We start from the raw sequence: 72089 nt of genomic DNA on the forward strand, positions 1-72089 counted from the left end.
GAATAGTTTTTGATATGGTGCCAATCAAGCAGGGCTGATTTGTCCCGGAAGGCTCAAGATTTTTGATTTTTGTGGGTGCACTCCTCTAGGAAAGCAGTGAGTATTCCATCATGCTCCATAGCTGTGCGGTGTAGATAGTGGACAGGCTTTTGGGAGTCAGGAGGTGATTTATTCGTCGGGGCGTTGCCAGGCTCTGGCCTATTCTTGAAGCCATAGATTTTATCTGGCTAGCCCAGTTCAGTTTCTGGGCAATGGTTGCCACCAGGGTGTTGAGAGTGGGTGATTCAGAAATGGTAATGCCACTGAGTGGCAAAGAGCGATGTTTGGATTCTCTCTTGTTTGACAGTGATAGTAATTCTCCTCAGTCTTCCCACCCCCCCCACCCCGATCCGGTGCCACACTCACCACCTCCTCCCTGAAAGGCATGTCCCCTTTGACTCCGAGGGTCTGAACCGGTTTTCCTTCGCTTTTGGACCAAATCGAGACGTCTCAGTGTTTCACACCCCAGAGTGTTGACACACCACCATCGGCCATGGCGTTCCATATGGCTCATTGGTCGCTCATGCTGCCTTGGCTCACGTCATTGGTTCCAGCTGATTGTTCACGTTGCCTTCATCTGCAAAGAAATTCCTCCAAACTCCTGTCTTTCATGGCTGATCCCGTTTTTTGTCATTGGCCTGAAGGAAAGAAAATAGTCCGGACCCATACTCTTACTACCCAGATTCATTGGTGTTCCATTGAAAGGCATAATAAACCGGTTCAAACCAGTATTCTTAATTCCAGCTTTACTGTGTTAATTTTCCAGGTATATGCCCAAATCCCTGCCTCCACCCCCCATCCATTTCTGGAGTATCCAGTCGGGATATCATCCCTCTGCATCTACCTATGTTTCTACATCAGAAACAGAGGAGCTTCAATGGGTTACACTCTTTCCATTTGTACTGCAGAGACCCAATTTTTTCCATCTCACTGATGAATGGACAAGCCTCTCATCCCTGGAACCTATCGAGAGAAGATTTGCCACACCTCATCTAAGTTAAAAATTACCGACCTCAGGTCAGCTGAATGAAACCGTCTTACTGCAGCTGAGAACTCCTAAGAAATAAGAGCCGGAGTAGACAATTCGGACTCTAAATTCCGCTTCGCCATTCGATACAATTGTGGCCGATCAGACCGAGGCCTGAACTCCATTTTGACTGACTCAAATCTTATAAAACTGCAGCAAACCCCTTTGTCTTGTGAAGTACAGACACGTCAAATCACTTCTCAATGCAACCGTGTGCTAACTTGTACTGTGTCTTGGACAAGCATTGCAAAATCCCTCCCAGCACCAACATTTAAAATGCCCTCATGTTTGTTTAGTATTCTGTACTTCAATTCTCCCTGCCAAAGTGGATAATCTTACATTTTCCCACATTATACTCAACCTGCCACAATATTGCCTGCTAACTCAATCTGCCACTACCTCTTTCCAGTTCTTTGTGTCCTCCTCACAGCTTTACGGTGATGCTGATAAGCGGGGTACTGACATTTCCACCAGCAGTTGCTCTGCCGCATTGACTGGGAGGACTGTTACACAAACGATCGTCAACTTCTCGAAAATGCCTGCACGAGTATTCAGGCAAAACTCTCGCAAAAACGACTTCCGTGGACTGGAAAGTAGGTCTGGGTGGTGGGAAAGTGTGTCTCGCCGGCAGGTCCTGTTATTGCATCCCTCCAATGGCCAATGTTCCAAGGGAACACTTTGAAACACGCCTCGAATTTTGGCAGCATCGACGCTAATGACTGAGAGGAGCTTGCTGCCAGATGGTAAAAATGTTGACAACATGTGAAGCATTCTGCATCACGTTTTGAGTTGTCATGTCTTAATGATGAGGTAGAGCGGCCGCACAGAATGGAAGGAAAGGAAGCAAATCCTACTCTCCGGGCCGCACTACCTGGTGGGGCGTCCTGCTCCATGTATCTGAAGCTCTGCGGCACGAGTCTCGGCCTGTCCATGCACATGAAGACCCACAACAGGAAATGGCTACACCGAGGAGACATCATCATCGAATCGAGGGACAGCCGATGGTGAGGACAATTTATTGTCCAGCTTGGTGCTGTGACCAAGCTTGGAGGCATAACACTCCAACTTCTCATTACATCGTTGACATAGATTGAAAATTTGGTGAGAATGGGGATTGGTGAAGATTATTCTGCGCCAGTCGCACAACAAAGGGAATTTTTGTGAGGGAGATGTTGCAATGTTGGAGGGTCAGTGCTGAGGGAGCGCCGCACTGTCGGAGCATCAGCATTGTGAGATAGCCAAACTGTCCAAGGGTCAGAACTGAGGATGTGCCACACTGTTGCAAGGTATGTAGCGAGGTAGTGCTGCAGTTTTTGAGGGTCAGTACTGAAGGTTTTCAGAGCTGTTGGAGGGTCATTACTGATGGAGTACTGCACTGTTGGATGGTGTGTACTGAGGGGGCAGCGCATTGTCAGAGGGTCAGTAGTGAGGGAGTACCCCACTGTTAGAATGTAAGTACTAAGGGAGTTTTGCTCTGTCGGAGGGTTAAGTCTGTGGAAGTGGCACACTGTCATGGTGTAAGTACTGAGCGAATGCCGAACCGTCGGATTTACAGTTCTGATGGCGAGTGGCACTTTCAGAGTGTCAATTCTGAGGCAGTGTTCCCTGTCGGAGGATCAGTACTGAGGGAGTGCTGCACTGTCAAATGGTCAGTACTGAGGAAGCGCCGAGCTGTCGGAGGATCCGTACTGAAGGAACGCTGCACTGTCGCAGTCACTGTAGTGAAGGAGTGCAGCACTGTTGGAGGGTCTGTACTGATGATGTGCTGCACTGTCGGAGCGGCAGTCATTAGGCAATACCGCACTTTCTTAAAGTCAGTACTGATGGAGTACAGCACTGCCAGGTGGTCGGCATAGAGGGAGTGTTGATGCCTTGCCGCACTGTCGGACGGTATGATTTGATGGAGCTTCACATTGCCAGAGTGTCAGTGCTGAGAGAATGCCGCGCTGTCGGAGGGTTATTTCCGAGAGACCGACACACTGTCGGATTTTCAGTACTGAGCGTTTGCTGCAATGTCGGAGTGTAATACCTGAGGGAGTGTCGCTCTGTCAGAGGAACAGTAATTAGGAAGTGCTGTACTGTCGGAGGGTCCGCACTGAGGAAGTGCCGCCCTGACGGCGAGTCAGTACTGAGGGAGTGCCGAGCTGTCGGAGGGTTTGTACAAAGGGAATACTGCTCTGTCGGAGGTTCAGTGCTGAGGGATTGCTGCCCTGTCGGAGGGTCAGTCCTGAGGGAGTGCAACGCTGTCGGAGGGTCAGTACTGAGGTAGTCCCACCCTGTCGGATGGTCAGTTCTGATGCAGTGCGGCTGTCTTGGAGGGACAGTGTGGAGGGATTGCCGCACTCTCGGATGGACATTACTGAGGGAGCCCAGCACTGTCGGAGTGGCGGTACTGATGAAGCCCCGCACTTATCCGCGGGTCATTTGTGACTGAGTGCTGCACTAACGGATGATCAGTGCTGAGGGATTACTGCACTGTCAGGAAGTCAGTACTGAGGGAATGCCACACTCTCGGAGGGACAGCACTGAGAGTGCTGAGGGATCTCCGCAGTGTCGGACGGTCACTACTGAGGGGGAGCTGCACTGGCAGGAATTCTAACGTGCAGTAATAATATGTTGGTCAAGTATTGAGACCAGTTACTGGTCTGCTCCTGAGGGACTTGAACTTAAAATCTTCAAAAAGCCCCATTCTCACCAAATTTACAATCATTGTCAACGACCTAATGAGGGGATGCAGCTTTCTTTGTCCAAGCTTGGTCACAGCACCATTATTGAGGGCAACGCAAAAGACAATGTGATGGTTTGTGAGTCAGATGTCACAATATTGGAGGGTCAGTGCTGAGGGAGCGCCGCACTGTCGGAGCGTCAGCACTGAGAGAGGGCCAAACTTTCCGAGGGTCAGTACTGAGGATGTGCCACAAAGTTGCATTGTATGTAGTGAGGTAGTGCTGCACTATTCGAGGGTCATTTCTGAAGAAGTGCAGCGCTGTTGGAGTGTTAGTACTGATGGAGAACTGCCCTGTTGCAGGGTGAGTACTGAGGGAGCGACGCATTGTCATAGGGTCAGCAGTGAGGGAGTAACGCACTGTTAGAGGGTCAGTACTAAGGGCGTGTCGCTCTGTCGAAGTGCCAGGTCCACGGAAGTGGAATGCCGCACCATCGGAAGGTCAGTTCTGATGGAGAGTCTCACTGTCAGATGGTCAATTCTAAGGCTGTGTTCCTTGTGGGAGGATCAGTGCTGAGGGAATTCTGCACTATCAGAAGTTCAGTACTGAGGGAGCGCCAAGCTGTCGGAGGTTCCATACTGAGGGTGCGCTGCCCATTTGCAGGCTCTGTAGTGAAGGAATGGAAAGCTGTTGGAGGGTCAGTACTGATGATGTGGTGCACTGTCAGAGATTATGTCCTGAGGGAGTGCAGCGCTTCCAGAATGTCAGTACTGAGGGAGTACAGCACTGTCAGCTGTTCGGCAGGAAGGGACTGCTGCACTGTCAGGGGTTCGGCACGGAGGGAGTACCCCACTATCAGAGGGTAGGTGTTGAGGGAATGCCACAATGTCGGAGGGTATTTTCTCATGGAGTGTCGCAATGTCAGAGGGTCAGTGCTAAAGGAATGTTGCGCTGTTGGGGGGGTCATTTCGGAGCCAGCGCCGTACGTTCGGGTGGTCAGTACTGACCGAGTGCTGCAGTGTCGGAGGCTCAGACCTGAAGGAGTGTCGCTCTGTCGGGTGGTAAGTAGTGATGGAGTGCCACACTGTTGGAAGTTTTGATACTGAGGGAGTGCTGCACTGTCAGATGAACAGTAATTAGGTAGTGTTGTACTGTCAAAGGTGTGGCAATGAAGAAGTGCGGCCCTGAGAGCCAGTTAGTACTGAGGGAGTGACGCACAGTCGGAGGGTCAGTAGAGAGGGAGTCCCGCTATGTCGGAGGTTCAGTGCTGAGGGAGTGCTGCCCTGTCAGATGGTCATTCCTGAGGGAGTGCTGCACTGTCGGAGTTTCAATACTGAGGAAGTGACACACTGGCGGGTCATCAGTACTGAGAGAGTGCCGCTCTCTCGGAGGGTCAGTATTGAGGGAGTTTTGCACTCTCGGAGGGAGATTACTGAGGGATAACCCAGAGGGGCGGTACTGACGGAGCCCCGCACTGTCGGCGAGTCAGTTGTGAGTAAGTTCTGCACTGACGGATGATCAGTCCTGAGGGAAACCACACTAACAGGAAGTCAGTACTGCGTGAAAGCTGCACTCTCGGAGAGACAGTACTGAGGGAGCTCTGCAATGTCGGCGGGTCACGACTGAGGGGTGCTGCACTGGCAGCAATTCTAACATGCAGTACAAATCTGTTAGCCAAGTTTTGAGATGACTGTGTGGTCTGCTCCTGAGGGATATAATCTTAAAATTGGATTTGGACCACTCACACTTAATATCAGGAATCACACAATCACACACAAGTCAGTGGAACGATGTTTGGCATGTCAATTGGGAATGTCAAGGCATAGATTGATGGGTCTGTGCTATGAAAGGATATTAATGGTTCTGGGTGCAAGAGGGGTACCTCTTGTAATAATACAGATGTGCTTTGGACCCCCTGAATACCGCAGCAAGTCTAAATAGACGTATTACCATCTCCTCCTCTCCTAATTCAAACAGTTCTCAGTTCGCTTGCTCCTGTTTACACAAGTTCCTGTATGTGTGGTTTCAGAGAGATCTTATCTCCACCTCTGCTGTGAACAGTCGCTGTCAAACAAAGTAAGCTCAAAAATAAATATATGTAAGCTGACCTTTCCTTATCTCTGATACACGGTGTGCATCATTCAAATTTGCTCAGCACAGTACCTGTCTGCATCACGCAACCCCATTATTAACAATAGTCCCATAGTGTGGATGGAGTGGGGGGGTGGGGGGGTGGGGGGGGGGGGCGGGGGCGGTGGGGGGCAGTGAAGAACATGAGACATTGGAGCAGGAGGAGATTAATCTCACCCTGTACTTTTAAAAAGGGTTGTTTGGATTGATGAACTTATACTTGAATTTATTTAGCATTGAAAAGACTAATTCATGGAACTTGAATTAACCCGACAAACTGATTTATTTCGACAGAAACAGAAACATCAGGCAGAGTCTTAGACACTGAATTCGGAAATAATGCTGACGTTTATTGAACAGAAGCAAAATCAAACAACAATGCACTTATCAAACAATCAAAGTCTCATCAAACAACTTGTTCAGTTAACTCAAACTTATCCAATAGTTATTAAAGGGAGACAAAGTGGGAGGTATACGTAGCAACGAAACCCGACAGCAGTCACGCATTGAATTGGACCCCCATTCTGTAAGAAGCGGATGACAATCTTAACCGCGGCCCCGCCCCCCGCGCCGACAGCTGTTCCTCGAAGGACACTGCACCTTCCTGGGATCCAGACTGAAATGAATTCTCCTCTCTCTCTGCCCCCTGGGTACAATGCCACTCTCTCCACATTTTTAATATTCATTCAGGGAATGTGGGATTCGCAGGCTGATCCAGCATTTATTGCCAATTCCTAACTGCCCCTTGGCAATTTAGTGGTGAGCTGCCTTCATGAACGTTGGGAGTCCATGTGTTTTAGGTACACCCACAGTGCTGTTAGGGGAGAGCTCCAGTGTTTTGAACCAATGACGGTGAAGGAACGGCCGATAGGTTTCCAAGTCAGGACCGTGTGTGGCTTGGAGGGAACTTCCAGGTGGTGGTGTTCCCACATGTCTGTTGCCCTTGCCCTTCTAGACGTTAGGGGTCGTGTGTTTCGAAGTTGGCATCGAATGAGCCTTTGAGAGTTGCTGCATTGCATCTTGTAGATGGTACACACTGCTGCACCTGTGTGTCCGTGGTGCAGGCAGTGAATGCTTGTTGATGTGATGCCAGTCAAGCCAGGCTGCTTTGTCCTGTACAGTGTCGAACATCTTGAATGTTGTGGGAGGTGCAGCCATGCAGGAAAACGGATAGTATTCCAGCACACTCCTGATTTTTGCCTTGTAGATAGTGGGCAGGCTTTGGGGAGTCAGTAGCTGAGTTACTCGCCGCAGGTTTCCTAGCATCTGGCCTGTTCTTGTTGCCACAGTATTTACCTGGCTAGTCCAGTTCAGTTTCTGTTCCCCAGGATCAGCCCCAGGATGTTGTTAGTCGGGGATTCAGTGGTGGGCATGCAACTGAATGTCATGGGTCAGGTTCCCTTGTTGGAGATGGTCATTACCGGGCACTTGTGTGGCTCGAATGTTACATGCTACTTATCCATGCAAGCTTGGATATTGTCCAGGTCTTGCTGCATTTGGGCATGCACTGCTTCCTAATCTAAGGGGTCACGAATGGTGCTGAACATTGTGCAATCATCAGCGAACATCCCCAGTTCAGACCTTATGATGGAAGGAAGATCAGTGACGCTGTATATCCTTGGGCTGAGGACACTGAACTGAGGAACTCCAGCGGTGATGTCATCTCCCCCTTGGGATGCACACTGATGGGAATTCTCCTCTGCCCGTGCCCCCGGCCACACTCACCATCTCAACCCTGAAAGGAATGTTCTCTCTGACCCCCATGGTCTGAACCAGTTTCCCTTCACTTGGTGCCTACATCGAGATGATTCTCTGTTTCACACTCCCAAAGTTTTGTTACACCGCCTTAGGCCATTTCGTTCCAAATGGCTCATTGGTAACTCATGCTACCAGGGCTAACAGCACTGTTTCCAGTTCATTGCTCACGTTTCCTTCAACTGCATATAAATGCCTCCAAACTTCTTTATTTCATGGTTGATGCCCTTTTCCTAACTAGCCAGAAGGAATAAATACGTCGCACACATACTCTTATTTCCCAGTTTTTATTGGTGTTCAATTTTAAAGCCTACTAGACCGTTTCAGACCAGTATTGTTATTTCCTAATTTTTATTGCTTTTCATTTCTGGGTATGTGCCTTCGCCACCCCAATGCCTCCATCCAGTTCTGGAGTCTCCAGCCGGGATATAATCTGTCTGAATCTACCTACGGATCTGCATCAGAAACTGAGAAGCTTCAATGGGAGCAATTATTTTTGTTTGAAATTCAGAGCCCCAATTTGCTCCAGCTCACTCTTAAATGTACAACTGATCATGTGAACCTTTGCCATGCCTCATCTAAATCAAACATATCCTACCTTAGATCAGAGGACTGAAACCGTCTTCCTGCAGCTGAGACCTCCTAAGAAATAGGAGCCGGAGTAGACCATTCGGCCACTAGAGCCTGCTCACCATTTGATACAATGGTGGATGATTTGACTGTGGCCTGAACCCCACTTTCGTTCACTGAACTCTTGTAAAAAAGCAGCAAAACCTTCTTCTCTTGTGAAGTACAAACGTATAATTTCACATCCAACTGCACCCGTGTGCTAACTTGTACTGTGTCCTGTACTAGGATTCCTAAATCACTCCGAGCACCAACATTTAAAACGCCCTCACCGTTAATTAAGCGTTCTGTTTTTTCTATTCTTCCTGCCAAAGTAAATGACCTCACGCTTCACCATATGATACTCGACCTGCTTTCATGTTGCCTGCTCACCCCAACTGCCACTATCTCTTTCCAGCTCTTTGTGTCCTCCTCACAGTTTTACCGTGATGCCGACATGCTGGGTAGAGATATTTCCACCAGCAGTGACTCCGCCGGATTCACTTGGAGGGCTGTCACACAGACGCTCGTGTCCATCTTCAAGGTGGCTGCATGAGCATTCTGACAAATCTCTCGCAAAATCGACATAAATCGACTGGGCACTGCGTCCAGTTGGTGGAAACGTGTCTCTCACCGCCAGGTCCTGGTTTCTCAATTCTCCAATGGTCAACGGTCGAGTGCAACACTTGGAGACCCTCCTCGAAGTGTCCCAGCATCGACGTTAATGACAGGGAGGAGCTCGCTGCCAGGCAGTGAAAATGGTGACAAAGTGTCCATCATTCTGTATCACGCTTTGAGTCTCCATGTCTTCATGATAAGGCAGAGCGGCCGAAGAGAAGAGAAGGAAAGGAAGCGGCTGCTGCTCTCCGGATCCGCCGACTTGGTGGGACGTCCAGCCCTATGTGCTCGATGCCCTGCGGATGGAAAATCGACCTCTTCATCCACATGAAGACCCACAGCAGAAAATGGCGACCCCGAGGAGACATCACTCTCGAATCGAGAGACAGCTGAAGGTGAGGACAATTTATATCCAACTTGGTGCTGTTACCAAGATTGGACACAGAACACTCCGTAACCTCGTGAAGTCATTGGTATAGATTGTAAATTTGGTGAGGATGGAGATTGATGAAGATTATTGGGGACCAGGCGGTGGCCAATGGGAGGGTTTGTGAGTGAGATGGAAAATCAATCCAGATAGTGTGACTTTAAATTGCACCCCTGGGGTCTGTGAATTTGAATTTAAAAGCAAATCTATAAACAAACGGTCTGGATCAGTAAACGTCGCTAACAGTATGCTGGAGAGATTGACAGAGTGAATCTTCTCTTTCTAAAAGTGTCTCCATTAAAATCCCAACCCGCAACTCGGCAAGGCTCCTCTGACAGCACCTTCCATACCCAAAGCCGCTCGCACCTAGAAGGTCAAGGGCATCCGCCACATGGGAAGACAATCACCTGGAACTTCCCTTCCAAACCACTAACCAAACTGACATGAAATTAGGTTGTCTATTCTTTATTTGACGCTGCGTGAAAATCCTGGAACATCCTCCCGAACAGCACGGTGGGTGTACCTAGAACACCTGGACGGATGCGGTTCAACAAGGTGGCTCCCCACCACCTTCTCAAGCGGCAACTAGGGATGGGCAATAAAAGCTGGCCTACCCGGCGTTGCCCACATCCGTAGAAGGAATGAAAATATATGCCCGGAACATTACACAACTTTGACCATTAAATGCTCAGACACGGAGACAATTTCCGTCCCCCTACACCCTCCATGATTGGGTAAAGGGAGGCAGGTTATGTTATGTCAAAGAGGTAAAAAAACTGTTCCAAATATAAGGTGCAAGTTTCCTTGTTTTCACAACTACTCATTTCATTAAAAAAAACTTAAATTTGCATGAATGCCACAATGCATATCATGTTTCAGCCAAACAGCACAGCCAGTGGTCACATGTTGCCTCCGTGGGATGGGCGGTGCTGGATGTCTTGTTACAGAGTCTGACACCACGCACAGCATATTGTACCTGAGAGTGAGAACAAAGCAAGTGAACAGGACCCCCACTGCATCTCACAGAGCATTTGAATACTCTGGTATGTAGTCAGCTATGAATGGCCCTTCGAATACAATCAGGAATTTGTCACTTTCTGGGTCGTGGCTCGGTGGGGTGTGTCTGCTTCTTCTCCTGTCCGCGAACAGGGCTCAGTAATGGAATTGTGTTCGAATATTAGCAGGGTGTCAATACAGCAGGCCTTGGAGGAGGAGCTAGAGAAGAGAGTCGGCAGGTCAGTAAGTCATCGACTTTAAACCATTGAGGCAATTGAACAAGGGAAGAGGGAAGAATTGGAGCCAAGCAATTGGTGTTGGTTCAGGACATGTAAGAAAGAACCGAAGAAGAGCCAGACGGTCTCGAAACGCTAACTCTTTTTATGTCTCCACAGATGATGTTAGGCCTGCGAAGCATTTCCAGCATTCTCTGGTTTTGGTTTTGGCTTAAACTCTATATGAAGGGGTCCCAATGAGTTTACAGTTCACCCACTATAAACCACGAATCCACTGTCTCACTCAAGAATTAAATTGCCCACCTTTTCCCCATTCCATTAAATCCCCGTAATGCTAGTTCTTTGTTTTCCTTCCCAGAATATCACCTAGTGATGTGGACTCTGCTGCTGATTCCCGGTTTCCTGAGTAAGTGATTTACATTGTGATCAACCTTCTCCATGTTCATTTAAAATCGTTATGGAGCGAAACTTAATTTGTGATATTATTGAGCGTGGTCCTAATGCTGTATCTGCGACTCAAGAACAGATGCCATTGTTAGCAGTGTACACACAATATAATATTATGAAGAGATATTGTTCACAGAATGGACAACAGTGTGTCAATTGGGCTTGATTGTTGCCTCGTGGGAGCTCATACAGTCTGTAATCAAAAGGTGAAAACAACGATCTTTCCAATGAGTGACAATCCACAAGTGGTGGCGGCCCAAAGGGACTTGGGGATCCTTTTGCACAGATTATGACATGTTCTTAACGGGTTAACAAATTAATCCAAAAGCCTATCGGGGAGCTGACCTTTATATCTATTGTAATGACCGACAAGTTTGTAGGCTCCATGTGTCAGATTGATAACGCCTTCGTCAGACCAAACACGGAGTAACTGTGGGTAGCTCTGTGCACCACACCTGATGTAGGATAGATTGACCTCGGAGGGAGTTTCGTGTAGATTTAGCAGGACGAATCCTGGATTCCAAGGGTTAAATTATTAGGAGATTTTAGACAAAGTAAGATTGTTGTCCCCTTTTAGAGGTGGGTTGTGGGGGGTGCGGGGGGGGGGGTCGTGGGTGGTGGGGTAGGTGGGGGGGGGGGGGGCGGTGGGGGGCTGATTTGTTCAAAATTTGAAAGCTATCCTGAGGATATCAGGTGGACAGAATCTATTTCCGAGAGTCCGGATGTGGAGGACGAGGAGGCGTGATCTAAATATTAGAATCATAGTTTCTTGAGTGAAATTAAAAAACACGTTTATATATCGATATAGTCGAAGATTGAATCACTCTTCTGTTAAATGCAATGGATGGTTAAATTCTAATTAGGGATTGGCATGCTTATATTCGCCAATGATCTGAAAGGATACGGGACAAAGGCTGGTAGATTGAGTTATTTCACAGATCAGCCAAAATCTCACTGGATGCTGGAATAAACTCGAGGCGCTGAATGGATGCCTCCTCTTCCTGTCTTCTCCAACCTGATTGGAGAGGTTCAATCATGAAGTTAATTTTCAAATTCTCACATCCCAATTACGCATGCTCACAATCACAAATCAGATTGAAAATTTACCCCATGCCTGATTGCTAATAAATCCGTATCCTGACCTCCAGCCTGATCTCCAAATTAACAACAATCAAATCTCGGAAAGCCCTGATAAAGGTGCTAAAAATAATTCTCAATGAAGATACCAGAAAGGAGAGATATTGATGCACTTGATGTCTCCATCGCTTCTTTTCCCATTCCCCTTAAGTCAGTATCTTTGTCGTTATCGCTCCTTCACCCAGTGGGAACAGGTTCTCTCGAACGACTCTCTCCAGGCCCTCACGATTTTGAACACATCGATAACATCTCCTCTCAGTCGTCTCTGCTCCAAGTTAAACAGTCCCAACTTCTCCAATCTATCGATGGAACTGAAACAACTCATAACTGGAATCATTTTTGTGAATATTTTCCACGCTCTCTCCAATGCCTTCACGCCCCTCACATTCACACTCTCTCCCTCTTACTATCAAATACACTCAAATTCTCCCCCTCTTTCACAAACACTTACACTCTCTCCCTCTTTCTCACACAATCAGAATATTCCCCTCTCTTTTTCACACACCCTGACATTCTCCCTCTCTCTCACTGTCACACACACTCACACTCCCCCTCTCTCTGTCACACGCACTCACCCTTCCTCCCTCTCTGTCACACCTACTCACACTATCCCCATCTCTATCCCTCACACTCACAATCTCCCCCTTTCTTTGTCACACATACTCACATTCTCGTTCATTCTGTCACACAAAGTCGCACCCTCCCCGTCTCTCTCTCAGACACACTCACACTCTCCCCCTCTCTCACACACACTCTCTCCCCCACTCTCTGCCACACACACTCACATTCACCACCTCTCTCTCTCTCAAAATGTCTCCCATTGTCTCTCACACTCATCCCCTTACTCAGTCACACTCACTCTCTTCCTCGGTCACACTCCCCCCTCAAACGCTCCACTCACACTGCCACAAACACTCGCACTCTCCCCCTCTCTCTCCCTCAATCACAATCTCCTCCTTTTTCTTTGATACATACACTCTCCCCCCTTGCTCACCCATAGACAACTCTTGTCCTTTCTCTCAAACTTTCTCTCTCCCCTCGCTCTTTTACGCACGCTATCGCTCTCTCTCTCTTTCTCCCACTCTCACAATCACACTGCCCTGTCTCTCACACCCACACTCTCAATCTGCACCTCACTCTCACACTCAAACCCTGCATTTCACCCTTTCACGCAGACACACTCTGCACATCACTCTCTCACACACATTCTGCACCTCACTCTCTCACATTGACACTCTACACCTCTCTCTCACTCACACTCTCCTCCTCTCACTCACACGCTCGCTCTCTCCATCGGCCTTTTACGCACACTCTGGTCTGTCTATTTTGTCACAATCACACTGCCCCATCTCTCACACAAATTCAAACTCTGCAGCTCACTCTCGCACATTCACACCCTGCACCAGACTCTCATTCACATTCTCGTCTCTCTCACTCACAGTCTCCATCCCTCTCCTTCATAATCTGTCTCATATTCAACCTTCCTCTCTCACTCAGACCCTCCCTCTCTCACTCATTCTCTCTGTCTCTCTCTCACTCATAGTCCCAATCTCTCACTCACAGTCTAACCCCCACTCTCTCTCTCTCTCTCGCTCCCTCTTCCTCTATCTCCTTCTCTCACAATCACAAATCTCTATCTCTCTCACACACACTCCCACTCTGCTGCTCATTCTCTCACACTCACACCCTACACCTCACTCTCTCACACTCACACACACACACTGCACCTCACTCTCTCACACTCACACTCTGCACCTCACCCCCTCGCTCACACACACACTGCACCTCACTCTCTCACACTCACACTCTGCACCTCACCCTCTCACACACACACTGTCTGTACCTCACTCTCTCACAGTCACATTCTGCACCTCACTCTCCCATACTCACACCCTACACCTCACTCTCTCTCTCACACACACACTGCACCTCACTCTCTCATACTCACACTCTGCACCTCATTCTCTCACACACACACTGTCTGTACCTCACACTCTCACAGACACACTCTGCACCTCACTCTCCCACATTCACACCCTACACCTCACTGCCTCACAGTCACACTCTGCGCCTCACTCTCTCACACTCACAACCTACACCTCACTCTCTCACACACATCCTGCATCTCACCCTCACACACACATACTGTCTGTACCTCACTCTCTCACACTCACCCTACACCTCAGTCTCTCACACTCACACCCTACAACACATTCTCTCTCACACACACACTCTGCAACTCTCTATTTTTCACACACATTCTGCACATTACTCTCTCACAGTCACACTCTGCATCTCACACTCTCACACACACACTGTCTGCACCTCACTCTCTCACAGTCACACTCTGCACCTCACTCTCTCACATTCAAAACCTTCTCCTCACTCTCACTCACGCTCGCCATCTCTCTCTCACAGTCTGTTCCTTTCTCTATCTCTCACATTCAATCCCCCTCTCTCAATCAGACTCTCCCTCTTTCATTCATTCTCTCTCTCTCATGCATAGTTCCAATCTCTCACTCACAGTCTCTCTCTCTCTCGCTCTCTCTCCCTCTCTCTCATTCGCTGCCTTCATCTCTCTCTCTCAGTGTCACTCTTCCCCCTTTCACATTCAGTCTCTCTATCTCACTTAGTCTCCTTTTCTCTCTCACATTCTGCCTCCCTCTCTCTCATATTCGCAGTATCTCTCTTCCGATTGCACTCTCCCTCCGTCTCTCTCACATTCACAGCCTCTCTCTCGCTATCTCAAATTCATCCTCTCCCTCTATCTCACATTCACAGTATCCCTCTTCCTCGCATATTCATTGTCTCCCTATCAAACTCAATCTCCCTCTATATCTAAGACATTCGCAGCCTCCTTCTCTTTCACTTACATTCTTAGTCTCCCTCTCCTTCACATTCACAATCTCCCCCTCCGTCACATTCACAGTCTCCCTCCCCCTCACATTCACAGTCACCCTCCCCATCACATTCAGAGTCTCCCTCTCCCTCACATTCACAGTCTCCCTCTCCCTCACATATTCATTGTGTCCCAACCAAACGCAGTGTTCCACTATCTCTAACAAATTCATAGCCCCCCTCTCTTTATCTCACATTCTTAGCCTCCCTGTCCTCTCATTCACAGTCTCCCCCTCTCTCACGTTCACAGCCACCCTTTGTCTTACATTCACAGTCTCCCTTCTCCCATATTCACAGTGTCCCCCTCTTGCTTACAGTCTCCGGCTCTCTCACACATTCAGTGTCTCCCTCTCTCACACATTCATTGCCTCACTCTCTCTCTCACCCTCTCGCTCTCTCACACATTCACAGCACCCATCTCTCAGTCAGACTATCTCTCCCACCTCTCTCTCTCTCTCTCTACTCTCTGTCTCTCTCAAATTCGCAGTCTCCCTCTCCCTCACATTCACAGTGTCCCCCTCCCTTATATTCACAGTCTACCCCTCTCTCACATTCACAGTCTCCCCCTCCCTCACAATCACCGTCTCCCCCTCCCTCACATTCACCGTCTGCCCCTCCCTCATATTCCCAGACTCCCCCTCCCTCACATTCATAGTCTCCCTCTCCCTCACATTCAGGCTCCCTCTCCCTCACAGTCACAGTCTCCCCCTCCCTCACATTCACAGTCTCCTCTCCCTCACAGTCTCCCCCTCCCTCACATTCACAGTCTCCTCTCCCTCACCTTCAAAGTCTCCCCCTCCCTCACATTCACAGTCTCCTTCTCCCTCACATGCACAGTCTCCCTCTCTCTCTCACTCATACCACCAGTCTCTAACTCACAATGCCCCCCCTCTCTCTCAGTCGCCCCTTCTCACTCTCTCATATTCAGCATCCATCTCTCTCTGACTGAATATCACTCTCCCCCTCTCTCCAATTTACTCCCTCCCTCTCACTCAGTCTCACTCTCTGTCTATCTCACATTCATTCTCCCTCTCTCGCTCACTTTCACCGTCTGCATCTCTCCCACATTCAAAGTCTCCCTCTCTCTCACTCAGAGAATCCCTATCTCAGACACACTCAAAGCCTACATCTCTCTCTCTCTCACTCACAGCCTCCCTCTCCCTCACACACTCACAGCCTCACTCTCTCATTCACAGTCTCCATTTCTCAGTCACCCCAGTCTCTGACTGTCTCTCCCACACTCCCTCTATTTATCTTTCTTACATTCACAGCCTCCATCTCTCTCTTACTCACAGTCACCGCTCTCTCAATCTGAGCCTCCATCTCTCACACACTCACAGTCTCCTTCCTCTCACTCATTCACTCATATTCTCCATCTCTCTAGCTCTCACTCAGTCTCTCTCTCACATTCGCAATCTCCCTCTCTCACTCAGTCTCTCCACCCTCACAATCACAGTCTCCATCTCTCTCACTAACTATCTTCCTCTCTCTCACACATTCACATTATCCCTCCCTCTCACTCAGTCTCTCTCCCTCTCTCTCTCTCACACACATTCACAGCATCCCTCTCTCTCTCTCTGTCACATTCAATCACCGTCTCTCACTCAGACTCTCCCTCTCTCACTCAGTCTCCCCTTTCTCTCTTTCGCTGCCTCCATATCTCTCTCGCTCAGCCTCACTCTCCCTCTCTCTGACATTCAATACCTCTCTCTTACTCAGTCCCCCTCAGTCTCCCTCCTTCACTCTCTCTTTCTCTCACACACACACCCACACACACATTCAGTCTCTCTCTCTCACGTTCACAGTCCCCCTTTGTCTCACATTCACTGCCCCCCTCCCACATTCAGACTCCTCTCTCTCACATTTACAGTCCACCTCGCTCTCACAACCATTAACAAATTACCCCTTTCTCTCGCATTCAGTATCACTCTCTTCACATTCAGTCTCCAACTCTCATATTCCATATCTCCTTCTCTCTTACATTCAGTCCCCCTCTCTCTCACACATTCATTGTTGCTACATTTCTCTCACTCACTGTCTCGCTCTTACTCTCTCGTAAATTAAGTCTCCCTCTCTCAATCAGACTCTCCCTCTGTCAATTAGTGTCCCTCTCTCTCTCTCTCTCTCTCTCATTCACAGACTCCCTCTCTCGCTTTATAGCACATTCAGTTTCCCTCTCTCACTCAGACTCTCCCTCTATTACTCAGTCTCTCTCCATCACGTTCACATTCTCCCTCACTCACACACATTCATTGTCTCCCTCTCTATCTCCCACATTCACAGCCTCCCTCTCTCTATCACATGCTTTGTCAGCATTTCTCTGCCATAGCCTTTCTCTGTCCTTCTCTCATATATGGAGTCCCCTTCTCTCACAGTCTCCCTCTCTCTCTCTCTGCCCCAATAACTCACTTTCAGTCTCCCACTCTCAATCTCACTCTCCCTCTCCTGTCTAACATTCACAGTCTCCCTCCCTCTCACGTTCACAGACTCCCTCTCCCACACATTCACAATCTCTGTCTCCCTGATATTCACAGTCTCCCTCGCTCACACGTTCACAGTCTCCCTCTCCCTCACATTCTCAGTCTCCCTCTCCCAGACATTCACAGTCTCAAAATAAAAACAAAAACTACTGCGGATGCTGGAAATCCAAAACAAAAATAGAATTACCTGGAAAAACTCAGCAGGTCTGGCAGCATCGGCAGAGAAGAGAAGAGTTGACGTTTCGAGTCCTCATGACCCTTCCGCAGAACTGAGTAAAGTTAGGAGAGGGGTGAAATATAAGCTGGTTTAAGGTGGGTGGGGTGGGGGGAAGAGTAGTTGGGGGGGGGGGGGGGGTGGTTGTAGCGACAAGCAAGCAGTGATAGGAGCAGATAATCAAAAGATGACACAGACAAAAGGAACAAAGACATGTTAAAGGTGGTGATATTATCTAAGAGAATGTGCTAATTAAGAATGGATGACAGGACACTCAAGGTACAGCTCTATTCCAGGCCCCGCAGTCTGTCACCGCCCCCAGTTTCTATCCCCGGTCACCCCTCTACCCCCGGCCCAACATATATCCCTGGCCCCATTCTCTACGCTGGCACTGCTCTCCATCCCCGGTCTCACTCTCAATACCCGGCCCCAGTCTCTATCCCTTGCCTTTTTCACAATCATCGGCCCCACTCTCTAGTCAGCCCCACACTCTAACCCCGGCCTGACTCTCTGTACCCTGTCACACTCACTATACACGGCCCAACTCTCTATCCCCGCCTCCAATCTCTATCCCTGGCCCCACTCTCTAACGCCCCGGCCGCGCTCTCTATCCTTGGCCCAACACACTATACCCTGCCCCAATCTCTATCCCCAGCTCCACACTTTAACACTTGCCCAAATCACTATACCCGTCTCCTCCCTCTATCCATGGCCCCACTCTATCCCCGGCCCTATTCCATATCCCAGGCTCCAATACCTATAACCGGCCCTAAACTCTAAACACGGACCCTCTCTCTATGCCCAGAATCACTCTTGAAACCGGCCAGCGCTCTTTATCCCCGGCCCCACTCTCTGTACCCGGCCCGACACTCTATCCCTTTCTCCACTCTCTATGCCCGGCACAAGTATCTACACCCTGCTCCAATGTTATCCCCGCTCACTCTCTATCCCCGGTTCCTTTCTCTATCCATGGCTGTACTCACTGTCCCCGGTTCCACAATCTCACCCCGTCCCCACATCCTCGACGAACCTGCTCTCTATACCTACCCCTGTTCTCAACCCCCATCCCTACTCACTATAACCGGCCCCAATCTCTATTCTTTGCCATCCTCTATACCCGGCGCCAAACTCTATCCCCGGCTCCACTCTCTACCCCCGGCCCCAATATCTATGCATAGCCCCAATCTCTATCCCTGGCCCCAATCTCTATCCCGGCCCTATTCTGTATCCCCGGCCCAACTCTAAATCCAAGTTCCGAATCTCTTTAACCAGCTCCTCTCTCTATCCCTGGCCCCGCTCTCTCAACGTTGCAGCTCCCTATCTCCTGAACCGCCCCCTACCCCTGGTCCCAATCTCTATACCTGGCCCCACTCTGTATACCCGGCAGCACTCTCTACCCCCTGCCCCAACCTCTATCCCCAGCTCCACTCTCTACACACCTCCTCAATCGCTATAACCGGCCCCACTCTCTAACCCCACGGCACCGCTGTCTATCGCCGGACCAACAGACTATATCCGGCACAACTCTCTATACCCAGCTCAGTGGAGCTCTTACCCCGTGGCTCCACTCCCTTTACCCGGCTTCACTCAATATACTCAGCCCCACTGCCAATCCCCTGCTGCACTATATATCCCCGGACCCACTCTCTAGCCCAGGCCCTAATCTCTATACCTGGACCCACTCTCTATCCCCGTCCCCACAGTCCATAAGCTGCACCACTCTCTATATCCGGCCCCGCTCTCTATCCCCAGCTGCATACTCTATCCCGGGCTCCACTCTCTATCCCCAGCAGCATACTCTATCCCGGGCTCCACTCTCTATCCCCAGCTACATACTCTATCCCCGGCTCCACTCTCTACCCCTGCCCTACTCTCTATAGCCGGCCCCACTCTCCATCACCAGCCCTAATCTCTGTAGACAGCCACATTCTCGATTCCCGGGCCCACCCTCTATATCTGGCCCGACTCTCTACCCCCGGCCCAACTCTCTATACCCGACTACGCTCTCTATCACCAGCCTCAATTAGTATCCCCGGCCCCATTCTCTATCCCCGCCCCTACTCTGTATACCCGGCTCCGATCTATCCAATCTCCAATCCCTGACACCACATTCTACCCCTAGCCTCTCTGTCTATACCCGCTCCCACATTCTGTACCCGGCCCAGCTCTCTAACCCCGGCTGCAATCTGTATCCGCGGCCACACTCTCTAAACCCCAGGTCCAACTCTCTATACCCGGCTCAACTCACTACACCCAGCACCAATCTCTATCCCAGCCTCCAAAATCTGTTCCCAGCCCTAATCTCTATACCCGGCCCCACTTTCTATCCACGTCCCCACTCTTTGTGCGGCCCCAATCTCTACCCCCAGCCCCACCCACTATCCCTCTCCCCACCCGGTATACCCGGCCAGACTCTCTATCCCCAGCTCCACTCTCTAAACCTGGCCACACTGCCCATATCGGGCCCCACTCTGTGTTCCCGGATCCACACTCTATCCCCGGCCCCATTCTCTATCTACGGCTCCACTCACTATCCACGGGTCCACTCTCTAAAAGCGGCCCCACACTCTCAACGGCCCCGTTCTCTTTCCCCGACCCTGCTCTCTACCCCCGGCCCTACTCACTATAACCGCCCACACTCTCTATCCACAGCCCCACTGTTTAACCCCTGCCCCACTCTCAATCCTTAGCACCACACACTAGCCCCAGACTGCTATTCTATACGTGGCCCTGCTCTCTAACTTTCCATCACCGATCTCTATCACCGGCCATACAGCCTTTACCCGGCACCATTCTCTCTACCCAGCTCCAATTTCTAACCCCCAGCGCCACTCTCTACACCCGCCTCCACTAACTATACTGGCCCCCACTCTTTATTCCCGGCCCCAATTCCTATAACTGACCCCACTCACTATCGACAACCCCAGTATCTATCCCTTGCCCCACTCTCTGTCCCCTGCACCCAACTCTACCCTCGGCCTCACTCTCAAAACCTGGCCCCACTCTCTAAACCCAGCTCCAATCACTATCATTTATCAACTATCTATCCCTGGACCCACTCTCTATCCCAGGCCCTACTCTCTATCCCCGGCCCCACTCTCTATCACTGGCTCCACTCGCTATCCCCGGCGACACTCTCTATACATGGACCCTATCCATATCACCGCCCCCACTCTCTATCCCCGGCCCTTCTGTCTTCAACAGTCCCTACCCTCTATCCCTGGCCACATTTTCTATCATCAGCCCCACTCACTATCCCTGGCCCCTTTCTCTATTCGTGGTTCCACTCTCTATCCCCGGCTCCACACTTTATCCCTGGCCCCACACTCTTGATGGCCCGGCTTTCTATCCATGGCCCTGCTCTATACCCCCGGCCAATCTCTCTAAGACCGGCCCCACTCTCTATCCCCGGCCCCCATTCCCTTCACCACTCTCAATACCCGGCCCACACTCTATCACAGCCCAAACTATCTATCCCCAGCAACAGCATCTACCCCCGGACCAATCTACATCCCTGGCCCCATTCCCTGAACCCTGGTTCTAGTCTCTATAACCAGCCCCGCTCTCTATACCCAACTACACACTCTATCCCGGGCTCCACACTCTATCGACGGCCCCACTCACTATCCCTAGCCCCACACTTCATCCCCGGCCCTAATCTTTATAGACGGCCCCATTCTCTATCCCCGGGACCACACTCTATACCCGGCCCACTCTCTAGCCCCGGCCCAACTCTCTACACCCCACTGCTCTCTCTATCACCGGCCCCAATCAGTATCCGTGGCCCTACTCTCTATCCCTGGCCCTACCCGACTCCAATCTATCCCCAGCTCCAATCCATTCTCGGCCCCAAACTCTCGGTGGCCACACTACTCTCTATACTGGGCACCACTTTCCATTCCCGGCCACACTCTCTATCCCGTGACACACTCACTTTCCCTGCCCCAATTCCTATCCCCAGCTCCACTCTCTATTCCCGGCCCTGAACTCTATAGATGGCCCGACTCTTTATTCATGGCCCCAATCTCTCTACGGCCCCGCCCTCTATCCTTGGACCCACACTCTGTCCCCTGCCCCACATTTTACCCCCGCCTCTCTGTCTATACCCGGTCCAAAATTCTATACCCGGCCCAGCTCTGTATCCCTGGCTGCAGTCTGTATCCCCGGCCCCACTCTCTAACCCCCAGGCACCCACTCTTTATACCCGGCTCAATTCAGTACACCCGCACCCTATATCTATCATAGGCTCCAAACCCTGTTCCCGGCCCAAATCTCTATATCCGGCCCCACTCTCTATCCATGGCCCCACTCCATACCCGGCCCCACTCTCTGTCCCCGGCCACAATCTCAACCTCCGGTCCCACCCTCTATCCCTGTCCTCACCCTCTATACCCGCCCCTACTCTCTATCCACAGCCCCACTCTCTAACATCTGCCCCTCCCTCTATCCCAGGCACCACGCACTAACACCGGACAGCTTTTCTATACCTAGCCCCACTCTTTAACCCTCCGTCTCAGCACTCTATTATCGGTCATACAATCCATACCCGACACCACTCTCTATACCCAGCTCCACTCTTTAACCCGCCCCCCCCCACCCACCCAGCCCAATTCTCTAAATTCGGCTCCACTCATTAGACTCCATCCCAGAACCCACACTCTCTCCCAGGATCTACTTTCTATAACTGGCCCAACTCACTGTCCACAGCGCCGCTCTCTATTACTTGTTCCACTCCATAACCCCGGCACCACACACTAACCCCGGCCTCATTCTCAATACCTGGCCACACTCGCTGTCCCATCGGGTACCACAGTCTATCCCCTGCCCTAGAGTCTATACCGGGCACCACTCTCTGCACCCAGCTCCACTCTGTAACCTCTTGGCACACTCTCTATACCGGGCTCTACACACTATACTCAATCCAGCCCCTATCACCGACCCACTCTCTATTGCCGTGCCTATTCTCTATATCAGGCCCCACTCTCTATCCTCGGCCCCACCCTGCATCCACGACCCCACTCTCTATCCCCGGTCTCACTCTCTATCCCCGGCCCCACTCTCTATACCTGGCCTCACTCTCTATACCCGGCCCCACTCTCTATCCCCGGCTCCACTCTCGAACCATGGACCCACTCTCTAACCCTCCAGCACTGCTCGCTATCCCCATACCTACACTCTATCCCCGGCCTCACACGCTATCCCCAGCAATAATCTTTATACCCGTCCACACCCTCTATCCATGGCCACAATCTCTATGCTTGGCTCTACTCTCTTTCCCCGGCCACACTCATTCCACGGACCGGCTCCGTATCCCCGGTCCAACTCTCTATCCCCAGCCGCAACCTCTATCGCTGGCTCCACATTTCACCGCCGGCCTCACGGCCACACTCTCTATACCCGGCCTATCTCTCTATCCCGGGAAGCACTCTCTATACCCGGCCCCGCTCTCTATACCCGGCCTATCTCTCTGTTCCAGGAAGCACTCTCTAACAGTGGACCAACTATCTAACTTCTGGCAATGCTCTGTATCCCCGGCCCCACTCTTTATAACCGGATCCACTCACTATCCGCTGACCCACTCTCTATTCCCAGCTCCAATCTCTGTCCCTGCACCTGCTCTCTATCCCTCCCCTGCTCTCTATACCCGGCCCCACTCTCTATCCCCGGCTCTGCTCTCTATCACCGCCCCCAGTTTCTATCCCCGGCCTACTCTCCACCCCCGGCTCCAACCTCTAACACTGGCCCCACTCTCTAACCTGGCCATACTCTGTATAAGCAGCCACACTTTCTATCCGCGGCTCCACACTCTATGTCTGGATCCACTCTCTATCCCTGGACCAACTCTCTCGACGGCCCCGCCTTCTATCGTAGACTCCACTCTTTATTCCCGGTCCTAAACATTATACCCTGACCCACACTCTATCAACGGCCCTACTCTCATTAACCGCCCCCAGTCTATATCCTAGGCCACACTCTCTATCCCCGGCACCACTCTCAATTCCGGGTACCACACACTAACACTGCAACCACTCTCTAACCCCAGCCCCACTATCAATCCCCGGCTGCAATCTCTATCTCTGGACTCACACTCTATCCCCGGCCCTACATTTTACCCCCGCCTCTCTGTCTATACCCGGTCCCTCATTCTATACCCGGCCCAGCTCTCTATCCCCGGCTGCAGTCTGTATCCCTGGCCCCACTCTCTAACCCTCAGGCACCTACACTTTACACCCAGCTCAATTCAGTACACCCGTACCCTATATCTATCATAGGCTCCAAACTCTGTTCCCAGCCCTAATCTCTTTACCCAGCCCCACTCTCTATCCACGGCACCACTCTATACCCAGCCCCACTCTCTGTGCCCGGCCACAATCTCTACCTACGGTCCCACCCTCTATCCCTGTCCCCACTCTCTATACCAGGCCCAACTCTCTATGCACACCCCACTCTCTAACCTCTGCCCCTCCCTCTATCACAGGCATCACGCAGTACACCTGGACAGCATTTTTATACCTGGCCCCAATCTCTAACCCTCCGGCTCTGCTCTATATCATCGATCATACAGTCCATACCCGACACCACTCACTATACCCAGCTCCAATCATTAACCCCGCAACCCCATTCTCTAAACTCGGCTCCACTCATTATACTCGACCCGACTCTCTATCCCAGAACCCACTCTCTATCCCAGGACCTACTTTCTATAACTGGCCTCACTCACTGTCCACAGCCGCGCTCTCTATCCCTTGCCTTACTCTATATTCCCGGCTCCACACTCTACCCCAGGCCTCACTCTCAATACCAGGCCCCACTCTCTATCCCCTGGGTAACACTCTCTATCCCCTGCCCTAGAGTCTCTACCCGGCACCGTTCTCTATGCCCAGCTCCACTCTCTAACCCCTTGGCGCACTCTCTATACCCGGCTCCAATCAGTATACTCAATCCAGTCTCTATCCCCGACCCACTCTCCTTCGCCGTCCCTATTCTCTATATCCGGCCCCACTCTCTATCCCTGGCCCCACTCTCTATCCTCGGCCCCACCCTGTATCCACGGCCCCAACTCTCTATCCCCGGCCCCACTCTCTTTACCTGGCCTCACTCCCTATACCCAGCCCCACTCTCTATCCCTCGCTCCACTCTCGAACCATGGACCCACTCTCTAACCCTCCAGTACCGTTCGCCATCCCCATACCTACACTCTATCCCCGGCCCCACACGCTATCCCCAGCAATAATCTTTACACCCGTCGACACCCTCTATCCATGTCCCCACTCTCAATGCTTGGCTCCACTCTCTTTCTCTGGCCACACTCATTCGACGGACCGGCTCCCTATCCCCGGTCCAACTCTCTATCCCCAGCCGCAACCTCTGTCCCTGGCTCCACATTTTTCCCGCGGCCTCACTCTCTATACCCGGCCCCACTCTCTATACCTGCACCTGCTCTCTATCCCTCCCATGCTCTCTATACCCGGCCTCACCCTCTATACCTGGCCCCACTCTCTATACCCGGCCTATATCTCTATCCCGGGAAGAACTCTCTAACACTGGACCAACTGTCTTACTCCCGGCATCGCTCTGTATCCCCGGCCCCACACTCTATGCCGGCTTCACTGTCTTTACCCAGCTCCATTCTCTAACACCCTGGCCCTACTCTCTATATCCGGCCCCAAAATCTATCACCCCCCCCCACTTTTTGTCACCGGCCCCAATTTCTATTCCCCCTGCAACAACCTCTATCACACGGCTCCACTCTCTATCCCCACCCTCTCGGCGGCTTCACTCTCTATCCCCAGAACCTTTCCCTCCCCATCCCGACACTCTATTACCGACCCCACTCTCTATATCCACCAGTCTCTCTATTCCTGTCCCCACACTCTTTCCCCAGCCCAAACTCAACCCCCAGCCTCACGCTCGATGCCCGGACCCAATCTCTATGTTCAGCCCAACACTCTATCCTCAGCTCCACTATCTAGCCCCACTCCGAATCACTAGCCTCTGGCCACGCACTCTCTCCCCGGCCCGACACTCTATTCCCGGCACCACTCTCTGTACACAGCCCAACTCTGTATCAACGCCCCACACTCTCTAAACTGGGCCCCACTCTCTAACCCCATCCCTATACTCTTGCCACGGCGCCACACTCTACCCCCGGCTACACCCTCTATCCCCGGCCCCACGCTCTATCATCGGATCTACTCTCCATCTCCGGCCCCACTCACTAACCCCAGCCACACTCTCTATCCCCCACTCCAATCTCAATCCCCGGCCCTACTCTTTATACCTGACCCCTTTGTCTATCAACGGCTCCGCTCCCTTTTCCCAGCTCCACACTCTATCCCCAGCTTCACTATCTATCACCGGGCCCACTCTCTATGCACAGTCCCATTCTCCACCCCGGGCCCCACTCTCTATCCCCGGCCCCTAACTCTATGCACGGCTCCACTCTCTGTTCACAGCTCCACGCTCTATCTGAGGCCCCACATTCTCGACAGGCTGGCTTTTTATCTCCGGCCCTGTTCTCTACCCACAAGCCCTACACTCTATATCCAGCCACAAGCTCTATCGCCGGCCCAACTCTCTATCCCCGGCCCCACTCTCTCGACTGCCTCACTCTGTATTCACGGCCCCATGCTCTATACCCGGCCGAAATCTCTATCCCTGGCTCGACTCTATAAACCTGGACCCACTCTCTAACACCCCAGCCCCACTCTCTATAACCGGATCCACTCACTATCCGCTGACCCACTCTCTATTCCCAGCTCCAATCTCTATCCCTGCACCTGCTCGCTATCCCTCACACTGGTCTCTATACCCGGCCTGACTCTCTATCCCCGGCCCTACTCTGTATCACTGCCCCCAGTTTCTATCCCCGGCCCACTCTCCACCCCCGGCTCCAACCTCTATCACTGGCCCCACTCTCTAAACTGGCCCTACTCTGTATAAGCGGCCCCACTTTCTATCCACGGCTCCACACTCTATCCCTGGATCCACTCTCTATTCCTGGACCAATGCTCTCGACGGACCCGCCTTCAATTCGTAAGCTCCACTCTCTATTCCCGGTCGTAAGCAATATAACCGGACCCACACTCTATCAATGGCCCAACTCTCACTGACCGCCCCCAGTCTCCATCCCAGGCCCCACTCTCTATCCCGGGCACCAGTGTCTATTCCGGGTGCCACATTCTAACCCTGGAACCACTCTCTAACCCGAGCCCCACTATCAATCCCAGGTTCAACTCTCTATCCCCGGACGCAAACACTCTACATCCACCCTCTTTTTCCCGGGGACTGCTCTCAACCCCGGTTCTACTCTCCATATGCAGCACCACTATCTATCCCGAGCCCCACTCTCTATCCCCGGCCCCACACTCTACCTCGGGCCTCACGCTCGATATCTGGCCCCACTCTCTATTACCAGTCCAACTCTCCATCCCCGGTACCACACACTAGCCCCAGCCCCAATCTCTATACCTGCCTCCACTCACTTTACCCGGTCCCATTCTTTACCCATGGCTCCACTCTCGATACCTGGCCCCATTCTCTATACCCGGCCCCACTCTCTATCTCCGGCCCGACTCTCTATACCCAGCTCCACACTCTACCCCGCCATACTGTCTATCCCCTGACCAACTCATTTTCCAAGGACCCAGTGTCTATTCCCGGCCCCATCGCTATATCTGGCCCAACTCTCTGTCCCCAGCCGCACTCTCGGTACCTGGCCCCACTCTCTATCCCCGGCCACAGTCTCTATCCCCGGCCTCACTCCCTGTCCCCGGCGCCAATCTCGATACCTGGTCCCACTCCCTATGCCCGGAACCGCTCCCTATCACCGGCCCCACTCTCTATCCCCGGCCCCACTCTCTATCCCTGGTCCCATTCTCTATACCCAGCCCCACCCTCTCGATGGACACAATCTCAACTCCGCAGCCAGCTCTCTAAACCCCGACCCTGCCCGCTCACCACTAGCCCTACAAACTCTCTCCCCGGAACTGTTTTCAATCGACGACACATGCTCTCTAACCCAGACCTTCATCTACCAGCCGGCCCCAGACTCTCTGCCCCGGCACTGCTCTCTAACTCTTGGTTCCACTCTCTCCCCCTGCCTGTGCTCTCTCACCCTGGCCTCCCTCTAACCCACACAGACCGAGGCTCTCTGATCCCGTCTATGCTCCCTATCATCCTGCACCTGCTCTCTTCTAGCTGGCCTGGACTGTCTACCCAGCGCTGCTTTCAGGTCCCGCTCTCGGGCATTTGGGGACCCGATGTCGTGTCCTGTGTGGCCCAATCACGCGCCACTGGGTCCGTTCTATATCCCATTGGCTGTAGTCTCCCCCTCAGACCCGCTGTCTCTTCCCATCCTTGCTCCCTCTCCCCAGCTCTGCACTGTCCACCCAAATCGCCCTCTAACCCCTCGCCCCAAAATCCCCTGCTGGCCACGCTAACTACCCTCAAGGTTTGTTCTCTAGCCTTGGCCAAAATATGTCCCACTTAACCCACTCTCTTCACCCGGGCACCACGCTCGACACCAGACCTTTGCCCTTATCTCCATGGCCCTTCTCTCTCTCACGCCAGCTCCATACGCTCTTCCCCAGTCACTGCGCACTCTGCTGGCGCGGCCCTCTCCCCCAGCAACCCCGATTTCTCTAGTCCCCCGGCCCTGCGTTCACTTCCCTCTGGGATCTGCTTGCTCCATCCAACGCCCTGCCCCACTCTACCTCAATCCTCCCTCCTTCCCTCCCGGGCCTCATTCTCTACCCCCGGCCCCGATCTCTCCCCATTGGCCCACTCTATCCACCCCCCGGGGCTTAACTCAATAGCCCCAGCCCTGATCACTCCACCTAGGACCGCACTCTCTGCCATGGCCGCATTGTCCCCCCTGCCTGTGGCTCGCCCTCATTACCCCGAGACAACGTGCTCTACTCCCTGCTGCAATTTTTAATGCCCGACCCCGCGCGTACCAACCCCCGCTCGCGCTCCCTCCCCCGACCTTCTCAATCCACCTGGCGCCATTCGATACTCCACCATCCCTGCGCTCTCCTCTAGCCCTGCTCTTGTAACAGTCTCAATTGCAATTGACAAAGTACTTGACATGCTATTGGGACAAAAGGCAGACAAGTCGCCATCACCTGATGGCCTGTATCCAATGGTTTTATAGGAAGTGGCTGCAGTGATATTGGAGGCTTTGGACTAAATTTACCAGAACTCACTGGATTCCGGGATTTTACCAGCGGATTTGAAAACTGCTACTTTCACACCCCTGTTCAAGAAGGGAGGGAGAAAAATAGGAGGAAACTATAGGCCACGCAGTGTGACAAATGCCCTTGGGAAAATGCTAGAGTGCATTATTTAGAAGAAATAGGAGGACATTTAGAAACGCTTAAGTTCAAGCAAACAGAGTCAACATGATTTTGTGAAAGGGAAATCATGTTTGACAAATTTGCCAGAGTTCTTTGAGGATATAACAAGCAGAGCTGATAAAGGGGATCTGGTAGATGTTGTGTACCAGAAGGCATTCGATGAGGTGCCACATAAAAAGTTATTGCACAAGATAGGAGCTCATGGTATTGGGGTAATATATTAGCTCTCTCTTCCTGGCCCAACTCTGTCAATCCTCTGGCCCTGCTGTTTATACCCCGGGCACCGCTCTCTGCCCCGCCTGCCCATCTCTCTAACCCCAGGTCCTGCACCCCATCTATCCCCTGACATCACGTTGTTCCCCCCACCCCCACACGGGCCTGCCCTCTACCCCTCTCCCCCGCTCCCGGCCACACCTCCCCCTCTTCTGCTCCTAGTGCTGGACCTTACCTTGAAATTTCATATTTCCTCTATTTGCCTCTCGTCCAACGAAAGACTTGTTTCTCCCTGCATTTGCTGCTGATAGGCTCACTGGTGAACAAATGCATGGAGGAGCCAGTCTGTGAATGGATGAGCAGCTCCACCGCATTGTTGACATCTGAGAAATTTGAAAGTCCAAGATGTTTGTCGGGCCGAGCCCAGAGGATCCGAGGTCTGTAATCCGGCCCGCGGGCCTCCAGCTGGACAAGGCTTTTCTGCACCATCCTCCTTAGATATCACAAAGCATTCAAGTGTTGCAATGTCCACAATTCTTTGAGAATCTGCTCTGTACATACGGGCTCATTAATATGTGTCAGGTAGGGCAAGGGTCACAACACTGTTTGCTAACCTCTGTAAAACACTGTTATTTATACAAATAGGCTGATATTTAATGTAAACGTCATTGTTATTTGTCTGCATTGCTTCTATTTAGATGTAGTTTTTTATTATAATTCTAATATTTATCGATTTGTGCATTGCAATCGTCAGTTACATATGTGTTTGTTTACATTTCCCCTTAACATTTAACTATGTTTCAATTCCAACCCGAAATTTAACTTTACATTCCTTACTTTCAGCATTTAAATCGTAAATATATTATTTAGTTCGTCTAATGCATTACGAAAATACGGTTTACAGCAAGCACCCAATCTATATATCAATTCAGTATTAGTTTATTCCAGGTTTACTGTATATTTTAGAGATGAAACAGACATAACAGAATCTGATTCAGAATCTAATTTTTCTTGAGGGCTGAGATAGCTCAGGGTATTCCTCACTGACCATCGGGTGTCCCTCACCGACTGTACTCAGCTTTCACCTGGGGACTGAGATAGCTCAGGGTATTCCTCACTGACCATCGGGTGTCCCTCACCGACTGTACTCAGTGTTCACCTGGGGAATGTGATAATCAATGATATCTTTCAGTGAATATTCGCCGAGTTTCTTTTCGGTTGAGTTGATGCTGAGGCTATTGTTATTTTCTGTTAAATGAGTATGAATGGTTAATCTAGAATAGGGAATACTGTCTCTGAGCAGTGTGTGAGATGGGGAAGTTGAGCTGTGAGACAGATGGACACCTGGTTCAGAGAAGTAGGAATGATTCCAAGCTGAATTTGCGAAATTTTCAAGCAGGGGGTGAGTAAAAATGGGGCTATTGCTGCTTTGGGGTTTACAATTAATTCGCTGTGTAACTTCAACTATGTTTTATAATAACGTGAATCATATTTTGTCCCTCAGTCGCAGATTCGGCACTCACTGACCCATGTGCAAATCACACCGTCCTGGACCAGGCCTGGAGGAGCATCGATTGTAAATGGACTGAGTGCACTGGCCAGTGGATGTGTGATGACAAACTTCAGGAAGGATGGTACCAATTTAAAAGGTAATGTGCAGGTATACATTCTGATAAACTAGGGAAACATATGAAAGTGAGTGCAGAAGCAACAAGTGGAGAGAGGCACAGATCATCTATAATATCACTGGGAAATAGAGAACAAAAGCAAATGAATTTGCCTTTTGTAGATAGCGGTTTGATACAACTGAGCGGATTGCTCGGTCATTTCCGACTCGAGCACATCGCTGTAGGTCAGGAGTCACATGCAGGCCAGTTCAGGTAAGCACGGCAGATTTCCTTCCGAAAGATGAACCAGATGAATTGTTCCGGCAATGCTCGTTGGCTTCACGGTCGCACAGTTACTGTGACTAGCTTTATATTCCAGATGAATTATTTGCATTTAATTTAATAGCTGCAGTGATTGGACTTGAGCCTTTGTCCCGAGGACATGAGCCTGGCTCACTGGGTCACTCGTTTACTGATAATAGCACTGTGCCACAACCACACCATAAGTGGAGAGTAGCGCCATACAATCGCCAGGCAATTACCATCACCAATAAGACAGAATCTAACCTTCTGCCCTTGACACCCAAAGGCTTTACCATCGTTCAATTCCCCCACTATAAGCTAACTGATTAAGTCCCCACTGAGCACCCTCCATACTCCACAATGCCAGTCCACAAGGCATTGTTCCACATCCACAAAACACAAATCAGGAGTGTGATGGAATGTTCTCCATTTGCCTGGATAAGTGCATCTCCAACAACTCAAGAAGATCAAGTCCATGCAGGACAAAGCAGCCCCGCTTGATTGGCACCTCATCCAGCACCGTAAACGTTCACTCTTTCCACCATCGACCGGCAGCGGCAGCAGTGTGACCATCTACAAGATGCACTGCGGGATCTTACCAAGGCACCTTAGACAGCACCATCCAAACGCACGGCCCCAAACACCTTGAAGGACAAGGGCAGCAGACACATGGGAAAACCGTCATCTAGACGTTTCCGTCCAACTCACTCAACATTCTGACTTGGAAATATATCGGCCGTTCCTTCACAGTCGCTCGGTCAATGCCCTATAACTCACACCCTAACAGCACTGTGGGTGTACCTACATCACATGGGATGCAGCGGTTCAAGCAGGCGGCTCAACACCACCTTCTTAAGAGCAATTAGGGATCGGCAATAATGCTGGTCAACGGTTCCCACATCTCAAAGTATTTTTTTAAAAACCTGGGACAAGGCTTCATCTCAAGTAATGTATCGATTACTGACACCACACTTTCATGATGGAGTCAAGGCGTTGAACAGGGAATAGAGGGGGTTCACCGGAATGGCTCCAGGATTTGGATGGATGAGGGGGAGGATTTGGGGGAGGGGGGTGCTGTGGATGGGATATGGGATGGGGTGGGGGATCTCCAGCTACAGGGGGAGAAACACGGATTGTTCTCGCTCGGGCAGAGAATGGGAACGGAGAGGTTTAGCAGATGTGTTCAAATACATGAATGGAGTGAATAGAGTAGAAAAGGGGAGATTGCTAACATTGCAAAAATAATCGGGAACCAGGAGATAGAGATTGAAAGTCATTGATATAAAAAACAAGTACAATGTGAATTTGAACCTCGTTATGATCTAGGATCCTCTCGGTGTCCCGTCTCCCTGCCCGCTCCCTGATTGGGAACACTCCCTCACCCCACGCGGCCCCTCGACTTCGGCCAGGGAACCGTGGCCGTTCGCCGTCGGGAGGCCTCTCTCTCGGGCAGTTCTCTACATCGATGAAATCTCCCCGTCCCATTTACCTCGGACCACAGATCCCGCACAATCTCCTTCGTGGACCTGTTCCCATCCCTACTCCTTAGAGGACCTCTCACTGACCACTCTCCCTCGGGGACCTCTCTACATGAAAGACATCTCCCCATCCCCTGTACCTCGGGGACCTGACCCCGCAACCTCTCCTTCGTGGACCTCTTCCCGTCCCCACGCCCATGGGGTCCTCTCCTTTTCCCCGTCCCTCGGGACCTCTACCCATCCTCTATCCCGCGAGGAACTGTATCCATCGCCTCTCTCTTGGTGAACAGCCCCCCTCACCCCTCCATCGAGGACCTCTCCCCGTCCCATCTCCGACGTGAAACTCTCCCCATCCGCTCTCCCACGGCGACCACTCCCTATCCCCACTACCTCTGGGAACTCACCCTGTTTCCACGCCCTCGGGCACCTCTCCCCACCCCATCTCCCTTGGGGACGTTTTCTCGTCCCCTCTCCCACGGGGAAATAACCCTGTCCCCTCTCACAAGGGGACCTCTCTGCTTTCTCTCTCCCTCAGTCACCTCTCCCTGATCCCTCTGCTGCGAGTACATCTCTCTGTCCCCTCTCCTTCGGGAAACTCTCCCTCTGCCCTATTCCTCTGGGTACTCTCCCTGTTAACTTTCCCTCGGGCACCTCTCACCCACGCCCTCACTCTCGGGGACTTCGCCCTGTTCCATCTCGCTTGGGGACCTCTCCATATTCCCTACCCCTCGGGGAACTCTCTATTCCCTATCCATCGGGAACACCTGCCTGCCCTACTGCCTTTTCCCTCTCGATCAAGGACCGCAACCCATCCCTTCTCTCAAACTAACCTCCCTATGTTCCCTCATCATCGGGCACCTCTACATCCCCAATCCCCATCCGGTCCCTTTACCCTTCCCCACTCTCTGGGGGACCTCTCCCCATCCCCGCTCACTCTGGGAACTCTCCCCGCCCGATCTCCCACCGGAACCTCTCACTGTTTCCTCTCAGTTGGTGACCTCTCCCTGCTGCATATCCCTCGGGGACCGCTCCCCATCCCTTCTCCACCGGGAGTATCTCCCTGTCCCCATTGCTTTTTCCCTCTCATTCGAGGACCTCTCCCCGCCCCTTCTCCTTCAGTGACCACACCTTTTTCCCTTCCCTCGGTGTCCATCCTTCTTCCCTCTCCCTCTGGGAAAACTCATGTCACCTCTCCCTCATTTACCTCTCCCTGTTCCCTCTCCATCGGGGACCTCTCCCCCTCCAACTCCCCTACAGGGAACTCTCCCCAGCCCCTCACCCCCGGTGACCACTCCACGTCCCCGCTCCCTCTGGGAACACTCCACGGCCCCACGCTCTCGGCGACTTCTCCCCGTCCCCACTCCCTCTGGTACATCTCCCCGATCCCTCTCCCTCGGGGACCTCTGCCTGTCCCCGCTCACTCGGTGACCTCTCCCTGTCCCCACTCCCTCGGGTAACTCTCCCTGTCACTCTTAGTTCTCGCTACATATGGGCCCCTAATTAGTTACACTGCGCATGTGCAGCTCGCTTCCCATTCAGCAGGTCTGTAGCTCGCTCCCAGTCTGTGTCATTCCTGGAATGGGAGATTTTCAGTTCAATGAGGTGGAACAGAAGGGGACTTGGATTAATGGGACAGATCTTTCAAAGAGCTTAGTTGGGACATGGTGGAACTAGTGGCCTCATTCTGAGCTGTGCATCCCTTAATCCTATGATTCTCTGATTGATGTTTCAGTTCTGGTGGATTGAAGATTCCGGACACACTCATCCCATTCGGCAGCTGTTCCACAACCTCTTCAGGCTGGTTAAATGGTGTGTTCAGACTTTATAATATCAGATTTACATTCACTGTCCAGCACTGTTCACATTGGTTCCATCCTTCAATATCTATAAACGTAATTTCAGGTTCACATCCCACCGTGGGACAGGGGGAAGTAACCAGGACAGTTTGTTTTACCTCGGGTGAAAATCGCTGCTTCTGGACCCGAGAGATAAAGATTAAAAACTGCAGCAGTTACTTCGTTTACGAGCTGAAGCCGGTGCCAGGATGTGATGCTGCTTATTGCACAGGTACATTGCTGTTTATAAATGACCCAGGAGGGTGGCTCTGGATGTGCCAGATCACTCACTGAAATAACAATGTTCCGCCTGCTCCTCATTGCTGCAAGAACCACAAGGAATAATGACCGGAAAAATAAATTAAACTTTTTAGCAGAACTATAGGGAACCGAATCAGACTCTGTTTCCATCACGGTCAATAAACAGCCCACCGCTTGATAAAGTCATAGGTTTTAGTGAGTGCAACAGGGGTAGAGAGGAGGGAAGAGGGAGATTGGTTTATGGAGGGATTAACAATGCTTAAATCCCAGGCAGCTGAACACACGCTTGTCAATGTTGGGGATCTGGAATTGGAGGAGTAGAGAGTAATTTGATGGTTGAGGGCCTCGTAGGAATATTACTGAGATGCGGTGTTGCGGCTGTGGTAGTGAACTGTGGACCATGTTCTTGGGGGTGCATGACCATCAAGAATTTCGGCACCAAAATAAGGGCCCGAATTTTCTGGTCTCAGAACCGTGTAACTTTGGGTGCAAATGGGGAAATGTGCGGGGACCCAGTGGAATTTCCGAAGCACACTCATGCCCGTGAGGATTAAAGTTATGATCGGTTGCTACCCGTTGCTGGGACTCTACGCAAAACTCTCTGGTAAAATCCAATAGAATATTCCATCTTCGGCAGGCGGGCGGCCTCGCTCCCGGGAGATACCCCAAAAAAATTCACTGGGGAAGCCCCTGGAAGTCCCCAGGTGAAGGCTGCACGGAAATTGCACAGGAAGTTTGAAATTACGCTGGACAATTAGCCAGCACCAGGAACAATCTGATTATCCGATTTAAGTTGAGGAGTTTGGATCGTTTTGACTCTCGTAGTTGAATTAATTAACCAGAAAAGATGCTCTTTTCTCGTAGCACTGACCCCCGCGCTGGACGCCTCCTCTTCCACCCTGACCCCGGATGCACTGTGATAAACTACTGACCTCTGGATCACCTCCCCAAACCCCAACAGCGCTCCCCCGACCATCTCCGCAGGCTCTGACTACCTTCCAAGCCTGACCAACAACGAAACCCCTGATTAAGGTCCCCATTCCCTACAACTGACTACCCCCACACACACCATCGAGTAACCCACAATTACCTTCCCACCGTGGCTACACCCTCTCACCGTGTCCTCCCAAATCTCACGGCTAACCTCCCTATTTCCTGACTACACCCCCACCAGCCGCATGACAATCACCCCCATCTTCAGGCTACCCCCAGCTCCAACCCCAACAACTTGTCTGGAGAGCCACTGACCACTTCGCCTCTCAAAGGACCCCAGTCACCCACGCCCATCAAAGCCCCATTCCCCCCAGAACCTCCACACTCAGCCGAGCCCTCTTACAATCCAAACCCACCCCATTTACACATCCACCATCTACCGCACATCACACCTTACTCACTAACCTTCACCCAGGCTCCTTAAAGTGGATGGGGCATAAAAACGTGTCTGCCACACGCCAGCGAGTTCTGCAAAAAGGGGACGTCTCTTCAGTAGCTCTAACAGCGCAGGCCTGCACTGGAAGGTCTCCAGGTGGTGCGGCCATGCACATTTCTCCTCAGGCTGAGGGGGATGTAGTGCCTGAGGCGGGTGGGATGTACTGAGTAATGAGAGTGGGATGTCGTCATTCAGGGGAGTGGGATGTCGTGATTGAGGGGATTGAGACGCAGTGCCTGAGTGGAACAGGATGTAATGTTTTGCGGGGAGAGGAATGCAGTTACTGAGGGGAGTTGGCTGCATGGGCTGCAGGGAGAGGGATGCAATGCCTGAGGGGATTGTGTTTTACTAATTTGGGTATAGCGAGGAGTGACAGGAAATATCTAATGAATTGAATGATGTTCTTAACATAATTAACAAGTACATGCTCTCTTGAGGTGAGCTGCAGTCTGCAATCTCTCATGTCTCATTAAATCATTGCAGATCCAGGGACAACACCAACTCTGAAACCTGAGGAACAGTCGACTCCTGAATACAATGTCACTGCATCATCGAGCCCAACGGGATCTGCAATAACAGCTATCAGTCTGGAGGGAAATGTCTACACAAAATCCTCACACGTTTGACCTCTGAAATCTCACACTGAACGAACTGGAATGTACTGAGTGAGGGGAGCGGGATGCAGTGACTGAAGTGTGTCTGATGCAGTGACCGTGGAGAGTGAGATGCAGTGAATAAGGGGAGTGGGATACAGTGACTGAGGGATGTCGGAAGCAGTGACTGTGGGGAGCTGGATGTAGTGACTGAGGCGAGTGGGACGCCGTGAATGAGGGGACCTGGATGCAGTGAATGATAGGAGTGGGATGCAGTGACTGATAGAATGGGATAACGTGAATGGGGGGACCTTGATGCAGTGGCTGATGGAGTGTGATGGAGTTGTTTAGGGGAGTGTGATGCAAATGAGAGGTGTGAGATGCAGTGAATTAGGGGATTGAAATGTTTTTACTTAGTGGAGTGGATTGTGGTGCTTAGGCTGCGGCCAGTGTGTTATATTTTCTGAGAGGAGTGGGATTATTGAACGCAGGGAGTGGGATGTACAGAGTAGGGTGATGGAATTCTGTTACTCTCAGTGGTCATATTTATGAATGGGTGTAGTGTCGTGCTGTCTTCGAGACGATTGGTTCATCCTTAGATTGGCATCTGTGTTTTACTGAACACTAATATGCACTCTTCAGGTTTACGGTCACTCATGCGCTGATATCTGTTAATTTTCTGATGGGAGTGGGATGCAGTGATTGAAGGGATAGCGATGCAGTGAGTGAAGGAATTGTGATGAAGTGACGGAGCAGAGTGGGATGTAGAGATTGAGGGGAGTGGGATGAAGTGACTGAAGGGATTATGATGCATTGACGGAGGAGCTTGGGATGCAGTGACGGAGAGGAGTGAGATACAGTGGCTGAGGGGAGTGTTTTTCAGTGAATGAGGGGAATGTGTTTCAGTTACTGGGTTATAGCCAGGAGTGACAGAGTGACATCGGTTTCAGTCTGTTTAAATAATGAAGTGAATAATTTTCTAAACTTTCCAACCAAGTAAATGATATCTTGAGGTGATCTGCATTCTGCAATCTGTAAACCCTCCTTCCTTCATTGCATATCCAGGGACAAGAACAACTCCAGAATCTGAGGCGCAGACGACCGGAAAATCCAATGTAACTGCATCAACGAGCCCAACCACATCTGAACTAGAAGGTACCAATCTGCAGCGAATAATCTAAAGAAAATATTTACACATTTGATCTCCGAAATCTCATCCTGAACGAAGTGGTATGCAGTGACTGAAGGAAGTGGGATATGGTGACTGAGGGGAGTAGGGGCGTTGTTACAGAAGGAATTGGGATTTAGTGTTGGAGCGGATTGGGATGTACTGGTTGAGGTGAATGTGATACAGTGACTGAGGGGAGTATGATGTCGTGGCGGAGGGGAGTGCGATCCAGTGACTGAGGGGCATGTGATGCTGTAGCTGTGGAGGCTACGAGGTTGTGACTGAGGGTAGTGTGATGCAGTGACTGAGGGGCATAGGAGGCATTGACTGAGGGGTGTGGAAAGAAGTTACCAAGGGGAGTGGGATCTATTGACTGAGGGGAGTGGGATGTAGTGACTTAGGGGAGTATGATGCAGTGACTGAGGGGAGTGTGATGCAGTGACTTAGGGGAGTGGGATGAAATTACTGAGGTGTGTGGGATGCAGTGATTGAGTGAAGTTGGATGCTGGGACTGAATGGAGTGAAATGTAGCGACTGAGGGAGTTAGAATGCAGGAACTGCGTAGAGTGGGATGCAACGATTGAGGGGGGAAGAATGCATGACTGAGGGGAGTGGGATGCAGTGATTGCAGGCAGCGGTATGCAGTGACTGAGTTGATTGGGAAGTTTTTACTGAGGGAAATGACTTTCAGTGGATAGTTCATTGGGCTGCATTGACTGAGGCCATTGTGCTGTATTGTCTGAGGAGAGTAGGATTATTGAACGCGGGGAGAGATGTGGAGACTGACGTGCTGGAATTCTGAGACTTTAGGTGGTCGCATTTATGAATCGGGCAGTGTGGTGCTGTTGCCGAGCCGACTGGTTCACACTTAGATTGGCATCTGTGATTTATTGAACATTAGTATGAATTGCTTAATTCTCTGTCACTTCCGTGCTGACCTCTGTTTATATTGAGAGTAGTGGGATGCAGTGACGGAGGGCAGTGGGTTGTACTGGTTGAGGGGAGTGTGATACAGTTACAGAGTGGAGTGTGAGGCAGTGACTGAGGGGAGTGGTATGCAGTGACTTCGGGGAGTATGATGCCATGACTGAGGAGAGTGTGATGCAGTGGCTGTGGTCAGAAGGAGGCAGTGACTGAGGGGAGTGGGAAGCAGTGACTGAGTAGTGTACGAGGCACTGACTGAGGGGAGTTTCATGAAGTTACTAAGGGGCGGGGATGTATTGACTGAGGGGTGTGGGATGCAATGACTGAGGGGTGTGGGATGCAGTGACTTAGTGGAGTTGGATGCTGGGACTGAGTGGATTGTAATGCAGCAGCTGAGGGAGCGGGATGCACTGACTGAGGGGAGTGGGATGCAATGACTTCGGGGAGTGGGATGCAATGGCCGATGGGTGTGGGATTCAGTGCCTGAGTGGATTTGCATGCTGGGACTCAGTGGAGTGGAATGCAGCGACTGAAGGAAGTAAGATGCAGGGACTGAGGGGAGTGTGATGCAGGGAGTGAGGGGAGTGTGATGTAGTGAGTGAGGGGAGTGGGATGCAGTGAGTGTGGGGAGTGGGATGCAGTGTGTGAGGGGTGTGGGATGCATTGATTGTGGCGAGTGGGATGCAGTGACTGAGTAGAGTGGGATAAAGTGACTGAGGAGAGTGAGATGCAGTGGCTGAGGGAAGCGCGATGTACTGACTGAGGGGAGTGGGTTGCAGTTTCTTAGGGGAGTGGGATGCAATGACTGAGGGGTGTGGGATGCAGTGACTGATTGGAGTTTGATGCTGCGAGTGAGTGGAGTGGAATGTAGCGACTGAGGGAAATAAGTTGCCGGGACTGCGGAGAGTGTGATGCAGCGATTGAGGGGGGTAGGATGCATGACCGAGGGGAGTGGGATGCAGTCACTGCGGGAAGCGGTATGCAGTGACTGAGTGGATTGGCATGTTTTTACTTCGGGGAATGACTTTCAGTGGATGAGATAATTGGGCTGCATTGACTGAGGCCAGTGTGCTGTATTGTCTGAGGAGAGTAGGGTTATTGAACGCGGGGATAGATGTAGAGACTGACGTGTTGGAATTCTTTGACCGTAGGTGGTCGCAATAATGAGTCGGGGCAGTGTGGTGCTGTCGCCGAACCGACTGGTTCACACTTAGATTGGCATCTGTGATTTATTGAACATTTGTATGAACTGTTTAACTTTTCTGTCACTCACGCGCTGACCTCTGTTTATATTGACAGCAGTGGGATGCAGTGGCGGTAGGGAATGGAATGCAGTGGCTGCAGGGAGCGGGGTGCAGTGCCTGAGGAGAATTGGTTTCAGTCACTGGGGTATAGCCATGCATGAGATTGACATTGTCGTGATTCAGACAGAGGATCAAAAAATTTGTATCACTTTCTAAACATTACTACCAAGTACATCACCTCTTGAGGTGATCTGCACTCTGCAATCTCCCATGTCTCCTTATCTCATTGCAGAACAAGGGACAACACCAACTCTGAAATCTGAGGAACAATCCACTCGTGAATATACTTTTACTGCATCATCCAGCCCAACAGCTTCTGAACTAACAGGTATCAGTCTGGAGGCAATATTCTACAGAAAATCTTCACACTTTTGATCTCTGAAATCTCACACTGACGGAACTGGAATGTAGTGCCTGAGAGGAGCGGGATGGAATGGTTGAAGGGTGTCTGATGCATTGACCGTGGGGAGTTGAATACCATGACTCGGGGGAGAGGGGTGCAGTGACTGAATTATGTGGCATTCCGTGACTGTGGGGAGTGTGATGCAATGACGGAGGGAATGGGGAAGCAGTGAATGATGGGATAATAAATTAATGACTGAGAGTTATTGGATCTAGTGAATGAGAAGAGTGGGATGTCATGCCTGAGGGGAATGGAATGTCCTGACTGAGGGGAGGGGGTCCTAGTAACTGATGGGAGTTGGATCTCCTGACCGAGGGAAGTGGATTTTCATGACTGAGGGGAGTGGGATGTTATCATCGAGGTGCATGTGTGGTAGTGGGATGCAGTGACTGAGGGGAGTGCGACTTAGTGACTTATGGGAGTGAGATTACTGATGGAGTGGTGTGGGATGTAGGGACTGAGGGGAGTGGGATGCAATGCTTGAGCGAAGTGGGATGTAGTGACTGAGGGGCATAGGAGGTAGTGAGTGAGGGAGTGGGACGCAGTTGCTGGTGCACGTGGGATGTAGTGACTGAGGGAAGAGGGATGTAGTGACTGAGGGGAGTTGGATGTAGTGAGTCAGGGGAGTGTGATGTCTTGATTGAGGATATTTAGATGCAGTGCCTGAGGGGAGCAGGATGCAATGACTGCGGGGAGCGGGAAGAATTTACTTTGGGGAGTGGGATGCATTGGCTGCGGGGAGTGGGATGCAGTGACTGAGGGGAGTTGGTTTTAGTAATTGGGCTATAGCTGGGGGTGACAGAGTATAAGTAATGAGTGGAATCATGTTCCAAACATTATTAGCAAGTAAATGCTGTCTTGAGCTGATGTGCAGTCTGCAATCTCCCATATCTCCTTACTTCATTGCAGATCCAGGGACAACAGCAACTCCAAAATCTGAGGAACTGTCGATTCGAGAATCCACTGTCCCTGCATCATCTAGCCAAACAGGATCTGAAATGACAGGTGTCAGTCTGGAGGGAATATCCTCCAGAATATCTTCACACATATGCTCTTCGAAATGTTGTTTTGTGGGGAAGTGGGATTGAATTTTTGAGGGGAGTGGGAAGTTGAGACTGAGGAAATTGGGATATTTTTACTGAGTGTATTGAGATACAGTGGATGACGGGATGGCGTGCATTGACTGAGGCCAGTTTGTTGTATTGTCTGAGGGGAGTGGTATTATTGAGCGTGGGGAATGGTATGTAGAAATTGATGGGCTGCAATCCTGTGACTGTGGCTGGTCATATTTATGAATCTGGGCAGTCTGCTGCTGTCGCCGAGCCGAATGTTTCAGACTTAGCTTGGCATCTGTGTTTTACTGGACAGTAAAATCTACTGTTCAGGTTCTCTCTCACTCCTGCGCTGACGTCTGTTTATATTCATTTACTGCATATCCAGGGTCTTCCACAATTCAGAAACCCGAAGATTCAACAACTGAAACATCCACTGAGAAATCACCTTCTAAACGTACTGGGCCTTTCACTGCAGGTATCTGTCTTGTGGGATTAAATCAATAACATTCTTTACCCAAAGTGCACTCCCCGAGAGGCACTTATTCTCAATAATGCAAGAATTCTCCGACGAAAAATTGTCATTCCCCATCTCCAGTCTTCCTCTGAATTATCCCTTCAGGAGAGGGGAGTACAGTCCGGTCTTATGATCGATCTGTAAGTATCTGTGGAAATTATATATGCACTCTATGTGTTCCTTACTAACGATCGGTACAGGGTCAGCACGTTATAACAGGAGAGTTAGATTCTGACACTGTGTGCTGGAACTGAGGGTGTGGGATTTACACCACAGGAATAGGCCACTCTGACCAATTGGTCCACTCTGGGGGTCATTCTGCACACGACCATTCTGCATCCTCCTTCATCCAGCCCAATTCATCTGTTCTATTATCACTCATGAGTATAAAGTCATTTTTTTAAAAAAATATATACTTATTGTAATTGACTATTTCATACTTTATCTTCATCTGAAACGCTCGGTCTCTCCCTTTGACCACCCAGTGTTTTTTTTTTATCTCTGACTCTGTCTCTCTCTGCATCTATCAATCTGTCATTTTCTCTATATCGTTACCTTTCTACATTTCTCTATGTCTCTCTCTCCCATTATCAGCAACTTTACTTGTCAACCTGCAAATGTCCTATTTCCATAGCAACTAGAATTTATGAGTTGTAGTGGCTGATGGAGACTCCATTCACGGCCTGAATGTATTCAAACGTAGTTACTGAGGTAACATGGATGTAGTGACTGAGGGGACTGGGATGTAGTGACTGAGGTGAGTGGAATGTCGTGACTGAGGGTAGTGGGATGAAGTGACTGAGGCGACTGAGATGCTGTGATTGAGGAGAGCGGGATGTAGTAAATGAATGGAGTGGAATGCAGTGACTGAGGAGAGTGGGATGTATTGACTGAGGGGAGTGGGATGTAGTGGCTGAGGGGAGTAGGATGCTGACTCTGTGAAGATTCGCAATGAGTCAGTTTGGGAAGTCGAATGTGTTGATTGAATTTATAGCCTCTACCTAGTTCGCAGTCTGTGTTGACAGACGGAAGATTCATCAGATAGGTTATAAACACAGCTACCTGACGTTCTCTAGACAGTTCTGGCAAATAAGGTTGAGCTGTTTAAGGGGATCACCATATTGCCCCTTTTCTCTCACCCTTTATTCCATATCGAGGGACATCGACAACTAAGGAACCTTAGGAACAATCTACCAGAGAATCCAGTGAGAGACTACCCTCTATCTCACCTTTGTCTCTAGACTTAGGTATCTGCTCTGTGGCGTTCTTTCTAAGCTGATCCTTCACTCATTGTGAGTCAACAATGACTCAGACACAGAGATTTATCCTATATCTTGCTGAGGGTGTGGGATGCCGTGACTGAAGTCTGTGTGATTTTGAGCAGAGTCACAGGGGTGAACTGATGAACTTTTAGCGCAATAATAACATGTTTATTTATATATATATATATATAGGTAATATATATATAATATATATGTATATATATAATATACATATACACACATACACACATATGATATATAAATAAATATATATACATATATATATATATTTATACATATATAGATTTGTAAGGATACCGCAAGATACAAAGCTATCCCATACTCTAATTTTCACAGTATGTTCACAGGCCATGTAAACTATGACACCCTGTGATCATGTAAACTATACCCTGGCATCAAGTGACAGATGCCACCTCAACCAGATGCTATGCATCTCTCATCAACTTCTCCCAGGCACCTTTCACACCAGGGCTTGCCCTGCTAACCACACTCTGTCTTTCATGTGAAGAATCCCATTCTCCACTATCCAAGACCTCAGCTTGGAATCTTCTCCCAAACTGGCGCTTTCTCTCGTTCACCTTCCACAATTCTTCAGCTGCGGGTTTCAAGCTCTCTTTCTGATGCTATTCTTCCCTGAGCCGCCACATGCATCCAAGCTGTCTTCCATGTGCTCTCTCTCACCGAATGAGCTATAACAGTGCAGTACCTTCACATGTCCTAGCAAAGAGATACAGACATTCAGCCATCTTTTCAGTCATTCTTGCCTCTTACAAGCCCTTTCGGCTTTAAGTCTGATTTATGCAGTTTTTGTCTCTTTAAATCTGAAGATTTGATACATTCGCTCTGCCCCTCCCCCTTAACTTCATTAACAGGACCCATTCCAGGTTCCTGCCCTTCCTTCGCCCACAAGGCCTGCTTGGACATTCCTTCTGTTCCACTGCCCTGGATGTTGCGGCCTTCACTTTAGAATTGGATTGTTTATCTGTCCCCTTTGCACCAGTCCCTCTGGTAGATACTTTCATCCAATTTTAGCTTGGGACTAACTATCTTCCCCTTTTATGTGACTTCTGCTTGGCAAGTGGCTCACAAACAACCTGGTGCAGTTTTTTCTTCTGTTTGTGTCTGGGGGAGTGACCTGCGTCTCTGGGCCACTGTTGCTGGGCAATAGCACGGTTTTTATCTGCTCTTGTGTTTGCTTAGCTTATTAAGTCATATACTTTCAATAGGAATGAGAGCACCATTTTAAAGTGAAACTGAAACTCAACTTGACATTTCCTAACACTCAAAATCAGAAATACAAATGAAACTTAAACTTTAAAACTGACATCCACTCCTAACACCTACAAATACCACTCTAAGCTACTTAAACTATCTTTATGTCCTAAAATGGGTGACGGTCACTGAAGCTTCATGTTAAATAGTTGAAATTTCCAGGTGTCCACAGTCCTCCTTCCCTCATCGCCCTCCTCCTTTATTGCAGATGCCGGGACTTCCCCACCTCTGGAACCCGAGGAACAATCGACAAGTGAATTCGTTGATATTTCAGCCTCTATTTCAGCGAAGACTTCAAGTACAGGTATCTGCAACGTGGGGTTGATTCTAAACTGATCCTTCACTTGTTTGGCTCCAGGAGGATGCAATCCAAGGGTTTATTCTATATCTAATAGAGGGAACTTGATGTAGTCTCAGTGGGCAATGGTATGCAATTTTTCATTAAAGTAGGATGTGGTGATTGTGGGAGTGGGGTGCATCCTCTCAGCAGAGTGGGGTATGGTGACAGAGGGGAATGGGATTTTGTGACTGAGCGGAGTGAGATGTAATGACTGAACGCAGGTCGATCCAGTGACTGAGGGGATTGGTCTGATCCAATGTGACTGAGTGGAAAGGGACGTAGTGACTGAGCGGAGTGGGACACAATGAGTGAGGGGAGTGGGATTTAATTACTGAAGGAGCTGGGATGCAGTAAGTGAGGGGATTGGGATTGGCTGAGTGACTGGAATGGGAGCGAGTGTCCTGGCAATGGGATATAGCGACTAATCAGATTGGGATGGAGTCAGTGAGGGGAATGTAATTGAGCGACTGAGGGGCAAAGGATGTAGTGTGTGAGGGGAGTGAGTGTTGTGACTGAAGTGAGTGATGTGTTGTGACTGATGTGAGTAGGATGTTGTGACTGAGCAGAGTGCGATCTTTTGACTGAGCGGAGTGGGATGTAACGAACGAGGGAGTGTGAGCTAGTGGCTGAGGGGAGTGGGGTTTTGTGACTGAGCGGAGTGGGATGTAACGAATGAGGGAGTGTGAGGTAGTGACTGAGGGGAGTGGCGTTTTGTGACTGAGCGGATTGGGATGCAGCGACTGAGCGGTGGAATCCTAATTTGGATTTTCCCCAATTTTACATCACATTCTCGCCACTTGCAATCTGCTCTCTCTTTAACCGTGCTTTATGCAGCTTTTGACTCTGTATATCTGAAGCATGTTGCATTTCACTCTTCCCCTCACTCTTAACTTAATTAACATGACCTGCTTGAGACTTTCTCCTCTTCCACACCCATAGATTTCATGGTATTTTCTTCAGTTTGGGACTGGTTATCTGTCACCTTTGCTATAATCTCTCTGGCAGATACTTTGCACCAAATTTAGCTTGGGACTAGCTATCTGGCACTTTTCCGTGGCTTCATTTGGCAACATTCTTGAAAGCCAGCAGACCTCCAACAGCTTCCCACACAAGCTGCTGTCTTTCTTACTCCGTGTGTGACTGTGAGATATACGTGCCTGACTAGACCCCTGTTGCTGGGCAACAGCATTATTTTATTATAAACTTGTGTTTGCTTAATTAATAAGTTGCAAACACTCATTAGATATGAAGAACTTTTTAAAACTGAAACCAAAATCCATGTTGACCTCTCTCATCAAACAAGTACAGAAATGCAAAACAAGCTTAGACTTTAATATATGTACTAAGATGTGTGACGTTTACTGAAGCTTCATGTCAAACAGGTGAAATTTCCTTTTTCCCCAACTCCTCGCTCCCTCATCTCCCTCCTCCGTTATAGCAGATCCAGGGGCCTTACTAACTCCAGAACCAACAGAACAATCGACGACAGAATCCGTTGATATTTCTCCCTCTGTATCAGCAAAGACTTCAGGTATCTGCACAGTGGGGTTGTTTCAAAATGGATTGTTCACTTAATTTCTTCTTCATATCACACTTGTTCCTAAGTGGACTCTTTGTCCCCGGAGTGAGCTCACTCACATGGCCCCATTGAAAAAATATATATCAGAGCGATTAATGGGGCCAGAACGTGCAAGTGTGAATGCAGGACTCGTTCTCAATCAAATGCAATATTCAATCTCTTATAAACGGGATGTGAAAGATTGCGAGAGGAAAATGATATGTAATATTCCATTAAACTAGACTGCAGTGACTGAGGGAGTGGGTTGTAATATCTTAGCAGAATGGAATGTGGTGACTGAGTGGACTAGTATTTAGTGTTTAAAGTTGTAGTCACTAAGGGCAGTGTGATGTAGTGACTTAGTGGAGTGAGATGTAGTGACTTAGTGAAGCAATGACTGACAGGATTAGTAATGTAGTGAAGGAGATGACTGGGATGCAGTGACTGAGTGGAGTGTGATGTAATGATTCCGGGGGTGGGACGCACTGACTAAGGGCTGTGGGTTGGAACTACTGAGGGGGCGGGTTGCAATGACTGAGCGGAGTGAGATGGAGTGAGTGAGGGGAGCGGAAAGCAATCCGTGAGGGGAATGGGAAGTAGTCAATGAGGGGAGTAGGACTTAGTGACTGAGGGGAGAGAGTTGTTGTGACTGAGGGGAGTGGGGTAGAGCGAATGAGGGGAGAAAGCTCTAATGAATGGAGGGAGTGGGATATAGTGAGTGAGGTCAATGGGGCGCAGCGACTGAGGGGACTGGGAGTTAGTGACTGGGGTAAAATCAGGTGTGACAGAGCAGAGTAACATTTGTGTATTCCAAATTATATAATTATGAATTGAAACATTTTCTAAACTTTGCTACCAGTAGCATGGTCTCTTGGGCTGACAAGTGCTCTGCAATCTCCCATCTCTCCTTGCTTCATTTCAGATCCAGGAAAAACACCAACTCCGGAATCTGAGGAATACTCGACTCGAAAATCTACTCTCCCTGAATCATCCAGCAAGAAAGGATGTGAAATATCAGGTAGCAGTCTGGAGATGATATTCTGCAGAAAATCTTCACAAAATGTGTTCGCTGCAAACTGATACTGCAGATTGTGGGATGTGCTGACTGATGGGAGTGGGATGATGTGACTGAGGGGAGTGGCATGTAGTCAGTGGGGGCAGTGTGATTTATTGACTGAAGGGAGTGGTATGTAGTCAGTGAGGGTAATTGGATGCGTTGACTCAGGGCGAAGTATGTAGTGACTGAGTCGAGTGGGACACGGGCTGAAGGGAGTTGTATGCACAGCCTTTAGGGAGCGGGATGCAGTGACTGAGGGGAGTGGTGCGCAGTGAGTGAGGGGAACGGGACGTAGTGACTGATGGGTGTTGAACGTAGTCAGTTTGGGGAGTGGGATGCAGTGAATATGGGCAGTTGGACGCAGTGAGTCAGCACATTGGAATTTAGTGATTGAGGGTATTTTGTATAATTAGCCTAATCCAGCCCCTTTTCTCTCTTCCTCCATTTTCCAGTCACATATCTTCACTCTCACACTTGTTTCTCTCACTCTGTGATCTCTTATCGCTTAGTTCAGTTGTTTGTCGCATGTTCCTTCTCTCCTGTTCCCCGCTCCATGCTGAAGTTTTAGTTTTGCTGGTTTATCTGAGAATTTGGAGAGTTTGGACCCGGCGAATTCATTTCTCAGTTGAAATGTAGAAGATTCTGCAGCTGAGGACTTCTGACGAATCCCTTGGTGAGTAATGGTACAGAATGATTCGCTGTGGTGAAGCAGTGAAATCAGGTTAAATAGGAAGTGAGGATGTCCAGAATAGAAGATCAGAAGTCATAGGAGCAGAAGTAAACCATTCTATCCTTCGAGCCTGTTCCACCAAACAATACGATCGTGGCTGATCTTGGGATTTACCTGAACTTTCCTGCCCGCTCCTCATATCCATTGATATCTTGAGACACAAAAACTTTGTCTAACTCTGGATTAGAAATATTTTTAGAAAGCCATTCCTTGCACTGACTAAGAATTCCGAATCGCTGTCAAAACCCTGTCTTTCCGGAATGTCCCTTTAGGGAAGGAAATCTGCCATCCCTCCCAGCTCTGGATGCTATGTGACTCCAGTTCCACAGCAATGTGACTGACTCCTAACTGTCCTCTGGTATGGCCCAGGCAACCACTCAGTTGCGTGAGGCCGCTTGAGAATGGAGAGCACACGCACTGCATCGCTTCAAAAAGGCGCCTGCTCACCACCTTCTCAAGGTCAGTTATGGGTGGATTGTAAATGCTGGCCTAGCCCGCGATGCAGACACAAAACAAATTAAAATAAAACAAAGCAGCCTATTCGCTTTTTGTGATATCGATGGAAACACGGCCTGCAGCTTTGTAAACATTTACTGAGATTCTAACTCAATTTTCTGTCTCTGTGTCACTTGTGGCTTCATCTCTCTGTCTGCCTCTCCCTCCCTATCCCTTTCTCATTCTCTCTGACAAGACGTAAACATGGGATGAAAATGATATAAGAGGTAACAAGGGGCTGACATTGAAGAGTAAGTAAAGCGAATGATAATAAGGAAATCATAGAATTGAGATAACATGGAGTGAGATGAAGAGATATATGGAGAGGGAAAACGGTAAAAGGGGACGATAAAGAGGATTAGAGGAAGCAGATCTTAAACGGAAGTGATTTTTCTAAATACAAATTGTGCCTTATGTGAAATTCAGGGTATGTTTAACCTGTTGCTGTTGTGACTGTTGTGTTAGATACTAAGTTCAAGACGATTCGCGTGAAGGTCACTTCAGTACGAGGGCTCAATGAAGAGAGAGCGAGGGACATCATTATGGATCGGGTGAGAGAATGCACTGCACTCAGGACAAACTTGACATAAACCGGATCCTTCCTTTCACACTCCGCATCCACTGATCTGGAGCTCCCCCCTCAGATTACTGTTCCAATTTACACTCTGTTTATTCTACTGCCCATTGATCAGAAACTGAACTGAACTCGCCAAGAAATACTGTGGCTACAAGAGTCGTTCAGAGGCTGGGAATTGTGCGGCGAGCAACACACCTCCTGACCAACCCAAAAACCTGTACACCATGTACAAGGCACATGTCAGGAGTGTGAGGGAATTCTCCCCATTTACCTAGGTGAGTGCAGCTCCCACAACACTCAAGAAGCTTGACACCGTTCAAGACAAAGCAGCCCCTTTTGATTGCCCCAACCCACAACCCCCACACCAGCCACAATCATTCACTCCCTCCACCACTGACACACAGTAGCAGTAGTGTGTACCATCTACAAGATACACTGCATGATTTCACCGAGGCTCCTTAGACAGCATCTTCCAAACCCACGACCGCCAGCATCTGGAAGGACAAGGGCAGTAGATACAAGGGAAAACCACCACCTGGAAGCCCACAACACACGAATGAATTTTAAAGATTAGTTATTTCTCATTATCAATCCACTTCATTCACATCCAATCATCTTGGCCAATCCCTCCCTTGATTGTGTCACTCACCCATCATTTCTTCTCTTTGCGGCAGCTCCAGAAGGATCAATGTCTAGTCGGCTTGAAGCGCGAAGACATTCAGTGCTCAGGTGTGGACCCTCCAGAACCGTGAAAGAGATAGAAAGTGTCACCGAGCAGCCGTGATCCTATCTCCGTGTGCTGTATTCGCTCGCTCGATGACGGCTCTGCTTAACCGTCAGCATCTTTAACGCAATGAATCTGTCAGCAAAGTGATCATATACTAGTCGTGCGTGATTCTGGTACTGCTATTGATTCAGCTCCATACTGCAGGAGTGGGGGAGCTTTCAACCATTGCTTTGTTAAATATAGAATTAGGCCCCTCTTTTAGATCAGTGACCTCTGGCCAGCCTGAAGCCAGGCTGGCCCTCCAGTTTCGACCTCTTTCAGGATTAATGTGATCTCCTGTTTAATGAAGGTTTTCGATTAAAGATCTCCAAATTTGTACAGACCCTAAAGTTTCATGGAACTGTCGACACTGAGAATGGGCACAGGGACAACAGATAGTCCTTTGTTGAAGGACAGCCTCTGGGAAGTTACGATGTTCTTATTCATTGTTTCTTTAGAATTGGGGAATAATTTAGTGCTGGGCTTTGCAGAATCAAATATAGGCTCACAAGTCAAGATTATATTGAATGTAAGAGTAAATTAGTTTGACAATAGCTGTGTTAGATCTGCTGTATAAATTTACTATGATGTTGGTGTGACAGAAGAAAATGTAAGGGGAGCAGCTGAATTAAGTGAAGTGACTGATAAGAGGTGGATTCCTTGGACGGAATTATATTCATGACGTAGTGAAAAGTAATGTTTTTTTTTCTACATTTTCACTGACGGCCATCAATAGAAATGTTGTGAAATGACGCATTGACCTTAATGAGTAATCCTTTCAAACTGCACAGGTCAGCAAGCTGAGCTTCCATTGATGGGCAATCAGACAAGGACGTCTCTCAGCTGGAAAGGCATCAATAAAGTTGCAGAATGCAAAGAGCATTCCAATTCCAATGGTTTGAATGTCTGAATATTCAACTTACAACTGGAACACATTTGCATCACTGATAACCCACTGTGATGTGAAATTTGTTTGATTTGAAACTTTGTGTGTAATTGCTACTGCTTGAGTTATGTGCTCAATAAATTTCTGAACGCTTAACATGAACGTTTTAGGAAGCTCTTTCAACTTTTACTGGAATGGCTGGATCACCTGACACCTTTCTTCTCTCCCTTTCTCTTTAACGGCTGCTCACTGAGTGGCGAGGGTCACTATCAGGAAGGTATGGGAGTGTGAGTGATGAGTTGGTTCCAAATTCCCAGCCCCCAGAGTCAAAGCCTCTTCTCAAAATCTTTTCACTGTCTTGTGATTAAAGTGATACAACCCCACCCTCTGCTGGACGATGACTGCCTCTACAGGCGCTGCTCTTAGCCCATCTCAGAGAAGTTAATTTACTGCATGGCTGCATTTGGAAACAGATTGATGAAGTGTGAATATTGAACAATGTTGAAAGGCATTGAAGTTTGCAGCGGGGTGCTAAGTTCACTCGGGTGGTGCATTTGCTACTTTACCACGTGACCCTTTGCACGAACTCTCTCCTCATCCCCCACTGGAGTTATGGGCTGGAGATGGTAGTTGGGGATTATTTCAGACAACGATGTGCACATTTGGTTAAATTATCAGGCTCTAATCCCGTTCAGTATGGAAGTAGGTAAACGTTGCTGTACTCAGTTATTCCTTTGCAATACATTGGCAATGTTTGACCCGACACATTGGATCTTGGTAAAGGTTTTCATTAAATATGTCTTCATGGTAATTTTCTCAATTTCTCTCAGATTCTTTGTCAATAGAAAATATATTGAAAAAAAACAGAGTTTGGGAAAAAAAATTGTTGTTATCTTTAATTTCATAAGAATCCTCCAGTGGTGAACATGGTACATCCCATCCCACCATCTCCCTGGTACATCTCACTCTTCCCCAGTGAACCTGTAGTAGAATCAGCCTCACCCAGCCCCAGTGGCGTGTATTTCCCTCTTCCTGTTCTTATTTACCTGCAGGCCGACGATGGCATTTAACCCCCCGCCCCCTCTACATCTAGGAAACTAATGTATGAGGGCCATAGAGTGAGACAGCTGACTCCAGGACTGAGATTACACCGTGGCCCCTCCAGTGGCCATGAAGACGGATATTAGCTTGACACTTTCCGCATCGAGAAAGCGCCCTCCCCTCTTTTTTTACCAGAGTCATAGAATCCGCTCGCCCCTCTGCCAACAGAGCCAGAGGGAATGCCTCACTCTACATCCACAAGCGACAGGTGTCCCTCACTGACACGAGAGCGACAGGCCCCGTTCCCCCTCTGTTACCACAGCAATACCACCAGCCTCACTGTACTCGGGCCAGCAGAGCCCTCCCGGCTCTCTAACTATAGTCAAAGGCTCCACCAACCCCTCTGTTACCAGAGCATTAGGCGACAGCCCGGGGTCCGGACCAATCCCCATTCTGTCAAAAGAAAGGCAGCTCGCCGCCTTGCAGCTAGAAAGAAAACAAATGTTAAAATAGTGGAAACTCTCAGTGATTCATTTCTTCAAAGGATCGAAAGCATCGAAAAATTGTAGAACAGGGATATTTCAGCACATTCTTCAAATGTTCCCTGAACTTAATCTGTGTCACAGAGTACATCCAACTCTATGTGCAGCAACTCAGGAGTTGCAGCATGAAGCCCAATTCCCGCACCTACTCACCCATCCATTGCGGAACAGGGATCATGTAAAACATCCGCCTCCATATAGAAAAAACCATTAGCATCGCCCACAACAGGATGAAATTGGCTGAGAAAACACACAGTATAATGATGTATTTCCTCCAATTCACCATTCCTGGGTCTCTGGGATTCTCCCTACTTCTGTGAGCCCGGACTCTTCTGCGGGCTCTGCTCTTCACTATAATGTGTCTGACTGTGAAAACCTTGAGCATCAGAATCAGGAAAAATGGAACACACCGTGTTAGAATGTGATGGAGCAATTCTATCGTTACCCAGGTCCTGGAGAGCTGAACCTCTAATGTCACAATACAAAACAAGGGTCTGTTTATCAGCAAATACCAATCTGATAACATAAAATACCAGAAAACATTCTTTAAAAAGCTCAGCACAGTCACGGTTCCCAGAACCCCAGCCGCGGTTTTCTCCCTGCAATATTAAATTCTCAGCTTCTGGCAACAAATGGCCACAAACCGATCAAAGTTGAAAGAGACGGTGTACCAGACAGAGCTGTCAGTGGATGCCTAAAGCAGGACGGCATGGATATTACACACACGCAAGGCCCATAGGAAATTAATGTATTCCCAATGAACAATCGGAATGTGTCTCAATATCAGGTCGAAAATAATAACCAGTAGATCTGCTGCTGCCATGGACACCAGGTAGCGACTGACACATTTAGAGAGGCGACAATTTCTACGTGTTAAGATCACAATCGTCAATACGTTTACTGCAAGGAACAGAGAAAACAGTGGAATTATGCAACGTGCTTAATTTAAAAAATATATATGTTTTCCTGAAGGCGCTGAAATGTTCTGCTATGTTACTGCATCTAGTGACCTATTGAAAGTGCTGTAGAAGTCCTAATAAAGCGAAATGTCTGTTTTATGGTGGAAGACAGAATAGATTAAAGTTCATGCTGAAATTACGGAATTCGATGATAATCATAACCCTCATGTCTTTGCTTACCTGTACTGGTTGAAAATAGTTGCAAACTCGAAACACTTCTAATGTTGATGGAGGAAAGTAATGCAGTTAAACATGGTTCATACAATTAATGTTCATATACAGTGATACTGAGGCAGCGACACCAATAATAGCGAGGTTGGGATAGTAACCGGCCTGATTAACCTGGAGCGTGCAATTCATCCAGTGTTCCAGTGCCATCCAATTATAATATGTAGAAACTTAATACAGCGCCGCTGATAAATTCCTGCTCATTGTTTCAAAATTTCAATCTAATGTTCTCAGATTCTAATCCATTGTTGTAACATTCCAATCTATTGTTTTCACATCCTGATCCATTGTAGGAAAATTCCAACCTATTGTTCTCAGGTTGTGATGTAGTCTCCCCCTCTCGTGGAACAGCACATCCCTGTTAGTCATGGTTGAAGCTTCCACTCACATTATGAGCTAACAGAATGAGGAGACTCCCTTCTTAGCAGTTTCTGGAAGGATCCATGGAGGCTGACATTAATTCCAGCCAATGAACAAATAGGTTCAGTTAGCCCTTTCATCCAATCCTTTTTGAACTCCACTCAATTGGTACATTTACCTGTTCCAGCTGGGATGTACGAGAGTTTTTGAGGGACCGAATAGCGTAAAGAGGGGATGCAGAAGTAGAACGTCAGGCAAATATTTGAGTTGTTCAATACAGAATCTGGGGTGGCTATAAGCAATTCATTAAATATGGCACGGTACACCTATTAGATTCTTAAAATAAAAATATAGCAAATCGGTCAAACGTGAACGTGGCAGTGATATATCAAGCTGGCAGAAAAGTTCTGTTGATAACGTATTGCCATTTTCAAAGTTGTCACAATAACCATTGATACATTCAATTTATTTTACCGGAAATGACAAATTGTGGATCTGTATTATGTTGTATGATTTGAGAGGTCAAATGATCAAAGTACCATACTGCTATTATTGAGAGCGATTTTATTGGAGGTAGAGGAACACAGCGAGCTTGGCTGCCACTGGCCAATAATTTAACAGGGCAGGCGGGGTTATCAAAGGTTGTTAATAAAATAGACGGAACCTCCACTTTGATGGATGGAGACAAACTCCACAATTTAGGCCGCATACATTCAAAACACTAGTTTGGCTGTATGTATAGTATTGTGCCGAATAATGCACCTCGCACTTTAGGAAGAATGAGAAGAATCTGTAGAGGGTACAGAGGAAACAGGCTAAAGTGGCACCACGGGTTAGTGATTACAGTAATGTGGATAGATTCGAGCATCTGAGGTATTTTCTTCAATCGTAGAATCACAGAATGCTGCAGCTGAGGACGAAACGGCATTTTATGAAGGTTTAACATCTCCATCTTCCTTTCGTACTCTAAGCCTCTCCTCATGAAGCCCAGGATGCGGGAAGGAGATTGCACCACTTTCTGAACCCACGCAGCCACCCTGACGGACTCATGCACATCCACATACAAGTCACTCTGCTCCTGATCCCTTTCGAATTTGTTGGTGTCTCTTAACGTTGAAGCTGTTGTGAATTGGTTGGTGATTTCATTGCAGAAGTTGTTGTTGAAGTTGCTTGTCTGTTTCAGTGTTGAATGTGGTGTTGAATTTGATTCACAGTAGTGCGGTTTTGGTTGAATAAGTGCTTGTTTTTCAATTTTGAGCTTGTTTTTGAATATTATGATGTGTTCAATGATAAGCTTATGTTGGTGTTGTTGGTGTTTTTCAGTGTTGAGGTTGTTCTTGAATTTGTTGGTGATTTTCAATTTGTGTTTCAGTTCAAATTTATTGGTGTTTCTTGATATGTGCTTTCAATATTCTGGTTCTTGATATGTTTTTGTTCTTGATAAGTTTCTTTATATGTTTTTTTAAATATTCTGGTTAGTTTTAAATTTGTTGCTGTTATTCAATGTTAACGTTGATGAACCTTTTGGCCATTTCAGTGTTGAAATTGTTCTTCAATGTGTTTGTCTTCCATAATGTTGAGGTTGTTGTTCAATTTGTTGGTGATTTTCAATGCGGACGTTATCTTTATGTTTGTTGAGATTTTTCCATGTTTAAGTTGTTGTTGAATCCCTTTGTGTATTTCAGTATTAACCTAGTTGTTGAATGGTTGGAATTTTGCAATGTTAACATTATTATTGGATTTGTTTGTGTTTTTCAAGGTAGATTTGTGTATTAATTATTTGTTGTTTTGCAACGTTGAGATTGTTAATGAATTAGTTGGTCTTTTGCAATGACCAGGTTCTTGCTGAATTTTTTGGTGATTTTCAACGGCGAGGCTCTTTTTGAATTTGTTGGTGGTTATCAATCTTGTTAAATTTGCTGGTGCTTTGCAATGTTGAATATGTGCAATTTGCTCATTTTTTCTTTGCTGTTGCTGTTGAGTTTGTTTGTAATATACTGTGTTGAAGTTGTTGCTGAATTTGTTGGCGTTATTTCATTGTTGAGGGTTTTTGTTGAATTAGTTCATGTTTTCAATGTTGATGTTCTTGACTTTTTTGTTGCTATTCAGTGTTGAGCTTGTTGTTGAATTTGTTTTAGCTTTTCAATGTCCCGCTGTTGAATTTGTTCATGTCATTCAATTTTGATGTTGTTGAACATGTTGCTCTTTGTCAATATCAATGTTGTTGTACAATTTGTTGATTGTTTTCAATGTTGAGCTTGTTGCTGAATTTATTGACTTTCAAAAGTTCAGGTTGTTGTGGAATTTGTTCATTCACATAATCGGAGAATCACACAGTGCAGACGAGGCCCTTTGGCCCAGCGAGTCAGTACCGACACGTGAGAAAAACGTGACCTACCTGCCTAATCAAATTTACCAGCACTTGGCCCATAGACTTGAACGTTAGGACGTGCCAAGTGCTCATCCCGGTACTTGTTAATGTTGACGGTATTTGGAATGTGTTGATATTTCTTAATGTTGAGGTTGTTGTTGACTTTGTTTGTGATTGTGAATGTTGAGTATATGTCGAATGTGTTTATATTTCTTAATGTAGAGGCTGTTGTTGATCTTGGTGATCTTCAATGTTGAGTATATGTCGAATGTGTTTATATTTCTTAATGTTGAGGCTGTTGTTGATCTTGGTGATTTTCAATTCCGACGTTGTTTTTTAATGTGTTGGTGTTTTTCAATGTTGAAGCTGTTGTTGAATTTATTAGTTTGCTTCATGCTGAAGTTGTTTCTGAATTTGTTTGTAAATGTTGAGGTTGGCTTTGAATATGTGGGCGTTATTCAATTTTGTGGTTGTTGTTGATTTTGTTCGTGTTTTGAGTGATAAACTTGTTGTTGGATTTGTTGTTGTACTTCAATCTTGAGGTTGTTCTTGAATTTGTTCCTCGGTTTCAATTGCGGGTTTGTTTTTGAATGTTTTGGTGTTGTTCACTCTTGTTTGTTGAATTTGTAGATGTTTTTCAGTATTGCTGCTGAGTTTGTTGATTGTTTTCCAATATTCTGGTTGTTGAATTTTCTACGGTTTTTCAATGTTGAGGATGTTGCTGAGTATCTTGTTGTTTTCGCTGTTCAGCTTGTTATTGAATTGTTGATTTGTTTTTAATTTTCTGGTTGCTGTTGAATTTGTTGTTTTGTTTTGCAGCCTATTCTTCTTGTATTTGTTGGTGCTTTTTCATGTTGAGGTTCTGTTATATTTGGTTTTTTTTTCAACGACAAAATGTTGGAAGTTGTTTCTGTTTTTCAATTTAAGTGTATTTTTGAATTTGTTGGCACTTTGAACGCTGAGGTTGTTGATAAACTTGTCGGTGATTCTCAATGACAAGTTTTCCTTTGAATTTATTTTTGTTTTGAAATCTTGTTTGTTGAATTTGTTGATGTTTTTCAGTGTTTTGGTTGTCGTTGGATTTTTTTTGATGTTTTTCAATGTTGATAATGTTGTTGAACTGTTGGTGTTTTCCAATGTTAAGGTTATTGTTGAATTTGATCATATTTTTTCAATGTTGACTTTGTTATCGTATTTTTTGGAGTGTTTATATCTTGATGCTGATGTTGAATGTGTTGGTGGTTTTGAAAATTGCCGTTCTTTATGAAATTGTTGTTTCTTTCAATGTTGAAGTTGTTGTTAAAAGTGTTGGTTGTCATATCTCACTGGATGCAGTGAACTGTTATCTTAAGCCCCACTGCTGCGGGGGTGGTAGGGGTGGGGGGTGGGTGGGGGGGCGAGAACAATGTGAAAACGTTTGATTAGACCACAAAATTGCCCAATTCTACCTAACTGTTTAATTTAGGTTAACAGAATACGAACAGCAGGCTTGTAAACTAAACACGTAAATTACTGTGTATTAACGAGTGGTACTAACCAGTGGCAAAGGAAAGAAACATGAGCTGTTAACTTTTAACTCTATAACTTCACCTTCTATGCGTTCTTAATCCGTATACACAAACACAGACAAATATAAAACATACAAAGCATGGTCTTCAAAGGTGAGATAAAACAGTTCAATATCACCAATCCAGAGTTCGGGGTCAGATGGGTTCATTTTGATTGATGTCTTCCCAATTTCCTTGCAGTGCATTGTTGATGACATGAGACGGTTTTCCAGCACTTTCAGTCTGTCGTTCAATGGTTTAAAATTTCAATGTCTCTGCTGGTGATTTTCCCCTTCACACACAGGAAAAATAAATTTTAGGTCTGTTCTCTTTGCAGGCAAGGATCTCTCTACTCACTGCTCTCACAGACAGCCTTCGTCACCTGATCAGGAGCCAATTAAAATTTTGTTTATAGGCAGTTCCTCTGAGTTCAGGACACCATTCCAGCACCATTGTGTTCAACCTGGCACACTCAGTTCCAGGAGATACCCACATTGTATATTCCTCATCATGTTCCAGTGAACATGCCATTTACCTGCAGCCACGCTCGTTTGTAAAGCCACTGTCCAATTTTTAGAAACACAATCCGACAGAAATAAATACGAAGAAAATGACATGTCCCTCTCATGCCTCCACCCTTGAGAGGGATGAGACGCCACTTCAAAAATGTATTTGATCACAAGGTGTGTGGTACCTAGATAACGAAACACGAGACTTACATTCATTCATTCCTCTCCCCCCTTAAACAATCTGAATATACAATTCTCTCTCAGCTGCTTTCCTGGTTTCCCCTTGAAGAGTTTTATAATGTGCATCTGAACCATCACATCTCGTAGCGAGTTCCACATTCTCACGACTTTCTGGACATGAGGTCTCTCCTGAATTCCCTATTGGGTAATTTGCTGATTGTCGTACATTGATGACCATTTAGTTGCGTCCCTCCCCACAAGAGATATATTCTCTCTGTATCCAATCCCTAAAAATGCCTGCATTTTAAACACCTCTATTGTGCCATTGCGGAGACTCGTTTGCAGTTTACCAGAGAGAAGAGCCACAGCCTGAAAATTCCTCTTGATATGTTTAGCCACACATTCCTGGTATCATCCTTATCAATTCTCTCTGCGCGAGTGCCTCTGTATCGCTTTTATAACCATGTATGTTGACTATGCGTTCAATCGCTTACGTTTGGTCAACAAATGTTTTAATCAGGTTCAGCATATATTTCCGATTTTTCAATTCTATCCCCTAAGGCATGAAGACAAGTCTTTGGTTTGGATTTTTTTAACAACCTGTAAACATATAGGTCAACTTGTAGTGATTTATGTATTTTTACTCTCAAATCGCTGTATATCTCTACCTCTTCGAGAGGAAAGATGAAAGAAGAAGAGCCTCGTTTCCTCGTGTCACTGGGATCAGTTCTGGACAGCGGGCACATTTAAGGCTTTTTGGGTTGAACCGTGGGCCACTATTGTGGGTAGTGATAGGGTTTTTGGGGGGTGGTGGTGCGGCATGGGAATAGGAACAAATGTACAAGCCAATTCCGTTTGCTGGTGAGGCGGGCCTCATGACCCTCTGCTGTAGCCGATGTGGAAGCTTGAACTGAAGCCCGAGTTGAGCCCTCATTTAGCGTCAGGTGACATCTTGGAGAAAGGGATTTAATCCAGATCCTCAAAGTGACATCACCTAAAAATAGCGAGTGTTTGCGCTGCTATGCGATATTGGACTCCTTATAGAATTGTCATAGATGATATTCGTGGAGACTGGGTAAGTCCACAATAACTAAAATACCATTATTTGTTGTTTCTTTAAAGGGCCCGAAACCGAAGTGATGGGTTTACATTTGGAGAGGGTTTTAATGGTTATGGGATAAAATTGGGGTGATGGTGTTCAGCACACATCAGACTGCTGTCAGTTGAACGGAGGGACATGCTTGAAGTGCGAAATAGATTCCTCCTGTTCCAATCAATATTGATCTACGGTGGCTGCTGTGAAATATGCTCACCTCTATTATGCTCAGTTCCAATAAAGAGCATCTGTGCTCCAGTTATCTCATTGAATCTCTGATGTGCCTAAGAGAAGATGTGGAAAGCTTTATTCTTGCTATTTGAATTTCCGGTGTTCTACCAGCACAGATGCTCTTTATTGGAATCGAGGAGCAATTATGTAGTTAATAACATGCACACAATGAAGATTGTCCTCCACTTTGAGCATGGTAAAGAGACAGTCACCCAAGCCGGGTTCTTGTTAACCATCAGAGAGACTGATATGTGTAATGATTGAACTGGTGAAGGTTTAAAATAATTGTTAACGATTTATAAGGTAAGAGCCAATCTGCAGAGAAGAGGGCCTTTTAGCCCATTGAGCATCTACTGGATCTTTGAAATTGCTGCCGAATACTGCCCACTCTATCTCTTCACTTTCCCCATTGCTCTACCATCGCTCTTTTTTCCGTTCAATTACGTCCAAAACCGCTCATTTTTGATTTAACATTGCACCTTCTTCCATTACCCTTTCAGGAATCACCTTACAGGTCACACGGACAGGTTGTGTATAAATACTTTTTCCACATCTTCCATCGGGTTATCTGCCAATTACCTTCAATGCGTTTCAGCCGATCATCCAAAATCCCACAATGATTGCCACCATTGGAAGAAACGCATATGTCTCCCTTGGGGCCGATATTGATCATTTGACCAGCATCAGCAAAACAGATTACCTGGTTATTAACACGCTGGTGAGTTTCGATGCTTGAAACGTTAACAACAGTAACTCATTATATGTTCAGAGCTCTGGGTCAGCCCAAGGACGGCAATGGTCTGCAGGAATTTACCCATTTCACATGTTAGTTTTCTGCATTTCCCCTCATTTCTCTCTCTCTCCCTCTGTCGCTGTCCTTTCCTCTCCATATTACCTTCTAGCTCAGTCTCTCTTCCTCTCTACTTCCTCTCTCTCTCACTCTCTCGCTCCGCATCTCCCTCTCCCCACTCCCTCCCTTTTCTGTCGCGTGTTGACAAAGGTGTAACAGGTATCACTAAGACAATGCCTATTAGCATATTATTATTCACTATACATTCAACATTCATTCTATATACATGTGTTAAACCTCTGAGATGGCAAGCAGTCAAGGCATTAGCTTTATTTCGTGAAAGATTAAATAAATGTTCATTAGTTACCAATAAAGTAACTACCTCTTCATTTATCTGTTTTAAATTCTCTCGGGCTTGTTGCAGTCTCCAGGGTTCGTAGGTGCTGCAGACATCATTTCTGCTTGCTTCATCTGAAATATGTTTTCCTATCCCGATCAAATTATTGATTGTCCCCGTATGACCTTCCAGCACGGTAGTCAGTTTATGAATTAATTGTATCATGTAATGGCCGGTATTAAATTGGGTGTTGTGAATTCCCTGTCCCCTTTTAAAATTTCCTTAAGCTTGGAGATCAAGGACCGGACATGTTGGTCAACAATTTACAGGTCAGTCGAGTTAACCAAAATCCTTTTGCACTGAAGCATTCTGAAGTTTCTCTCCATTTAAATAGTATGTCGCCTTTTTATTCTTCCGAACAATATGTATAATCTCACAATTATCCATATTGAACATTATCTGGCAAATTTTGTTCCATTCACCTAACCTGTCCAGATCAATTTGTAAATATCGTATATCTTAATTACAACTTACTTTCCCACTCATTTTGGTTTCAGCTCAAATTTTAGCTATAGTGCCTTCTATCCCTGAATCCAAGTCAGTCATAAAGATGGTAAATAGTTGGGCCCCAATGACCAAACCCTGACGAAACAAATTATTTACAGCTTGCCGTCCAGAAAAGACTCATTATTCGGAATCTTTGCTTACTGTTATTTGCCAATCCTCTTTCCAAGCTAATATATTACCCATCACTCCCTGTGATCTTATCCTGTGCATTAATGTTTTGTGTGGCTTCTTATCAAAGGCCTTCTGGAAGTCCAGAAATACAGCATCCACAGTATCTCCATTATCTACTTTGTTTGACACATCTTCAAAACACTCTAGCAAATTAACCAAACACTATTTACTCTTCATACAACAATTCTGACTCTGCTGGATTTTATTTCGACTTTCCAAATACCCCATTAGTAATTACTCAATAATGGATTCCAACAATTTCTCAATGACAGACATTAAACTGGTCTATAGTTTCCTACTTTCTGCCGCCCCCAGCCTTTCTGAATAAGGACGTCATATCAGGATTGTTCCAATCCACTGTAACCTTTTCAGAATCCAGGGGATTTTGGAATATAATTACCAATGCCTCCACTATCTACGCTGCCACATCCTTTAGGACCCTGGGATGTAGGTCAACAGGCCCTGGGGACTTGTCACCCTTTAATCAAAATAGTTTGCTCAGTACTTTTTCTCTAGTTGTGGTAATTGTTCCAACTTCCTCCTTCTCTATACCCTCTGCTCTACATGTTACGAGTGGGGTGGCTCCGTGAAAATTGAGGCAAAACTTTGAGGCAAAATTTATAGTGCCATTTCTGCGTTCACCACTATTAACTCCCCAGTCCTAACCTCCAAGGGACCAGCATTCACTTTAGCAACTCTATTTCCTTTTATATAATTGTAGAAGCTATTTATATCTGTTTTTACATTTTGTGCTAATTTTCTTTGGGTTTTTTATGACCTTTGTTCATCTTTAAAGTGTTCCCAAGCTTGTCACTGACTTATGGATTTTGTATGCCTTAGTTGTGGACTTTGTGTCACATATAACTTCCTTGCTTAGCCATGGATGATTTTTCCCCCTCTTAGCATCTTATTTCCTCATTGGGAAGATTGTTCAGTTTATTTTTGCGATTATCACGAAGCATTTTTGATAATGGTTTTTAGACACATTTATGTGACTGAATGTGTTGTCCAGGTCGTTTATCAGTTTACATATTTAATGCAGCAAAGAGCTGAGGGTTTTAGGCCAGGTCGAGGGAAAATGTTCCCTTGGCTCGAGGTCTGCTGAATCAGTTTTGAAATTATTTTTCCCGGTTTTTTTTTTCTCTTCCCGGTAGATTAGTGATGCCTTTGTTCCTGTCGTGAGGAAAGTGCTAACCTTCAAAATGTATTATTTGCAAGCCGAAACGAATGGCCGCGACCGATTTCCTGGACGTTATATCCGAACCCATGTTAAGGGGGTTTTGTCAGGCGAAATTCCCAGTTTTATTCGTGTGCAATAGTCGCATCTCGCATGTGTAAATTCATTGCGCTTCTACGTTTCTTTTTAAGTCACAATCACCACTTCCTGCTTCACAGTTGCCTTTATCAATGATCCGACAGTGGATGTTTGTTGCAAGAAGCACTTGTATTTCAGCCCTTCATGTTCAAATATTTCTATGCATCAATCCATCTATCTACGTGACTAAAACAAAAACAAAAATACCTTTAAAAACTCAGCAGGTCTGAGAGTATCTGTGGAGAGGAACGCAGTTAACGTTTCGAGTCCGTATGACAGTGATCACAGGCCTTCTATCCAGCTCGCCCTGTCCCACCCCCCGCCCTCCCTTAAACCAGCTTATATTTCACCTCTTTCCTACTTTTCTCTAGTTCTGTGGAAGAGTCATACGAGCTCGAAACGTTAACTGTGTTTCTCTCCGCAGATGCTGTAAGAACTGATGAGTTTTTCCAGGTATTTTTGTTTTTGTTTTGGATTTCCAGCATCTGCAGGTTTTTGCTTTTTCTCTATATCTGTCTGTCTGTCTGTCTGTCTGTCTGTCTATCTATCTATCTATCTATCTATCTATCTATCTATCTATCTATCTATCTATCTATCTATCTATCTATCTATCTATCTATCTATCTATCTATCTATCTATCTATCTATCTATCTATCTATCTATCTATCTATCTATCTATCTATCTATCTATCTATCTATCTATCTATCTATCTATCTATCTATCTATCTATCTATCTATCTATCTGTCTATCCGTCTATCTGTCTGTCTGTCTGTCTGTCTGCCTGTCTGTCTGTCTGTCTGTCTGTCTGTCTGTCTGTCTGTCTGTCTCTCTCTCTCTCTCTCTATCTGTCTGTCTGTCTGTCTGTCTGTCTGTCTGTCTGTCTGTCTAACTAACTATCTATCTATCTATCTATCTATCTATCTATCTATCTATCTATCTATCTATCTATCTATCTATCTATCTATCTATCTATCTATCTATCTATCTATCTATCTATCTATCTATCTATCTATCTATCTATCTATCTATCTATCTATCTATCTATCTATCTATCTATCTATCTATCTATCTATCTATCTATCTATCTATCTATCTATCTATCTATCTATCTATCTATCTATCTATCCATCCATCTCGCTCTCTCACCCTCTTGCTCTTTCACTCGCTCGCTGCATTTGTCGCACGCCGTCTCGCTCTCTCTCTCGTGTACAGCTCTCTCTTCAAATCAATCTATCCACTTGAATGTCTGCCTATCTGGGCATCTATGTGTCTGTCTATCTGTCTGTCGGTCTGTCTGTCTAACTATATTGATGGTTAATTCTCCCGGCCCTACGACATTTGATTGCCCTTCAAAAAAAAGTGTCAGTGTGATATCACGTGTGAGATTAGATCAAGTCTATACTTGCACAATCGATTGCCAAATTCTGCATAAAATGTATGTTCAGGCGGAATAAATTACCTTTGCCCTCGCTTTCTTGTTCTTAAGGCGCTTGACTCTGTTCTCCACAAATGCTGAAATCACTGGATGATTCCTCAATTTGGTTGTGCCGAAGGTTTGTTATTTTGTTAACAATCATGTTTTCAAACGTATCCTTTCATGTGGCGGGGATTTGGTTAGATCGGCCACGATTATTGCTCGATACAAATTGCCCTTGAAAAGGTGGAGGTGCCCTTCCTTAGTGAAATTGTGTATTTCATCTGATTGACGTCAGTGGCATTCCCTCAGTACCTAGAATGAAGTCCGTCAGGCTCAGTGTGATTTCAGATGACTGAGGAGTCCAATTCTGTACCTACATGTTCTTCCGCCGTGGGACACGTTTTTTGCACTAACGAGTGGAAATCAAATGCCCAGGTTGGTTCACTTCTCCTTGCTGTGCCTCGGCCTTTCTACCACTCCTTTGAGTCGCTGAGCCTCGAAGAGGTTTTCGATTTGATGGACCGCCTTGTGCCAGGCCGAGAGACCGACAGTATTCTCCTCCCGCTCCCTGGTGTTGAGGCCTCCGTGCTTTACGGAGACCTGGAGAGTATCCTTGCACCTTTCTCTTTGGCCGCCCTTTGGACGAGATCTGCTAAGTGGCAGATGCAGGAATGGAAAGGCACCACTTTCCTGAAAAATGTGCCCGATGACCGCCAAGTATCTGCTGCATTTGTGCAGAATTTTGACTGGGAACCAACACAGCCTTGCCCCGGTTCCCAATCCTCCATCCCCACAGAAGCAGGCCTGTGAACCCCACATTATAGTACCAGGATTCCGGTGCGCCCGGTGTATGCTTCATATGGTGCAGGCACACCACGTTGCTTTTAGCAAGGTGTTGTCAGGACGCCATGTACTGGGATCCAGATTGCAATCTCTCAGTTTGGCTTTGAGATTTCATACATCCTGTAGTGGAGCTTCCCGTGCTCACCGAGTGTGGCGTTTTCCTATGAAGGCATTTTCCAGATGAACCGCATGACCTACCCAGGGAACCGGGGCTCTAAACAAGATATTTTCGATGTCAGGCATGCTGCACTTTGCAAGATTATCGGTTTTGCGGATTTTGTCCTTCCAACAACCGTTGGAAATGGTTCATGGACACTGTAGTTGGAAAGTTTTCATTAGCTTTCTATGAGGCCGAAAGGTTATGCGAGTCTCGCACTGATATGGAAGTGATATAAAAAACACAGCCTGGCAGGACTTGATCTTCCATCTGAGGGAAAATCCATGTTTTCTTTCCAGAAGTCATTGAGTGAAGCCTGTCAAGTGCCGAGCTTGTATTTGTCAGGCGGTGGGTAATTTGCCCATCCAGTTAGTGCCCTTGGAGTGCATGCAGCCAAGTTAGCTAAACTTCCGTACTGAATAGAGGGATGCGTTGTTCAAAGCGGCTGTGGTATCTTGGAGCACTTGACCAGCAACGGTTTGATACGGCATCTCTATCCTCAGATATATTGTCAATCGAAACCGTTCTCAGTTTGCAGCAAAGCGCTCAGCACGCAGCTGAATATCTCCGGATCCTGAGCTAGGAGTGAGTAGGTCAAGTCAGTGACGGAAATATCATTGCCAGAGGAATCCACGTAATGATCTGGGCAACGTATGAGTTCCCTCTGGAAGATTAAATGACAAAGACATAAATCAGACATGTGCCCTGTTGGAACATAGAATGGGTCCCGACAAACAAAACAGTGGTGAAAATCTGAAATGTCCCCACTACTTCTCCTGGCGGTTCAGGCCGATTGTGTGTCCTCGAATCATTTTGATCTAAATTAGTAACAATTTGATTCCCAACATCGCTCTGTGGGTCAATCATTTGCCGCCGTGACTATCCACTATTGGATCTACCCATTGCTCGTTAAAATATAGCCCCTTCAATTGTATTGACCACAAACATCATTCCAATTTTCGACGTTTCACTTTGAAACTATGCCTTTCACAATGACAGCGATTGACGTAACATGTTTGTTCAATGACTGAAACTAATTGATATCTTTAGGGGACATGAATGCCCTCATGGGGATTTATCTGCTGTCTACATAACAGCTTCTTTGAATGTCACATTTCATATTTTCCAAAAGGCTCGGTGTATCTGTTTCAACAGGAGTTAGCGCTTTTCACCGAGGATATAATTTGCTGTACTTCATCAGATACGGGCCATTTACAAACCCATTCTCGAAGCTCTCGTTTTCCGATGTACGTTTATTAACATGCTCTTGGACGAACAATATAGATTTCTGTCCTTCTTTCCATTTATGGATGAGGGCAACGCTGAAAGGGCCAACATTTATTGCCAATCTCTAATTCCCCTTGTGAAGTCGGTGGTGAGCTGCTGCGGTCTTTGTGGTGCAGTTACACCGATGGTATTGTTAGCGGGGCGGGTGGTGGTGGGGGTCCATTATTTTGACACAGAGACAGTGAAGGAACGGCGATATTTTTCTGAACCAGAGCGATGAGTGACTGGGAGAGGAACGTTCAGCGAGTGGCGTTCCCAAGGTCATGTTGCCATTGTCTTTCTAGATCTTAGGGGCCTTGGGTTTGAGAAGTTAACTAAATGGCTTCATGTTAGGTGAAGGTAGCAGCTTTTCTCTGTTTCCTGCTATGAATGCTGTCGTGCCAGTTTTACCCTGATGTTCTAGAATCATTAATGTGGCATTTCCTTCCGAATCTCCTGTGATTTTAACGTGTTTATTTTATTTTCCTGAAATGAATTTAAAGAAGAAGGGGATTTTTACGTTTCAGCTCACATGTTCATTCCATCTTGTGCATCCATTTCTGCAGGAAAGACATCTCCTCATAAAGATGGGAGAACTGATACTTCACCAGATAAAAGCCATTTACTATCCTATTCTCGCGGCTATTGGTGTTCCTGGTAAGAGCCTAAATACAACCATTACCTGTATAAATGGATGTTGGCGTTCCTCTCAAAGGTCAGTTCCGGTAACATGGAATTGTTTCTTTACTATTGGGGAGTAATCAAAGCAGGGATGTATGTTTAACCATAACGTGAACAGATTTCTTCCTGTTGCGGTATCTTTCACTCCGTGGTATCCACTGCTGACATCTTATTCTTGCTTTACGGAATGTCATGTAACAGGGTTGGCTCTGCAATAATTATCATAATCAAATGCCAACCGAGTTTAAACTTGTAGAAAACAAAATCTGTGAAAATCTGTGCAGAGGCAAATTACCATTCTGCAAAATTCTGCTTCAAATACTGCCTTTGCTAATGGTTTTCATCCATTTTCGAATACTTAAAGGAACGGAATCCCTGTAAAATCACATACTCATTGCCACAGCGATGCTTTTACTAATCTGTAATCAGAGAGGTATCTGGAAGTCTGGGTGAAACAGATTACTGTGTGTGCTGTCTTAGTCAGTTTTCTATTGAAATACATGCATTTCTATAGCCTCATTTATCGACCACCTTAATGAATTTGTATGAAGTGTAGTCACTGCAGTAACGCAAAAGGTGACCGGAAATTTTTGGTCGGGAAGATTCCACAAGCAGCAAGTTGACAATGACCATATGACCCTTTTTGCGGTCTTTAGCCGAGGTTTAAATACTGGTCACGACGCAAGGGGCTACGACAATGTTGTTCAGCGAAATAGTGGCATGGATCCTTTGACGTTTACCCTAAGAATCGATTTGACATCTGTTCTGAAAGTTACAACAGCCGATAGTGCAGAACTACTTCACTACGCCAATGGAGCATTAGCCGAGAAGTTTGTTCTCAAGTACTGACGCCGGACGTAAGTAGGCAAACATCTATTTCAGCGCGGAGGTTTCTAACTGAGTCTTAGGTGCTCCGATTTTGGACCACCCTTGCACTACGAGTAGTTATCTGGTTCTCATTATTCTGCACATTTCATTTTCTGGCCCTCCACTTCCTGCTGTTGAAAACCCTGCTTCCAAATATTACTGATTTACATTGAGAATTGCAGTGGAATGATATTAAGCATTGTCGGAATCCCTTGTGGATTTGGGAAACTCACATTGCCACGTTACATGGTGGCACTGACAAAGGGACAGAGGAGCATAGGAATTACGAGTATAAGTTGACTATTTGGCCGCACGAGGGTGCTCCACTACTCAAGTACATCATGGCTGAAAATATGCCTCCACGATATTCCATGCACTATCTCAGATATTTGTATGCATTTATTATTGAGAGATCAAATCATCGGCACCTTCAACATACTCAATGACTGCCAATCTGCCGAGGGTGCAGTACATAATTTCGAAAATTTACCCCACCCTGAGTGATGAAATTCTTCCTCATCTCAGTCCGAAATGCAGACCTCTTATTCTGATATTGCTTTTCCTGGTTTTAGACAGACCCGCCAGGGGAAACATCCATCAATGATCTGCACCACCGAAACTTATAAGAAAGTTGAATGCTTCAGTGAGATCACTTCATTTTTGCCCGTGCTCCAGAAAGCGGAGGATGAGTCTCATCAATGACTCCACATAGGACAATCCCATCTAAATCCCAGTAATTCAAGAAGTAACCTGTTGAACATTCCTTGTCGCAGAGCTACAACAACACATAATGAAATCTGCACAAAAGGAGAAAAGTAGAATGCTTGACCGGCACCACAAACATCACCATAAACACTCCACATGGAAATTGCAGAGTTGGGGATACGCTGGGCTTGGGGTTACAAATTATGGTTGTGCACAAATGAGCTCCAGCTGATGGTCCACAGTGCCTCGTGACTGCGCACTTTTGAGTTGTTGATCAAGGTGAAATCTACCCCATTTAGCACAATGGTTGTCTCCCAAAAAACGGTGGAGAGAAGCCCGAATGTGAAGGTGGAATTCCCCTGCACGAGGACCGTGCGGTGGCCATTCCTATCATTCCTTTAATGGACAGATGCACATGTGATGGGTAATTTGGTGGAGCGAATTCAATTTTGCACCTGGTTGGTTTCCTGACCACCTGCTAAAGACCCAGTCTAGCAGTTATCTTTATGCCTCGGTCAGCTCGGCCATTAGTGGAGCTAGCGATCCTCTCTTGCTCACAGAAATCGAAGCCCACGACGTAAAGCACTTTTTTTTTTCCGTCTCATTCCCCTTGGTTCATGATCATTGATTCATCCGCTGAGGGGAACGGGAGGTTGTCAGCAGGAGGGGATATTCATTGCCCATGTATTACATGATGTCATGAGATTTCATTTAAGTACCACGTGCTCTCAAGCATCTGAAAAATCGTGCACACTGAAACTGTTGCAAAATGGTATTGAGGAAAGCAGGAATGCAATTGAGCGATACCGAGAAATCGGATGGATAATTCACCTTTTAGATAAGATTATTTCACTCAGATGTTTGCTGATGATGCATATGAACTTTAAAAGCAGTAAGAAGAATTATTCAGACAAGGATAAATGGCTTACATCATTAAGTTTACGGAATGATTGCAAATCAAGCAGTCTGCTTTGTCCTGGATTAAGTCAATATCCTTGAATTCTATAGAAGCGTAAATCATCTGGACAGGTGTAGTGTATCCCATCACACTCCTGATTAGTGCATTTTAGATGGAGGAAAGGTTTTGGAGAGTCGGGGGTGTGTTGCTCACCACAGCATTTTCAGATGCTGACCTGCCCTTCTAGTCACGGTTTCTTGTCAATGCTTTGTCCAAGGATGTTGAAAATGGGGGCTTAAGCGATGCTAATGCCATTAAATCTCAACGCCATATTGTTGGTTGTTCTTTTGCTGCAGGTGGTCATTGCCTTTAAATTTTGTTGGGGCGAACATTACCTGTCATTTTTCAGCACAAGTCTGGCTATTGCCCAGGTCTTGATGTACAAGGGCACGGATTTCATCAGCATCTGTTGTGTCGCGAATGATGCTGAACTTTAAACAATGATCAGCGGACACAACCCCCTTCCCTCAACCCCACCCCCTCCCCACCACACCAAACTCCTTCTGTGTTTAAAATGGAGAGAAGTTCATTGATGCAACAGCTTAAGATGTTTGGGCTCAGGACACTGCCCTCAGGCTCTCGCCCAGTTATGTCATGGGGCTGCGATGATTCACCTGCAAAACAAAAAAAAACAACCTTTTTGCTTGGTACATATAACTCCAAGCAATTTGGAAGTTACCCCTTATTCTTATTGACTGCAATTTTCATAGCCCTCCTTGATACGATTGTGTGACAAATGTTGTCTTGGTATAAAACACAGCCCCTCTCTCCTCACCTTTTGAATAAAGCACTTTTGACCATGTTTGGACCAAGGCCGAACCGAGAGCTAGAGCTCGCACGATGCAAAAACTGAGCGTCAGTGAGCAGTTTACTGCCGAATACGTGGCGATTGAAAGCATTGTCCACGATAATTTTCATCACTTCGATCATGATGAAGTGTAGGCAGATGGGGCTGCAATTAGATTGGTTGGATTTGTCGTGTTTTTTTTTGTGGATAGGCATACCTGTGAAAATGCTCACATTTTCGCATAGATGCCAGTAATTTAGATGCACCTTACCAGCTTCGATAGGAAGATTTATTCAGCAGCACTGATCTCCCGTACTTCTGGCATGATCTCAAATGACCCACTGCCTCCGCATCATTCAGTTCCTTCAGTCATTCCTTAAATCCAAGTGCTGAGAATCACATTGTATGAAGACTGGCGTCTGTGATGCTTGTCATCGGTAGGAGGAGGCCGGGATGGTTATCTACCCGTCACTTCAGGATGAATGTGGCTGCAAATTCTTCAGCCATGTATATGCACTGGTGCGCTGCGCTCCACATTCATTTCCGATGGGGATATTGGTGGAATCCGCCAACCAGTGAGGTGCAGAACTTTCCAGCACCATTCAAGGCGACTGTGACTGGACTTCAGAGCGGAGCTATCGTTATTTGGTAGGGGGATCAATGAGCCCTGTCTTTCTCATGCTGAATACGCTGTTTTGCTGGCAAGTAGCCCTGTCTTGCAATTCACCAGGTTAAGGTGCGTTATTAGGTCTGATCGCTGCTGCTGTGGACATATTTGACCTCGAAAGCCTGAAAGGATAAGAGTAGAAGAGGCATGGGCACATTCTTAATTACAATTTCCTTTCTAAGTCACACACCAAGCTGACTTGGAGATAGATCACCGTTCCCTGACTGTCACTGGATCAAAAACCTGAAAATCCATCGCTCGTAGCATTGTGTCTGTACCCGCTTCACACGGACTGCAACACTAGAAAACCCTTATTTTCAGGAAGAATTAGTGAAAACGGAGATAAATGTGCTAATCTTGTCAATATATCCAAAGAAAAGAAAATGCTGCATGATGACGAATCTATGAAT

At 47.4% G+C, this 72089-nt stretch overlaps 1 protein-coding gene across 1 annotated transcript; it reads left to right on the top strand.

Annotated features, from left to right (window-relative positions):
- The first annotated feature begins 10195 nt into the window (after positions 1–10195).
- On the top strand, positions 10196–52756 carry LOC144673120 (oncoprotein-induced transcript 3 protein-like). The gene is made up of 10 exons (XM_078535105.1): positions 10196–10311; positions 10859–10906; positions 30751–30895; positions 34367–34443; positions 34537–34701; positions 44884–44979; positions 47496–47591; positions 49321–49406; positions 50107–50161; positions 52539–52756. Exons 2-10 carry the CDS (start codon positions 10873–10875, stop codon positions 52544–52546), a joined length of 762 nt encoding a protein of 253 aa, XP_078391231.1. The 5' UTR covers positions 10196–10311; positions 10859–10872; the 3' UTR covers positions 52547–52756.
- Positions 52757–72089: the final 19333 nt, after the last annotated feature.

The sequence above is a fragment of the Cetorhinus maximus genome, unplaced genomic scaffold (genome assembly GCF_964194155.1).
Source record: "Cetorhinus maximus unplaced genomic scaffold, sCetMax3.hap1.1 HAP1_SCAFFOLD_288, whole genome shotgun sequence".
In the NCBI taxonomy this organism is placed as follows: domain Eukaryota; kingdom Metazoa; phylum Chordata; class Chondrichthyes; order Lamniformes; family Cetorhinidae; genus Cetorhinus; species Cetorhinus maximus.

Coding starts and splice junctions, on each gene's coding strand:
- LOC144673120 (XM_078535105.1), top strand. CDS start 10,873: ATGTGGACTCTGCTGCTGATTCCCGGTTTCCTGA. Junction 34,444..34,536: donor CTCTTCAGGCTGGTTAAATG/GTGTGTTCAGAC, acceptor ACGTAATTTCAG/GTTCACATCCCACCGTGGGA. Junction 34,702..44,883: donor TGATGCTGCTTATTGCACAG/GTACATTGCTGT, acceptor CCTTTATTGCAG/ATGCCGGGACTTCCCCACCT.